Source organism: Pipistrellus hanaki, assembly GCF_964339955.1.
Source record: "Pipistrellus hanaki genome assembly, chromosome: 1".
Lineage (NCBI taxonomy): Eukaryota > Metazoa > Chordata > Mammalia > Chiroptera > Vespertilionidae > Pipistrellus > Pipistrellus hanaki.
This window is the reverse complement of record NC_140503.1, coordinates 70,285,513-70,357,601: the sequence shown is the minus strand read 5'-3', so window position 1 is coordinate 70,357,601 and position 72,089 is coordinate 70,285,513. Positions and strand designations below refer to the sequence as shown.

Here is a 72,089-nt window from a genome sequence, read left to right as displayed (position 1 = left end):
GTCAGCTGATTTCTCAATAAAAACTGCAGACAGAAGGAAGTGGCAAGAAATATTTCAGCAAGAACCTACAACCAAGATTACTCTGCCCAGCAAAGCTATTATTCAGCACCGAAGGTCAGATAAAGAGCTTCACAGACAAGAAAAAGCTAAAGGAGTTCATCACCATCAAAGCAGGATTACATGAAATACTGAAAGTTATTCTTTAAGAAGAGGAATAAGAAAAAGGTAAAGATTAAAATTATGAAAAACGAAATGACAACGAATACATACCTACAAACATGTGAATCTAAAAATCAAGTGAATAAAAAAAAATCTGATGAACAGAATGGACTGATGAATACAATAGAATCAGGGACATAGAAAGGGAGTGGACTGACAGTTTTTAGGAGGAAGGAGGTGTGAAGGGTATGTGAAGAGATTGGACAAAATCTTATTCCTATGGATGAAGACAGTGGCAGGGGGTAAGGGCATGGGGTGGTGTGGGTAATCAGGTGGAGGGGAGCTTTGGGGGAAAAATAAAGAGGAACACCTGTAATAATCTTAATACTAAAAATTTATTTATTTATTTTTTTAAAAAAAGGATAGAAAATTCTCCTGAGGGAGTCTTAGAAAATTCATTTTCTGAAGCTACAGCAAGAGCCACCCCATCCCCACTAGATTCAGGAAAATCTGGCCCACTGATTTCTTCCAGAACAGTTGTAATAAGCTTATTTTAAGCCATAAATCTGGTGGAAGGTGGTCTTACTATCTTCTTGATAGTTCCTGTAGCTTTTATTGATTATAGTTGTTTTGCCACAAACTCTATCTTTTTACCATTTAATTGACCAAACATCTATTTTATAGAAATGATATTTAAAAAGGATGTATAGTTTTTGTACATTCTTTCTTTTTGTTACAGACCCAAGGTTCATGTGCTTGATGCTTCTAAAGAAAAGTCAATATTCAAGACATCAGATTTTGGAGCAAGGAAAGATTTATTGATTAAGAAGGCCTTTCTCCAAAACTTATTCTCAAATCCATCTTAAAAGAGGCTAAAACCCAGGTGGCTTTTACTGTCAAGTAACAGAGCAAGGGTGACTGACACAAGAGGTAGGTGCTGGTCTTAGACAGGTAGGCATCTACAGGGATTCTAGGAAGAGTGTGAAATTTCTCATCCTTTTGTGCCTGGTCCCTTTGTTGACCCACTGATCTGAGTTCAGTTATGGATACTCCTGTGAATCTCTGAAAAACAGTCATTACTTTGTGCATATTTCCTCACCTCTACAGACAAAGGGACTGCTTAAGCCTCAAGCTTAAGAATTCCTCTAATTAATTGAGATATCTATAGGAGAAGCTGTTAGCCTGCAGACTATCAGAGAGAAGGAGCATTTCATTCTGTTAATCTGTAAGGATATGGTTAGGTTAATTTCAACTGTGGAAGTTTACTGAAAGCAAGGAGTCATAGTTAGGCCTCTCAGTGGATGTCCTTTCAGTCAAGATGGAGCCTAGATGTTCCCCCTATACTGTCTCATCACTAGGCATGTTTTACAAGTGAGGGTGGTGACTGCCCTTTAAAACTCATTACTTCTATGTGCCATCCTCTAGTTTCTTCTTGTTACATATCTGGGCAAAATGACTCTGAAGGCCAGTTTCCTTCCTCTTTTGCATTCCCTGACTATGTGGTTGGGTAGATTGTTGTTCAATATTCTTATTGTGGTGATTGTGTTTATAAGTGTTTCTATATGTGGACGAAAGGGGCCACATGCTAACCTGACAAACTCAATGAAGGCCTGCATGGCGGTCTTGCAAACTCAGAGACCTAAAGTTACCACAAAGAATGGTCTGAAATTAAACTTGAACTAAAAGCAGTTATGATGGGTAGTTACATCCTAGACTGGTGTCTTCACTGATAAGGTCAACTTTTACCTTAATTGAGTCTATCTGTCTTTTTTGCATCTATAAAAACAAACCCTTGAAATGTCTGGATAACTTGTAACTTCCCTTTTTCTGGACCCCTTGGGGCATAGCCTAATGCACCTGGGTGCCAGGACAGATACCACAAATTCCTTCATTGTTATCATGTTAATTGTTCCTGTACCCACCTAAGTATGTGTCTATCATTTTACCTTTTATTCAATCCTGGGGGTTTCTCCTGCTTTGCTTTTTCTTGCCTCTCAGTCTATCATCAATGAATTTCATGTAACCCACTATGTTCCTTCCTTTGATTACAGTATATAATAATAAAAGCATAATATGCAAATTGACCAAACTACCAAAGAACAGAACCGTCCAGACAACCTTCTAGATGACCACGCTAACACCTACTGGTGCCAGATCTGCCAAGGCAGGTGCCATGTGATTGGTCAGGGGCCTGGCCATCACCCCATGACTGCAGGGAGGCCCATGCCACCAGCTGGTGGGACAATCAATCAATTGTGGGTCTTCACGATCACCCCAAAGAGGGAGGCCAGTGGTGCTGTGGTGGGTAGCCTGGGCCTCCCTCTGCAGGGCTGATCCATCACAGAACCCTGGCCAGGTGGGCAGGGGCCTATCTATTTGGGGTGATCCATTGAGGAGCCTGAGTCAGGTGGGTGGGACCTACCTCTTTGGGGCAATTGATCCTTGTGCTCCCAGACTGTGAGAAGGCACAGGCCAGGTGGAGGGGACCCCCACAAGTGCATGCATTTTGTGCACGGGCCCTCTATCTCTCTCTCTATATATATAAAAGGCTAAGTGACCAACCAACTGGCTGTTACATATGACAAACACCGGCAATTTAAAAATAAAATTTAATGGACACAAAACTCTGAGGAGGGAGAGTATGTATGGGGGGGGGCAATGTTAAAATATGTACACAGATAATAATTTAATAAAAAAAATGTAAAAATAAATAAATAAATAAATAAATAAATAAATTAAAATTTAAAAATAAATGTTGACTTGTACATGTGTAATACATACAAAGCTCTCACTGGAGCCAATCGCACACATGTGTTTCAATCTCTCATTGTCAATTGTGAATTTGGTTGTCACTTCTATTATAGAGAAAAGGCGAGTAGCTGTATTGAAATATTTCTTCTAATTAGTTTCCTTTCAATGTGCATGAATCCATGCACTGGGCCACTAGTGTATAAATATAGATGTAACCTGCCATTCTCCAGAGTATTATCTCAATTTGTTGAGGTTTTACTTCCTGGCATATGTTGACAGTTTGGCTCAAATAAACTCACAAAGGTTCTTTACAAGTTTGAATGTCTTTATGTGAACATATATATGTCAAAACTCATCAGATTGCTCAATTTAAATAGGTATGTTTTACAATATGCAATTATACTTAATAACACTCTTTGTAAAATGTGCTCTTGATACCACCATCCCATCCCCTCCTCCACCGAGGAAAAAATAGTTTCCTCTATTCATATATAGACTTTTCATAGTTGCTCAGAATGCAAGACTGGGATTGGTAATAAATAAGAGAAAACCAAGAGAAAAAAATTACTTAGAGGAAATTATTAAACATCCTTGCTTACCACAGCAGTTTTTGTAAAGGCAAACTAGCTCAATCCCCTTGGGACAGAGGGATCCATCACTACAGACTGTAGGGAAAACCCTGAGCCTCTCCACTTCGCTCCTTCCAGATGATTTTGGCTGGCTCTTCACTCAGGCTCCTTGCCTGCCACACCAGAATCCAGTGTTGTCATCCTGCAACTCAGTGTGAATACAGTGCAGGAATGGCTGTGGCACTGCCCATTTGCCACAAAGCACGCTGGCTCCAGGCCAGCCCCGGGGCTCTGACTGCTCTCTGGTCTCTTTAGAGGAGTGTTAAGCAATGTTTGCAACATAAATATTTAACACAAATGTACCAAAGGACTGCTGTCACATGTCCCATGGTAAAGGATAGGAAGTTGGGAGCTGACTAGAAAGTGAGCTATTTGAGAATGTCTTGTTTTAGAGGAATAAAATAACTCTCCTCAATTATAATTATTCAAGGGGACATGGAACCAATTTTACGATGTACCAGGAATTTTATTAAGCCCATTTTATATCTATATTTGTTTATTTAGGTCCGGAAACTGCCCTGACAATGAACACTAATCACTCTTTATTGGAAATTACAGTTTTCTTGTTTGTCTTTGCATTAAACTGAAAGCTATTAGAGGACAGAAACAAAGCCTTTTTACCCTTATATAGCTGGTGATTTTCAGGTGCCAGGAGAGTTTAGCAGATTTAATTAATCAAATATCCTATAGTTAATGAGGCAACTGATCATTTGCAAAGGTAGGTAACTTGCACAGATACTAAAAGTCTCACGATAGGGCAAAGGTGTAATGGCCATTGTAATGAAAAGGTATCTTTAGACTGAAGGATGATGCAGGCAACTCCATAGGATTTATTAAAGGGCAATTAACTTACAGGCAGACTAGGAGTTTATGAAGCATCCATCTTATATGAAAACTGCTGTTGAAATTTTAACCCTGCTAATTGGCTTCTGTAAATTCTTGCTTGCTAAGACTACTCCCACTTCAGAGAGGTCATTAAACCTTCCTCAGACAAGGTTATCAGTGCTGGCACCAGGCAAGGCCTCTGGTTGAGGTCTCAAGGCCCAGCACACACAGGCTCTTTTAGAACTTGCAAAAGGGGCTGGAAACACTCCATATTTGGGAGATAAAGCAGGTAAAATCATATAAATAGGGAGAATTCCTGCATGTTGGGGCCCAGAATTTGAGAAACATTTTCCTCTGGACCCACGTGTAATAAATGTAACTCCATCTCTCTGGTATTGCTTTGTTCTTTGTTTTTTTGCAACAGAGGCATCTCACATATTGTGGCATACACTCCATCTTTCTGACTTCCTGTGTAATGAAGCTCTGTGCTTCCTCTGAGAGTGAACTTATGCGGCTTTGAGAACTGCATCTTATGTACTCTCTTTGTGTAAATCTTTCAGCTTCCTTGGTTAAGCTGTAAAGACTTATTGTTGGGTTGCTGATAAAATACTACTGTCATTGAGTAGATGTTGACAGATATAAGAGAATTGCAAAACTTTTAAATAAAAATTTTTAGAAAGCTCTCATACTGGTGTAATAACTAGCCACTGAGAGACCCTTAATAAGATGGAAGGACAGAAATTAAAATAAAAATAAAAGTCCACTCAGACCCCTTCCTAATTACTTCCAGAAATTTGTAGATATTATAAAAACCAGTTCACTGGAAGCATAATTGTCTAGTGCTTTAGAATAAAAAAAAGACTTATACTCAGAAATATAACTTGACACTTTTGAATTCACTATTTAACTTTTTGGGTGTTACAGGTGCTAATTAGGTTAATTAATCAGATCATTTTTTTTCAAATGCAGAAGGAAAAACTAGATCCTCCCTCCCCCAACTGGTGGGCGGAGTTATGACATTATTGACATCTGCTACAGAGACATCCCCAAGACATTGAACCAGGGCACTTCAGCACTGGAGCCCACCCCTTCCTGTTCTACCCCAGACCCAATGCTTTCCTGTCCTTCCACTCAAAAGGCTCCCCTGACCCTCCACGTGCTGCTCTCTCCATATCCATTGTGGATGCAGCCTGGCTGGGTCCTTTCTCCTCTCCCCACTCCTATAATTCTGATTTCTCTACCTCTGTAATGAGTCCCACTCATTTCTGGGGAATAAACTTTACTTTAATATGTCTTGGTGGTCAGTTTCCTGTGCCTCAAACCTTACAGAAGATATCCCAATTTTTTTAATCAAATAATAAAAAAATGTTTGATATTAAATCTTGTTTAAGTTTAGTTTAATTAAATAGAGTAGCAGAGCAGCAGACCATTGTGCTCTCTGCACCAGCATAGACATAGCCTTTGGGTTCCATCCCCCAGCACTACAGAGCTGTCACCTTGCACACACCCTATCCTTGGCCCTGGTCAGAGCTTCTGGTGTGATCTGGTGTGCCCAGACACAGGCCACAGGACCATGCTTCATGTATGCTGCCACAGGGTCCTAGGGTGCCATTCTGCCTTGGGTGCCAGGGCCGCACAGTAAATTGCATGTCAGAGAGCTCTGGTAACTCATAGGGAGTTGCACAGCAGAGGAACTGTGTATGTGCCCCCACCAACCCTGAGAATCTAAAGTAGATAACTAAGGGAACAGAACTGAGGGACAAGGGGTACAACTTAGAGCAGATACAATAAAGATGTGAAACTCAAGGCAGACCTAGCCTCTGGTCTAGGGAGCCACATATCATTGAATTACTAAGGGCTTCAACCCCTTGGATTCCAAGAAGGGAGTCCAGGGCCAGAAAGAGACAGCAAAAAATGGGGAGAACAGGAAACACCCTCAAAGGAAAGGAGGAATAACCAGAAAAGAAACTAAATGAAATGGAGGTAAGAAATATGCTAGAGAAAGGATTCAGAGTAAGGGTCATAGAGTTCCTAAACATGCTGGATGAGAAAATTACCACCATATGTAAGAATCAACGAGAAATGAAGAATGATATAGCAATAATAAAAAACACGATGGAAGGTTTCAACAGTACACTGGAAGAAGCAGAGGACCGAATTAGCGAGTTTGAAGATAGGGTAGAAAAACACACCCAATCTGAACACCAATTAGAGGGAAAAAATCTAGAAAGCAGGAGCAGAGCATAAGGGAGCTTTGGAACAATATGAAATGAAGTAAAATCTGTATGATAAGGGTGCCAGAAGGATAAGAAGAGAAGCAAGGATTAGAAAACCTGCTTGAAGAAATAATGACAGAAAACTTCCCTTATTTGGGAAAGAAAAAAGTTACACAAACATAGAGTCCCAAACAAGATGAACCCCAAAAGACCCTTCATGATTACAATGGCAAATGATAACAACAAAGAGAGCATCTTAAGGGCTGCAAGAGAGAGAAAGAGAGTTACCAAGATGATCAAATTATTTCTCAACAGAAACACATCAGGCTAGAAGGGAATGAAATGAAGTATACAAAGTTATGCCATGCAAAGGAGTAAATACAAGAATACTATATCCAGCAGACTATCAATCAAAATTGAAGGGGAAATCAGGAGCTTTGAAAAAAAAAAAAAAGGCTAAGGGAGTTTATCACTGCTGAGACAGCAGTGCAAGAAATGCTAAAGGAACAATTATAAAAAAGAAGAAATAGGAAGGGAAGAAAGAACACAGTCATAAAGAATAAAAATAGCTACAAATAAGAACATATTAATAATAACCTTAAATATAAATGGATTAAGTACTCCAATCAAAAGACATAGGGTAGCTGAATAGATAAGAAAACATGACCCACATATGTGCTGTCTACAAAAGACCCACCTCAGAACATGGGATTCACAAAGACTGAAAGTGAAGGGATGGAAAAATATTTTTCATGCAAACGGAGATAAAAAATGTTGGGGTAGCAATAGTTACATCTGACAAAATAGACCTCAAAGTGAAGGCCATAACAGGAGATAAGGAAGGCCACTTCATAATACTAAAGGGATAGATAGAACAAGAGTATATAACTCAGGTAAAGGTATATGCACCCAATGAAGGAGCAAACATATAGATAAAAAAACAACAGCAACCTTCTGGAAAATATCAAAGGAGGGAGTGAAAGCAATACAATCATAGTAGGGTACTTTAATACCCCATTGACCTCATTGGATAAATCTTATAGAAAAAAATCAACAAAAAAACAGCAATCCTAAATGACTCACTAGATCAGAGGGACTTAATTGACATCTTCAAAATATTTCAGCCCAATGCTATGGAATATACATTCTTCTCAAGTGCACATGGAACATTTTCAAAGGCATACCACATATTAGGACACAGGCTAAGTCTCTACAAGTTCCAGAAGATTGAAATCATAGCAGGCATCTTCTCAGATCACAATGACATAAAGTTAGAAATTACTGTAATAAAAACAATTAAAAAAATAAAATAGTTGGAGATGAAATAGCATACTATTAAACAATGATTAGGTTATGAAAAAGATAAAAGAAAAAATAAAATATTTCCTGAAAACACAACAATCCAAAATATATGGGACACAGTGAAAGCAGTCCTGAGAAGGAGTTTCATAGCATTTCAGGCTTACCTAAACAAACAAACAAACAAACAACCAAACAGAAAAACTGGTAATGAATTTTCTGACTCTACAACTTAAAAAATTAGAAAGAGAGCAAGAAGAAAAGCCCAGAGAGAGCTGGAGGAAGGAAATAATAAAGATCAGAGTGAAAATAAATGACATAGAGATAAAAAAAAATACAAAAGATCAATAAAAGCAAGAGCTGTCTGATTGAAAGGATAAATAAGAGTGATGAACCTCTAGCCAGGTTCACCAAGAAGCAAAGAGAGAGGACCCAAATAAACAAAATTAGAAATGAAAGAGATGAAGTAACAACAGACCCCACAGAAATACAATGAATTATAAAAAATACAATGAACAACTCTACTCCAAGGAACTGGGCAACCTAGAAAAAATGGACATATTCCTAGAAAAACACAAGCTTCTAAAGCACAACCAAGAAGAATAAAAAAGTCTGAATAGGCTGATAACTATGGAGGAAGTTGAACCAATAATAATAAAAAAAAAAAACTTCCAGCAAACAAAAGCCCTGGACCAGATGGCTTTACAGGAGAGTTTTACCAAACATTGAAAGAACTAAAACCTCCTGTCCGCAGACTATTCCCAAACATTCAAGAGAAAGAAATACTTCCAAGCTCTTTCTATGAAGCCAGCATTATCCTAGTTCCAAAACCAGATAATGACACTACAAAGAAAGAGAATTATTGGCCAAGATCCCTGATGAATCTAGATGCTAAAACCCTCAACAAAATTCTAGCAAATCAGATCTAGCATTATGTTAGAAAGATCATATACCATGACCAAGTGGGATTTATTCTGGGGATGGAAGGCTGGTATAATATCTGAAAATCAATAAACATGCTATATCACATAAACAAATTAAGAGAAAAAAATCACGTAATTTTATCAATTGATGTAGAAAAGGCATTTGACAAAAATCCAACATCCTTCCTTCCTTCCTTCCTTCCTTCCTTCCTTCCTTCCTTCCTTCCTTCCTTCCTTCTTATTTATGTATTTATGTATTTATTTATTTTAATATATGTTATTGATTTTTTACAAAGAGGAAGGGACAGAGATAGAGCTAGAAACATCAATCAGCTGCCTCTTGCACACCCCCTACCAAAATCGAACCTGGGACCTTTCAGTCCACAGGCCAATACTCTATCCCCTGAGCCAAACCAGCTAGGGCCCAATACCCTTTCTTAATAAAAAACTCTCAGCAAAGTGGGAATTGAGGGATCATACTTCAACATAGTAAAAGCCTTATAGACAAACCTATAATCAATATCATTCTCAATGAGCAAAAATTAAAACCATTTCCCCCAAGAACAGGAACAAGACAAGGATGTCACTTTTACCATTCTTGTTTGACACAGTACTGAAAGTGCTTACTATAGTGATCAGAGAAGAAGAAATAAAAGGCATCCAAATTAGAAAAGAAGTAAAGCTGTCCTTATTAGCAGATGGCATGATATTGTACATAGAAGACTCTAAATACTCTATCAAAAAACTACTAGACTTCATAAGTGAATTTGGGAATGTAGCAGGATACAAAATTAACACTCAGAAATCTATGGCTTTTTATACACCAATAAGGAAATCATAGAAAGAAACTAAAAAAACAATCCCGTTTACCATTGTAATAAAAAAAAAATTAAGATACTAGAAATAAACTTAACAATGAAGGTAAAATACCTGTACATAGAAAATTATAGGACGTTGAAAAAAAAAGAGAGAGAGAGGAAGACATAAACAAATGGAAGAATATACCGTGTTCATGGATTGATAGAATCAACATAATTAAAATGGCCATACTACCCAATGAACTTATAGATTCAATGCAATCCCCATTAAAATACCAATGGCATATTTCTCAGCCCTAGAACAAACTCTCAAAAAATTCATATGGAATTTAAAAAAGACCCTGAATAGCCAAAGCGATCCTAAGAAAGAAGAACAACATTGGAGGGATCAAAATACCAGATATAAATCTATATTACAAAGCCTCTGTTCTCAAAAACTGCCTGTTACTAGCACAATAACAGACATATAGACCAATGGAACAGAATAGAGACCCCAAAAGTCAACCCAAGCCATTATGCTCAATATTTGACAAAGGAGGAAAGATCATACAATAGAGTTAAGAAAGTCTCTTCAGTAAATGGTGTTGGGAAAATTGGACAGATGCATGCAAAGAAATGAAACTTAACCAACTTACACCATGCTAAAAAAATAAACTCAAAATGGGTAAAGCACTTAAATGTAAGACAGGAAACCAAAAAAAAAAAATCCTTGAAGAATCCATTAGCAGCAAAATATCAAACATATGTGGTAGCAGTGTATTTACTGGTACTACTTCTAGGGCAATGGAAACTAAGGAGAAAATAAACAAATGGGACTACATCAAAATAAAAAGCTTCTGTACAGCAAAAGAAACCATCAACAAAACAGGAAGCTCATTGCATGGGAGAACATATTTGCCAATGTAATATCCAATAAGGTGCAGGGAACTCATACATCTTAACAAAAGAAAGATAAACAATCCAATAAAAAATGGAAACTAAATAGAAACTTTTCTAAAGTGGATATACAGAAAGCCAAAAGGCATAAGAAAAAATGTGCAAAGTCATTAATCATCTGAGATACATATCAAAGCAACAGTGAGGTACCTTCTCACAACAAATCAAAAAATAAGAAGTGCTGGTGAGGATGTGGAGAAAAAGGAACCCTCATATACGGCTGGTGGGAATGCAGATTGGCACAACCACTGTGGAAGATAGTATGGAGTTTCCTCAAAAAGTTAAAAATGGAACTCCCATTTGACCCAGTAGTCCCACTTCTAGGACTACATCCCAAGAAACCAGAAACACCAATCAGAAAGGATATATGCACCCCTATGTTCATAGCAGGACAATTTAAAATAGCTAAGATTTGGAAACAATCTAAGTGCCCATCAGCAGATAGGTGGATTAAAAAACCTGTGGTATATCTACACAATGACATACTACGCTGCTATAAAAAAGAATGAACTCTTACCATTTGGAACAGCCTGGCTAGTCCTGGAGAACATTATGGTAATCAAAATTAGCCAGTCAGAGAAAGATATATATCACAAAATCTAACTCATTTGTGGAATATAATGAACACCATAAACTGATGAACAAAAATAAATCCAGAGACATGGAAGCATCAGACTGTCAAACTACAGCAGGAAAGCAGGGATGTTTGGAGTGAGGTAAGAGATCAACTGAATGACTTGTATGCATGCATATAAGGATAACAAATGGACACAGACACTGGGGGGAGGGAGGAGGGCATGTGCCAGGGGGAGGTCTTTATGTATTACTATTTGTAATACCTTAAACAACAACAACAACAACAACAACAACAATAATAATAATAATAAAAGAATGGTTGAAAACAGTCCTAAATGGCGTCACTTGGTAACAATGTGAGGTAACAGATTATGTTAATTACCTTGACTGTAGTGATTATTTCATAATGCATATTACACTGAATCAGGTTGCACATCTTAAATGTAAACAATGTATGTCCATTGTAATTCAAATATTTTCAGGTTAGTCCTTTCACGCGCACACACACACACACACACATTCACACACACACACACATTCACACACACACATTCACACAAGCACACACACGGAGACGCCCACATTCATGCAGTCTCACATACATACTTCCCTTCATTAGCTTCTTCATACATCTCTGATCCCAAATGTGTTTAAAAATATTCAAAGGGAGAAGGAAGGGGTGTGAGAATTGTGTTTGTTTGTTTTTTTAAATATATATTTTATTGATTTTTTACAGAGAGGAAGGGAGAAGGACAGAGAGTTAAAAACATCGATGAGAGAGAAACATCAATCAGCTGCCTCCTGCACACCCCCCTCTGGGGATGTGCCCACAACCAAGGTACATGCCCTTGACCAGAATCGAACCTGGGACCTTTCAGTCTGTAGGCAGACGCTCTATCCACTGAGCCAAACCAGTTTCGGCGTAAGAATTGTTTTTAGTAAATGACACAGATATACCTGTGTCATGGCCATTGGTCCAATAGGCTTTTGTCATGGACCAGTTTATAAGGGTAATAAGGTGTTTGTGCATGTTTATAAACTAGAAAAGAATTAAAAGAAGAAAAGAATCTCCACATAAGAACCTTGGCACTATCTTCAGAGATATTTGTATTTGAGTTCTTTACTACACGGGAAACATGAATAACCTCTCCAGTCAGAAAGAGTGAGTCTGAATGATCTAGTGCACAGTTAATACTCCTTCAACTACAGTGATTCAGAAGTTTGGGAAGAGAAAAAGAAAGTTCCTTGTGTCATCATCTTAGACCCAAACATAACAAGGTTGCCAAATTTTACAGGCAGAGCTCTCATTTTCCCAGTTTATATTTCTAAATTTTTAATGCTTTCCCCAACAGCTGACTGCTGGGAATACCAAAAAGCAGATACTTTCAAAACACTCCTTGTGATGAAGTAGAAAAAACTGGATTAGTAGGCAGTTGAAATGGATTTTTTTGCTTCAGCTTTTCCACTAACTTCACGGTTGTTAGCAAATCCTTTAACTTTGGGCCCTATATGTGGCAACATCAATATCACAGGAGTGCGTGGTATTAAAATGAGATAACTGAGATGGAAGCACCTTAAAATACTTGAAATGCTATATCATATGTATAATGACTACATTCCAGAAAATAGGATTTGAGAGGATTAAGCTGACCAGTATTATAGAAGGAAACAGAAGTTTGTAGAAAATTTTATTACAGAAAAGTCCAGTCCCATTATAGGTTTAAGTCTCCATTTCTCTTTGATGCATTTAACAGAATGGATTGTATAGAGAAAAGGGAGTGTTACCAGGTAAGCAGAGGAGGCAGAGCCTGAGATAGCTCAAATGCATAACATATTCTATTCAAGGAGTAAGTTAAAGGTCAACCATGGGGCCATAACCCCTTCAGGGTAGCATCTAGCTGTCCAAGTGCACAGGCACCAGGGGTTTACCCTCACAGGCAATGACCACACGCCTAGTGCTGGCCGTGGCCTGATAATTGCATGTGGGGGGCTGGTAAAGTCCCATAATCGCCCTGTCTGAGCAGTAGGGGGCCTTGGAACTTCCTGTATATTTGCAATCTGTGACTCTTACTACACCCTCATGGCAGTTCATCTTGCCATTCTTGCACTGGATATTGGGGGTGCTGCAGATGCTAATAATGGTCCCGATGTCTTCATGGATGAAGGTGTTGAATTCCTTGCAACTACGCCAAGTCATCCCCCGTATTTGCATCATCGTGTTGCAGTACAAGTTGGTGCCACCTCTCCCTGTAGAGTCTACATGTTGCCGTAGGAATCGTTGGTACATGAACTGGCCATAGGAGGGCTGCACCAGCCCCAGCAGGGTCAGCAGCAATAGCAGGAGCAATGAAAGGGTCTTCTGGAGAGCCATTACCACCTTGGAGGTGCCTGGGGAGAAACCAATAGATAGGAGAAAGGAAGTTAATAAATGGGCATCAGAGAGAGGTATTGAGAATGGCAAATTGATATTTCCTCAATACTATAGTCTACTCTTTCCTCCCTACTTCTCTACTCACAACTTTTCTCATCATTGCTTCCCAAAGAGTAAAAAGTTTGAAAACATGATCTTCTCTGAAAGTAAGAGCTTTTCTCTGATGGAGAGAGAGAGACACTGCTATAGCCAGTAGTATGACTCAGGGCAGAGACTGACGGGCTGGATGTCGGGGTGTATGTGTCCTGTATGGTCAAGGTATGAAAAGGGAGAAAAGGCAAATTTGAATGAAACTGGAGTTGTGTGTCTCTTGAGGAAATTCTCTAGTCATGTGATCTTTGGAGAGTATTTGGTTCCCTGGAAACTCTGCTTTCCAAAAGTTTGGATAGACAAGATATGCCAATGAAAGTTCATTAACTGATTTTAATTCCTGAAATATGGGAATTGATGGAGGTGTGGAAAACAGGACAGAGTAATGTTTAGGGTTAGCCTGACCTCTGATGTGTCTATTCCTTTTTTAAATTAAAAAAAGTTTCAATTACAATTGACATATAATAGTAATCTTAGTTTCAGGTATACCACACAGTGATTACACATTTATATACCTTATAAAGAAAGTGATCACCCCATAAGTCTAGCACCCATATGACACCATACATTGTTATTACAATACAATGCTATTGACTATATTCCCTATACTGACTTGGCATCCCCATGGCTATTTTTAAAACTGGCCATTTGTACTTCTTAATTCCTTCACCTGTTTCACCAAGTTGACATTCTTTTAATGGTATTAAAATCAAGTCTTTTTTGAAATCTTGTTAATCCTATTAGAAAAAAATAAGAAAGTATCCAGCCAAAGTACTCTGAAGATAGTAAATATTGGTTGAGTGAACTAATAAACAAAATGAGGGAAATAATGAACAAATGAAATGATATGGGTATTAGGAATGAAGGTGATTCCCAGGCTTGTGGAATTGACTGAAAAAAGAAACTTTAGAAATAAAAGTCAACAGCACCATCTTCACAAAAGAGGACTTGGACTGTGACTTGTTTCCTTGCTGTTTCTATGCACAACCAAAAACTAGGCCTTGGTGATGTATTTCATTATCATGCATGTCTCCATCATGCTATGTATGTCTCGTCAATAGCTGTTGCTAGTTTTCTGTAGCCTCTAGTTGCAGAATCATGTTGTTGACACTTTGGGCAGTATAAAAAACATATGTTTAATAGAGTTTAAAAACAACACAAAAACTAAGCAAAAACCTTCAGAGCCACAACAAAGAAAGCATTGCTATATTGTGTCAGAACATTGCTTCTATGGACGGAGAAAAGGAAGGAACCCAGACTTATCTGACTCTAAAATCAGGGCTTTTTCCACATCTTCTACTGCCTCTCTCTTTCCACTTCCCAAATATTCAGGATATTCAAGAAATTTATGTTCAGAGTTGCTTCTCTCTAGCAACAGTTTAATTTAATTAGAGTTGAATAGGGTAAGAGTGGAAGTGGGAATCCCTCACCAACACTAACTAGCTAGATATTGCCACCTGATGGTCACTCCTGGGATTGACATGAACTCATGAACTAGGAATCTCTTTGACCCTGGCAATAAGGCAGGGCTGACTCAATAGAGCAGCGATTTTCAACCTTTTTCCTCTCATGGCAAACATAAACTAATTATTAAATTCTGCAGCACACCAAAAAATATATCATTTGTCAATCTGACAAAATAAGTAGGTATAATTTTGATTCATTCACACCAGGCAGCTATTGTGCTGTTTATAATTTTTTAATTTGACAATCTAAGGGAAAGGTCAGTACTCCTGACTAGTCAGGTATTGCGTGTTTTAAAAATTCTTGGGACATACCCAGTGAAAATTGCTGTACTAGAGCAAATAAAATTAATCTCTGACTCAACAGCAACCCAAACCAGAAAGGACAGTTTTTGAGGGTCATACAGGCCCATTTCTACATATGCAGTCCATGGGTTGATCATAGCTGAAGTCCTGGTTTAATGTGTATGGGTACTACTGTCCTTTGTTTTCAAAGATGCTGCTTCATGATGGCAAGTCACACTGAAATGGCTGATGAGGGATCTGCATACTAGTTTCAAATATAACTTCATTCTCTACAATGCTATCTCCTATAGTCACAGCCACATTTTGCTTGTATACAAAAAGCTAGAAACCTCTAGGGCACATTTCAATGCCTACAGCTATAGATATGAGATATGCACTTTGGAAGTCAGAGAAGGGAACAGTTGTGGGAAGAAGAGTAACAGGGAGAAATGATGCTTGATTAACTCCTCATCCTTAGATTAATGATAGAATTTCTGAAGGTATACTTAGCACTTGGATCATAGCTTTATCACAACAATGTACTTTGGTTATTTTCCCAAAATCTGATCTTGCACGGTTAATCTTGCACTTCTAATTTTGCCTGGGACTGTCTAACTTTTTCTTATCCTGCTTCTTGGTGTCCAAGATATGATTTAGAAATATAACTGGCTACAGAGAAGACCTAAACTATTCATGCAAGAGCAAACCCACAACCTCACCATATAACCAACTGATTTAACAAGACATCAACAAATACTTGCCAACAGAAGTCCAATGTAGACTTCAATGGGTGAATCTCAAGTCTCTAGTTACAAAAGAAAATGAAATGATCCCCAAACCATCCCAACACATACTTTTTGGTCAGAACTTGTCTCAAACTATTCTTCACTCTTGATTCTCAATATGAACTTCTTTTGATACTGTGATCCCAAAGAACCAGCTCTGTCACTTTAACTATATAATCTTGGGGAAATTAATTAACTTCTCTCAGCATTATTCCTCATTAGTAACTGAGTATAATAATACCTACCTCTTAGGGATCTTATGTGGAATAAATGATAAAATCAATGTCAAGTGCTTATCTTAATGCCAGGATCACAGTAAGTGCTCAGTAAGTGTTGGCAATGATCACTTTTGCAATTTCCATTTTTCTTGACTTCCTGTGCTTCCTTCAATCTGGATAAAATAATTAATGACTATACCAATTTGTATATATTATTGCTCCCCTCTCCACTATTTTGTGGAGTACATGTATTCCTTCAAAATTAGAAGGCTGTTTTTAAGTTGAAATATCTCAGCTACTAGATTTTATGCTGTGTCCCTACAGAAAAACTTCCTTGGCACATTGAGTGGAATTTTCTTCCTTGCATATCACCATGTTCAAAGGGTTTGATCATTTTGAGGTTTTTCTTTTCTTTTCCCTGCAAAGTTTACAAAATACAGATGACCAGCACCTCAATTCCTCAAATGATTCACTTGAGACACAGACTGACTTGCCTGTCACATGATGTTTCATTTTAAGCAGCTTTATGGTGTGAGAGAATAAGAAACCCAGAGCAAAAAATGCTAGGATTGGCTACCAACTTCTAGTTCAGCAAGCAACCCCATCCATTGTCATGTGATTTTCTAGGCAACAGTCATTTGCCCTAACACCAGAGCAGAGAATGCAATGATAATACTCTAAGCAGATTTTTGGAGAAGACATGTGTTTTCATAGCTATGGAACACTCAATATAAAAATGGTCCATATTGTGGCCTGCCTTATAAAAGCTTTGAGTAGGTCAGTGATCTCTATGGAAATCATCTTGCATCATATCAGGGTGGAGGTACTGGTGGGAGAACCTGAGAAAAGGTTCCAAATATTCTGCTAAAATCTGAACCTTTCTCACATTCTAAGGGGTTTTTGAGATTTTACAATAAGGCAAATTTTCTATTAGGAGAGATTTGGAAATGACAATGATATCAAGTTTTAAATAGGTTAAGTCAAGGAAGAAAGATTCATGTGCTGAGTGTGCACGTAACAATAATTTACTTCTCAATTTCTTCCTTTATAAATTTAAATACTTTTAGTGAGACTGGGCTTTCCCAGGTGGCACCTGGACACTAATATATAACCTTAGTATTGAAAAAGCAAGGCTTTTGGCCCATTTCAGGGAAATGTAGGCAGCAGAAGTGGGTACAATTGTGAATACCATAACCAGTACAGTCATATGTTCACAAGAAAGCAAAACTAGTGATATATAGTTGTAGGTTATTTAAGACTACTTTCTTGTAGAGAGTGAATGGGAAGGCACATGAGAATTACTTTAAATTCCCAAAGACCTCATAGTTGCCTGACATTTGTTGATAAAGTAAAAGATTCAAGAGAAAATAATAGAAAGTAATTATTTTAAAAAAATCTTTATATGAAACTAGTGGTCTGATGCACAAAATTCATGCATGGGAGGTGGTACCTTAGCCCAATCTGCACCCTCTCCAATCCAGGACCCCTCGGGGGAGGTCAAAACAAAACACAACAACACAGGATCCTCCTTGCCTCCCTGCTGGTACAGAGCCACATCAGGGTCCAGAGACATGGTTGTTGCCTATGAACATGGCTTGCCTGTCTCTTTGATGAGTCCTTTTACCAGTAGGCCAGTGACCCTAAGGTGGCTCTGCTCTCCATTCCTGGCACTTACCCTACACAATCCAAAACAGGGGTGACTACATTCATTGCCAGGGGCCCAGGAAATGAACTGCCTGAATTTTTTGTTTTCTGTGTTACAATCCTATATAATAAAAGGCTAATATGCAAATCAACTGAATGGTGGAATGATCAATCGCTATAATGCAAACTTACCACAAGGGGGCAGACACTCAATGCAGGAACTGCCCCCTAGTGGTCAGTGCACTTCCACAGGTCTGCGCAGCTCAGCCAGAAGCTCTGTGCCAAGCCCATGTGTGGTGAGCTCAGCGGTGGTGATGGGAGCCTCTCCCCACTCTGCAGCAGCACTAACTATGTCCGATGGCCAACTTAGGCCTGCTGCCCACAGGAGCCGGCTGTCAGACATCTCCCAAGGTCTCCCGGATTGTGAGAGGGTGTAGGCTGGGCTAAGGGACCTTCCCCCTACAAGTGCATAATTTTTGTGCACCAGGCCTCCAGTATGTTAATAAGTAAAAATGTCTATGAAATCAGTAAAAATCAAACTCTTTTCATCAATTCTTGGCCTATTGATTTTTCCACATTTTTTTCTACTCAGCTGTCCCCAGAAAGGATGACATGGAATACAAATACCCTTTTCCCTGTCAGTTAATGCCTTCTCAGTCAATAGGAAAGTAGACTTTCCCTTCCTGTGAGTGGAAGGATGGATATAAATTCATCTTACAGAGAGAACTAGAAAATTCCAGGGCTCATGGCTGCTAAGCAAAATTTTCATGAGAGGCAAATTGTTCTTACTCTCAAATAAGCCAATATTACTTTTACAAAAGTTAAATTAAAAGAAGTGTTTAGAATTAAATACCAACAGATTAATTAAACTTTCTATCTATCTCTCTCATAAACTTTCTCTTTTGTCATTTTCTCTCTCTCTCTCTCTCTCTCTCTCTCTCTCTCTCTCTCTCTCTCTCTCTCTCTGAATATTTTTTGCCACTCTCTTCTGGCCTGCATAGATTCTGTTGAGAAATCAGCTGACAGTTGTATGGGTAGTCCCTTATAGGTAACTAACTGTTTTTCTCTTGCTGCTTTTAAGATTCTCCCTTTGTCTTTTGCCATTGGCATTTTAATTATGATGTGTCTTGGTGTGGTCCTCTTTGGATTCCTCTTGTTTGGGGTTCGCTGCCCTTCCTGAATTTGTAAGTCTATTTCTTTCAACAGGTAGGGAAAGTTTTCTGTCATTATTTCTTCAAATAGGTTTTCAGTATCTTGCTCTCTCTCATCTGGCACTCCCATAATTCGAATGTTGGAAAGCTTGAAGTTGTCCCAGAGGCTCCTTACACAACCTTTATATTTTTGGATTCTCTTTTCTTTTTGCTCTTCTGATTGGGTGTTTTTTGTTTCCTTGTATTCCAAATCTTTGACTTGATTTTTGGGATCCTCTAGTTTACTGTTGAATATCTATATATTATTCTTTATTTCACTCAGTGTATGCTTAATTTCTGACTAGTTCTTTTTCTTTCTTTTTCTTTCTTTTTTCGAATTTTCATTAAGATCCTTGAAGGTCTCACTAAGTTCCTCAGAGGTTTCTAGAAGCTTCTTGAGTAACCTTATAACTGTGGTTTTGAACTCTATATCCAGTAATTTGCTTTCCTCCATTTCTTTCATTTGTGACATGTTTCTTTGTCTCTGCATTTTGGCTGCTTCCCTGTGTTGATAGAATGGCCTTGTGAGGTAGGTATCCTATAGGGTCCAGTGGCTTAGCCTTCCTAATCACCTGAGGTAGAGATTCTTGGTGCACCTCTTTGTCAGTTGGGTGCACAGTCTTGTTGTAGTTAAGCCTTTATTGCAGTTGGTATCACTGGAAGCAACTGACCTCTAGGCCAACTGGCTGTGAAGACCAGCTGTGTCTACAATGAAAGAACTGCTGTGCAGGAAACATCCTTATGGGGGAGGACTTTCTTCAGTGGGGCTTTGGCACTTCCTGAGTCTGCCCCCTGAGTGTGTCGTTTATGGATGTGAAGAGTTGTAATCTCACACTGACCCCTGGGTACACTAGTTCTTGGATCTCCAATAGGTACAAAGTCAGCCATTGCCTGTGGCCACCAAGCAGGAGCTACAGAGAGATCTGCAGATTCCTCTATTTTGCATGGAGTTTGGAAGTGCCCAGATGAGGTACAGCTGTGAAGCAAGGCAAGCTGCTGCTTCTGGGCCTTGGGCCTTCTTTTGGCAGCTTTAGGTTCTCTGACTCAGCTGTAGTTAGACGGGTTTTAGGCTGAGAAAGGACAGGCTACTCATAAGCAAAAGCCACTGCTCAAGCTTTGGTGGGGTTGTAAATTGGGTGGGGTGGGGTCTCAGGGAATCACTAGGCTGGAGTAAACAGCAATGGTTGCCAGTCACCACTACCCCTGAGAGGTCCCCACGTGTCTGCGTCTGCACCACAATGCATGAACAATGATCGCTGCGAGCACCTTGGTGAAAAAGCTGCCCTCACATTCAGGCCCAATGCCAGACATTCTAGTCTCTCCCCCGTGAGTCTGGGTACCCAGAGTCTCACCTGGAACTGGAGTTCAGGGCAATCAGAAGCTTGTATCTCCCTCCCAACTGAAAAATAAACAAAGCGCACCCAGTTGACAGTCGTTCCACATGTGCCTCTGCACCTCTGCCCCTCCGCACTTCCTACCAGTCTCAGTGAGCTTTTTTCTTTCCTTCTAGAACTTCCACTCAGTCAGCTTTCCTGTGGTTCTGGATGATAGTTGTTTGTCTTTTAGTTGTAGTTTTGATGTGGTTGTGGGAGACTGCAAATACAGGTATTTACCTATGCTGCCATCTTCAGGGGTACCCTCTATATGCCTGCAAGTAGTGACCTGAAACGGAGACCTGCTTATTCTAAAACTTTTCCTGTAAGGCATTCCATTCTCATCTTCACAGATGACCTTGATGTTGTTACTGGTGTCTTTGCAGAGTGAAGTCAGCCTTCATCTTCTCATCATGGTTTCACAGTATCTGCCATTGTGTCCAATTGGATTGGCATTATAGTGTTGGGCCGGGAAGAGTGTACCTGTAGTCATTCTGAGCCAGGATCAATGGGGTCAGACCCAAACCCAGTATGAAGACCAGTAAGATGGAGCCCAGGCCCATCACCATCTCTACTAACAAAGGCTCCTGCCAGAGGAAAAAGGTATGCTGGGGCAAATTAGGGTAAAAAGGCAAATTAGGCTAAAAGCACAGGGCATCATGAGTCAGTTACCCTCTGTCACCCTAATTACATATTTTATTTTCTAGTGAGGACTAATCTCACATTTCTTGTCAATCCTTTCTTTTGGAAAATCAATATAAGTTTCCTGAACACAAATTATAGCCCAACCATTCTTTCCTATACCTTATGACTCATTGAGTACTTACCTTTCTATCAGTCATAACATTGCAATATCTATTCATACTATAATTCATTTATTAATTAATTGAATAATAATACATAAGCTCCTCTGGGTACAAGGCACTGTGCTAGGTCCTGGCACACAGAGACCATTAAGACATACCAAGTCCTCCCTAAAAGGAGATGTAGCATTCATAGGAAAGAAATAGGAGCTCCAGTTCACTGAGATGAGACAGTAAGATAGAAGACATATAAAAAAGAAGGACTTTAAAAAATATGTTTAATTGATTTTAGATAGAAAGTAAGGGAGGGGGAAAATAGAAAGAGATAAAAAGAAAGATAAACATTTATGTGAGGAAGAAACATCTGTCAGTTGCCTCCCATAGGCACCCAGACCAGAGATCAAACCAACACCAGGGGTTTGATCTGACTAGGAATCGAACCAGCAACCTCTTGGTGCATGGGATGACACTTAACCAACTGAGCCACACTGACCAGGTCAAAGAGAAACTTCTAAGGAACCCTGAGATTAAGGAAGGGTGAGTCAGAGGTTTGTTAAAGACAGGATTCCAGGTATTCAAGTCAACAAATCAGCTGGCTGTAAGGAATGCAGTTTTGCCCTGAGGTGAAGGGAGACAGACCTAATTTTCAAAGAATTAGTTGGTATGTGGGTAAAGTTGGAATTATTCTGTACTATATAGAAAAAAAACACACACACAAAAAAACGGAGATGATGAATCAATGCAATGTCTGGAAGTAAATCTGGGGTCAAGTTTTACTGAAGACTGGAGGAAGAGGAATTCAAGCTTATTTTTTGGAATAATGTGGATTATTCCTGAGAATATTTTCTGGTTTCCCCTATAAATGTATACTGTTATACAATAGTTAAATGATGTTACTATGTGATATAAAACAACACCAACAAAGAAAACGTCTTCAGAACTTTTCCTCAAGTCAAAGTCCTTACAATTTGCTATAATGATTTATCATCTTCCTCAAATGCAGAATCGGAAAGAGAAGGCGATTGCTGCCATCATCTCTCAAGCATTTTCAGTCTAAACTGTAGAATTCACACTTCCCAGGGAAGTGTGTCACAGACACTCAAATATATCCATAAAGTATATAGAATGTTTATCTCAATAGTGATAATTAAAAATAGAATTAATCAAGTCTCTAATAAAGAGGAAACATGCTAACAGAAAATGAAAGTGTCCTTGATTAGGGAAGGACACCTAACCAACCAGACAGTGAGTAGCTAAAATCACCCTAGTCAGGGAGATAGATAACAGAGACCCAGTGATGCCATTAGTGCCAAACCCAAAAACGAATGGAGTCAGAGGAATAAATAACAACAACAACAACAATAACAACAAAAAACAATTAATGGCAGACAAATCTCTACCTCTAGATAGAGATAAAATATATGAAAGATATATTTAAGTATTTTTAAAATATTCTGACAGCTTGAACCTTAAATTTTTTTTCTTTTTTGTACAATGTTTTTCTATGTCTCTTATTCAAAATTGATACCTTTCAGGAGCAAAGAGAGGAAACAGGATAGGGGGTCCATAGAGTGGGGCCTCTACTGACACTGAGCAGCATGCCCAAATTCTCACTTTCTCTTGTGGGCAGACAAACTGTTTGAGAGTGGGACCTATTTTAAATTAATCGGACATCACTCTTTGAGAGAATGATCTCAAACCCCACTATGAGTTCATTTGATACAGAAGCATGTTAAAAGACATGCCTAAAAAGCTGATGACTACTGTATTTTTCCATGTATAAGACACCCCGTTGTGTAAGATGCCCAATTTTTGCAACCCAAAATTAAAAATCAATATTTTAAACATAAATCAGAACACATTTTTATTTATTTATCTTTTTATTTTTTGGCATCTTCATGGGCTCAGAACACTATGGTCCCTGTTGCATCTGTACACTCTGCACCTTCACTTCCAATCATGGCATCAGTCAGTAACAGTAAGGCTCGTGATTGGAGGAAGCCTGTTTGACAAGGAATGGGCAGCTACCCACCCACATAGCTCCCTCCCTGTGTGTATAAGATGCACCTTGATTTTCAGGCTAACAATTTTAGGGGGGGAAAATAGTATCTTATGCACAAAAAAATGCGGTATTCTGATTGACCTCCACTAAAATTCCTATCTACAGAAAATATAAAGTCTTCAAGACAAAGGACTCAGTGAATGCTCTCCCTTGAGCCACCCTTGCCTCGGTTTCCTCAAGTACGTAATTTTACTTTCTTCCTTCTAAGCTCCCAGGGCCCTCCCCTTCTTTAACTTTTCAGTGGTCCAAAACAGTCTCTGCTTGGCTCACTTCTGTCACTCAGACTGAGAAGGCAAGTCAATAGCAGATAACCCTCCCCTTACTTGCTCCCCCTAACCATGCCCTTGGCTTCTGTAATCTCACTTGCTTCTTGCATCCTCCAACGCCACAAAGATGGCAGTACCCATAGCCACAAGATGGTGACTCCCAGTCCTCCCAACCACATGGGTGTTCCCCAGTCCTGGGGGAGGGGGGCCAGCTGCTGAGAGCAGGCTGCTTGAGCAACCTGGTGGAATGCTTGCTTCATCACCTTGGCGATGAGGCACACCCAGGGTGCAAAGGGCCTAAGAGCAGAGGACATGGAGCCGCCAGGGAAGGGCATGGGAGTGGGGGTGGGGGAGGGTGGAAGGGCCGGGTTTGAATTGCATCATTGCCCCAGTGACAGGCAAGCATTCTGCACCTGGCCTCAGAGGGCATCTGGCCGGGGAGCGAGGAGGGCATTTGGGGGCCATGAGACTGGCTGGGGAAGGCAGTTGGAGGCCATGAGGACTGCCCAGGAGGGCAGTTGTGGGGCACGAGGCTGGCAGGAGAAGGCATTTGGGGGTGATCAGGCCAAGGGGGAGGGGACAGGTGGGGCAAGCAGGCGAGCAGGCAGAGTGGTTAGAGGCAATGGGGCAGGCAGACAGGTGAATGGTTAGGAGCCAGCAGTCCTGGATTTTGAGAGGGATGTCCGACTGCCAGTTTAGGCCTTATCCCACAGGGATATCCCCTGGCAATCAGACATTCCCTAAGGGGTCCCAGTTTGGAAAGGGTGCTGATCAGGCTGAGCCCCCCCCCCCCCCCCCCCCCCCCATGAATTTCGAGCATCAGGCCATTAGTCATGTTACTGGAATCACACTAGTAAATGCTCCCAACAATAACTTGACCAGCCTCTGACCTCAGCCTGCTAAAACCTGACATCTGCACTTTTGACAAAAGCCAGAGCCCTTTCTCTTTCCCTGGAATGGCTTTTCCTATCCTTTTTGCCAAGTGCTAGCTTTTCTCCTCATTACTGGAATACGTTCTTTTTCTATGAGTCCTGGTACAATACCTGGCCACTCCATGCAGTCATAGAATAAGAGAGAGAGAGACTTCAAAGACCATTGTGTTAAATCCTCATTTTACAAATGAGGAACCTCAGGGACAGAGAAAGAGAACATGTATGTCCCAAGAAACATCTAGGGTTCCGAGTGTAAAAGCTTCCCAATGCACTACACAGCTATCAGGTTCTCACTAGTAATTCCTAGAAAACCCAAGCTAATTCTAAAGGTGCCCGTGAAAGTTGCTGTTTAAGGGAAACTTAGTTTGAGTATTTCCCTGAATTAAAAAAAAAACAAACATATTACTTTATTTGTCACACAATTATCATTCTGCACTAACTAATTAGTTGGTAGCTGTGCAGTTTAAGCAGCTCTATGAATACCTGAGGCTGCTTCTGGGAGGTTGGCCACCTGCTGTTCAGATAATTATGTCACTTGGGTTTTTAGTGATTGCATTAATGACTTGGTTCTAAGGTTCTTAATGACACAAAGGGAGGGTCTTGGCTAATTGAACATTTCCCTAGTCCTCACAATGGTGACCAGACTGTTTTTACTGTCCTTTGGAAGCAGAGATGTCATGACATGTGCACATGCAGTGTCTGTGGGTGTGCTGTCTGTCTCCCAGTAAGAAGGCTGAGGATCCCAATGGTGCAGTAAGAAAGCTGAAAGAGGAGGCTCTTGGCAGAGTCTGCAAACATTTCAATGCATTGGCTGTGGGTGGGTTAAGGGTGAGGAGACAGAGGCGAGCAAACAGAAAATGAAAGTATCAAATGTCCTTTCCACTGGCAAGAACTGAACAAGTTCTGCGCCATAAATCTGGCCATCAAGCTAGTAGCAAGCAAAGAATCCCTGGTCCCGTGGAGTCCTACCTGCTAGGCTGCAGGCATTGGCTGGGCCATCTCTGCCCAGCTGCGGAAAGGAAACATGGGGTGGGAATGCAGCACCGCTAACTACAAAGCTGCCCTTTTGCCTCCTTCCCTTTCCTCAGCTCCCAGTCTGGTCCCACAAACTCCTGTCCAGTTACCTCCGATAAGAAGGGACTACCCCGGCCAAAGCGCCTGGTAAAGTTAGGACACGAAGCAGGAGGAGGAACAGAAATTGAACCCATCTTGGTCTGGGGACAAAGCTGCAGAAAAGGGCAGGGCTTAGAAAGAGAAGTTTGGTTTCTCACCTGTTTCTTCCTCCTTTGTAAGAAAACAGGGAGCTGTTAGAAATCAGGAAGGTGCTGTTCTGACTCCTGCTTTAGATCTGCACCGGGTCCGCGTGCGTGTGTGTACACTAACGGGACTGGGGTGCTGTGTGTAGGAGATATCCTGCGGGCGAGCTTTTGGGTAGTTGGTACCACACCCAGTTTCTCTGGGAAAACCCCAAGCGTCCCGGCCCCGCCTCCGGAGGTGGTGCCACAGCAGCCCCCGCCCAAGGGCAGTGGGAGAGTCCCTGCCCAGCCCTGGAGCATCCCTGCAGATCTGCATTGGAGACACAGGGTCAGGGAAGACGCTGCCAGCTGGGACTGCAGGATGGGGACACTCGCCCTGCCTGCAGAAGCCTGAAGGGTCAGGGGCTGCTGCTCCCAGGAGCAAAGAGGCCTCCAGAACCCAGGAAGCCAGGCAATTTCATCTCCAATGCCAAGTCATCAGCTCGCTTCTGCTTTTCGTTCAGTTCACCTCTCCTTTGCAGGACAGTTTGGCACAGGAGAACTTTGGCAGGGAACAGAACTTTTCTCAGAAGCTCCTGAAGAAGGAAAAGCAAATTTTAAAAGCTGGGTTAGTCTGGGATTTAAATCTGGAACCTCTCGCACCCAAAGCAGGAATTATACTGCCTACACTAAAGTACCCGGTTAAGCGTGACCCAACTTAGGTTCCCTTTGGATCCATCTGTAGGTATTGATCCCAAGCCCACTTCACAGTATACTTGCTGAATGCAAATGTTTATGTCAGTAACTGTTAGCCAGGGAACCTGACTTAGGACAGAAGAATATAAATGCAGCCCTAGCGCGTTTGCCTCAGTGGATAGCACATCACCCTGGGGCGTGAAGGGTCCCAGGTTTGATTCTGGACAAGGAGCACATGCTGGGGTTGCAGTCTTGATCCCTAATAAGAGGCATGCAGGAAGCAGGCAATCAATGATTCTCTCTCATCACTGATGTATCTCTCTCTCTCTCTCTCTCTCTCTCTCTCTCTCTCTCTCTCTCTCTCTCTCTCTCTCTCTCTCTCCCTCACTCTTCCTCTCTGAAATCAATATAATTGTGGTTTAAAAAAAAGAAAAGAATATAAATGCAAATGTGATGTTTTGTTGTTTTAATTCTCACCTGAGGCTAGGTTTTTTTGAGAAAGGGAGTGAGGGAGAGAGCGAGAGAGAAAGAAACATCTATTGGATGACTCCTATAGGTGTCTGCCTGAGGAGTGGAACCCTTAACCTAGGCATGTGCCCTGACTGGGAATCCAACGTGACCTTTTTGTGTGTGGGATGATGCTCCAACCAATAGCTACCTGGCAGGGCTAGATTTTTTTTTTTCAATATGTTTTTATTGATTCTAGAGATAGTTGAGGGAGAGGGACAGAGAGATAAAAACATCCTTTGGCTGCCTCCTGCACACCCCCTACTGAGGATTAAGCCTGCAACCCAGGCATGTGCCTTGAATGGAATCAAACCACGACCTCTTGAATGAATCAAACATTCAACCTCTGAGCCACACCAGCTGGGAGAGATGGGTTTTTACTTTAATATACATACATGTAAAAAGTTGTAAATGCTATGAATATCCAAAATAGGGAATTTGTTTGATGGATCATGCTACATCCCTAATAAAAAATACTACAGAGTCATTGAGAGTAATATAAATTTTTTTTTGACTTGGAATAAATAAGATGCATATTTTTAATGAGCTTTTTTGTTTTGTTTTGTTTTGTTTTGTTTTGTTTTGTTATATATACAGTAACACTAGAGAGCTAGTGCATGAAATATTTGCACTGGTTGTGGGAACAAGGGGTGTTGGGTCCCTTTAGCCCAGCCTGCACCCTCTCACCGTTTGGAACCCTTTGGGGGATGTCCACCATAGGACCTAAGCTGGCAGACAGACATCCCTCTCTCAGTCTGGGACCCCTTGCTCCTTACCACCCACCTGCTGGCTCCTTAATGCTCTGCTGTCTGCTCCTTAGTGCTGCTGCAGAGGTGGGAGAGGCTCTTGCCACTGCTGCTGCACTCACCATCCATGAGCCCGGCTTCTGGCTGAGCGATGCTCCCCATGGGAGCCCACTGACCACCAGTGGGAAGCTTCTACATTGAGTGTCTGCTCCCTGGTGGTCAGTGCACATCATACCAACTGGTCTTTCAACCTTAATGGTAAATTAGGCTTTAATTATAGAGATAACATACAAGCAGAAAATGAACAAAATTAAGTATATAACTCAATAAATTAATCCAGAGTGAATCCATATCTTTGTTCACTATGATGTAGGTTAAGAAACTAAATTTTAGCAGAAGCCCAGATGCATTTTAAGAGTAAAAGAAGAATTGAAGCTGTATACATATAGTATACAATTTTCTACATTTTATAAAAACATATACATAGCATAGATAAAAGTGTAAAGAATTATGCACTAAAACATCAATGTTTTTATAGATGATGAAAATATAAGTAAAATATTTCTATTTGGAACAGCTGTGAACCCCAGAACACCGGTCCCCAATTGGCAAAACACGCAAATTCAGAGGACCTCTACACCCCACCTGGAAAGGTCAGATTTCACCTGGGATAAGGTGAGGTCTCTGATCCCGGTGGGTTGGAGAAACATGCATACTGCGGGAGCTGGAGGACCAGGGGAAGTCTGCGCCTAGAAAAATCAGTGGCTGTTGGGACTGGTGTGATCCCTGAATGCGGAAGGAATCTTTACAAAGCAACCCATTTTGATCTTTTGCAAAAGAACAGCCTAAAAATTTTTAAAATGTGCTGGCTTCTTAGACCTAAGGGGGGAGGGGGGCTGCGCAGACTTGTGTGCAGCCCCATTGTTCACACACTTGGGCTTTTTCCTCTTCAAATCCTTGCTTCTGATTATGATCACCCAGTTAGGGACATCCAGGGAGACTGCAGGGGAAAGTTGTTTTTCTGGAACTTGGGGATCAGAGTGGGGAGTGATCATCTGGGGCAATCCACTCCCACAAACTGGTATTGAGTGCCACTGGGAAAGCAGGATCTAAGTACAAGCTAGAGAGGACCAATACATTCAGAAGTCAATCCAGAAACACTAACACCCAGAGGCTGAATCACAAATTGACTTTTGTGTAATCACAAATAAAGGAAAACAAGAAATTAAGACATTGCCTGCTTAAAAATCAGGACTGGCTTACAATACTGAGGAGCAGTGGAACACAGGGAACTGCAATATTGTCCTGACTGGGAAACAGGCATGCCAAACAGAACAATAGAGGAAGTGAATGACCTTCACTACTACACATTTTATTTTTTTCATTTTTTTACTTAAGAAACTATTTTTTTCTTTTTTCCTCATTGATTTTACCTTTTTAATTATTATATTTTTATTTTCAATCAGTATTATTACTACTACTATTTTACCTTTTTTATTTAAAAAAAAAACAGTATCATTTTATTTTCTCTTTATTTTACTTTGGGATTAGTGTTCTACATTCTATTTTCATCTTTCCTTTAGAATCATTTTACTCTATTTCAACTCTACCTTTATGCCATCACTTTCTTCCTTTTTCCCTTTTTGTGTCCTGTTTCTCTTAACTTTTCCTGCTTTAGGTTTTCCCTATATTTTCTTTTTACCCCTTGTTAAAATTTCACCCTACTTAAATATCTAATTTCCAATCTCCTGCTCCAAGTCCATATACACCTCTCTCTTCTCTGTCTTAACTATCCAAAATTGTTTTTTTCTCTGTGTTCTTTTGTTGTTGTTGTTTGAATGTTGATTATATCAATTTTTATGCTTTTTTATGAAATTGTTTTATTTTTTTTGTTTTTGATTTTTGTTTGCTTTGTTTTTTGCTTCTGTTTTCCTTTGTCTCCCTTGATATTATTTGTTGTTTGTAGTTTGTTTTAATCTACAGGTATTTGTTGCTGGCATTTGCTGTCCCATTGGAGTTTTCTCCCCATATAGTTTGTTTCCCTTTTCTTTCTTAGTCTCTTTTTTTTACCTCTTACTTTTTTTCCTTTGCCCAATTTCACTTTGGCACTCCTATTTACTTATTTATTTATTTATTTATTTCCTTCTTCTTCTTTCTCTCCTATCCCCTAATTTGCCTTTTTCTAGGTGTCATCTTTATTTGGGGTTATTAATATCGTGAATACATTTCTGTTCATTGCCTTATGTGTTGTACCAGGTTGTGTGGTATTTTGTGCCTTTAAATCAATGCAGGAGTGAAATAACTACATAATTATACTTCTGGAGAAGAGAGACCATTGGGTGACAAAGAAATAGCCTACATATGAAAGAAAAGCAGGTATCACCAGAAAAGGAAATAAATGAAATGGAGGCAAGCAACCTGTCAGAGAAAGAATTCAAAGAGATGGTCATAACGTGGCTGAAAAGAATGGAAGACAAATTTGACAATATGAGTAAGAACCAAGAGAAAATGAAGAACCAAGAAGAAATGAAAAAATGGCATCACCACTGTAAAGAACTGAATAGAAATCATCAAGAATAGACTAGAAGAAGCAGAGGACTGCATCAGTGAGCTAGAAGAGAAGGTGGGAAAAAATATCCAAGTAGAGCAGCTTCTAGAAAAAAAATTAAAAAGCAGGAGGAGAGCCTAAAAGAACTTTTGGACAACACAAAAGAAAACAACATCCGCATAATAGGGGTTCCAGAAGGAGAGGAAACCGAGCAATGAATAGAAAACCTGTTTGAAGAAATAATGACAGAAAACTTCCCTGATATAGAAAAGAAAAACCCACACAAATCCAAGAAGCTCACAGGGTCCCAAGCAAAATGAACCCCAAAAGATCAAAGCCAAGGCACATTATAATTAAATTGGAAAATACCAACAAGAAAGTAAGAATCTTAAAAGTGGTCAGAGAGAGATAGAAAGTTACATACAAAGGAATACCCATCAGACTAGCAACTGATTTCTCAACAGAAACTCATCAGGCCAGAAAGGAATGGAATTAAATATACAAAGTTATGCAAAACAAGGGTCTGAATCTAAGAATACTATACCCAGCAAGGCTATCAATCAAAATTAAAGGTGAAATCAGGAGCTTTACAGACAAAAAAGGACTAAGGGAATTTATTACCAACAAACCAGCAATGCAAGAAATGCTAAAGGGTCTGGTAGAAAGAAAGAAAGAAAGAAAGAAAGAAAGAAAGAAAGAAAGGAAGGAAGGAAGGAAGGAAGAAAGGAAGGAAGAAATAGAAAGTGAAGAAGGAACACGGGGCTAAAGAATAAAAATAGCGACAAATAAGTACCTATCAATAATAACTTTAAATGTAAATGGATTAAATGCCCCAATGAAAAGACATAGGGTAACAGAATAAATAAGAAAACAATACCCATATATCTTCTGTCTACAAGAAACCCACCTCAGGAAAGAAGCGCACACAGACTGAGGGTGAAGGGATGAAAATAAAAAAGGCGAATGGAAATAAAAACAAAAATAAACTGGGGTAGCAATACTTATATCTGACAAATTAGATCTCAAAGTGAAGGACATAACAAAAGATAAGGAAGGCCACTTTATAATATTAAAGGGATCAATTCAACAAGAAGAAATAACTCTGGTAAACATATACACACCCAATACAGGAGCACGCAAGTACATTAAAAAAAAAACAACAAAAAACAAAAAACCACAAAAAAACTCCTGGAGGACATCAAGGGAGAGATTAACAGCAATACAATCATAGTAGGAGACTTTAATATCCCACTATCACCATTGGACAAATACTCTAAACAAAAAATCAGCAAAGAAAGATTAGTGACTCACTGGACCAGTTGGAATTAATTAACATCTTCAGAACATTTCACCCCAAAGCCACAGAATATATGTTCATCTCAAGTGCACATGGGTCATTTTCAAAGATAGACCATATGTTGGGTCATAGGAAAAGTCTCTTCAAATTCAAGAAAATAGAAATGATATCAAGCATCTTCTCAGATCACAGTGGCATAAAAGTGGAAATCAACTACAATACAAACAATTCAAAAAAAAAAATCAAAGGCATGGAGACTAAATAGCATGCTATTAAACAATGACTGGGTTACCAGAGAGATCAAGGAAGAAATTAAAATCATCATGGCAACAAATGACAATGAAAACACAACAATCCAAAATCTATGGGACACAGCAAAAGCAATCTTGAAGGGAAGTTCATGCAAAAGCAATCTCAAAGGGAAGTTCATAGCTCTACAAGCCTATTGCAAAAAATAAAAACAATAATAATAATAATAATAAACTACCCAACCCCACAACTCAAAGAGTTAGAAAGAGAGCAACAAGAAAATCCCAGTGTAAGCAGAAGGAAGTAATAAAGATCAGAGCAGAGATGAATGACATAGACACCAAAGAAATAATACAAAAGATCAACAAAACCAAGAGCTGGTTCTTTGAAAGGATAAACAAGATTGATGAACCTCTAGCCAGGCTTACCAAGAAGCAAAGAGAGAGGACCCAAATAAACAAAATCAGAAATGAAAGAGGTGAACAGACCCCACAGAAATACCAAGGATTGTTAAAAAAAAAAATACTACAAACAACTCTACTCCAACAAACTGGACAACCTGGAGGAAATGGACATAGAAAAATATAACCTTCCAAAACTAAATCAGGAAGAATCTAAACATCTCAGTAGGCCAATAACTATGGAAGAAATTGAAGCAGTCATCAAAAAGCTTCCAGCAAACAAAAGCCTGGATCCAGACGGCTTCACAGGGGAGTTATATCAAACATTCAAGGCAGAACTAAAACCTATCCTTTTCAGACTATTTCAAAAAAAAAAAATTCAAGAGGAAAGAACACTTTCAAACTCCTTCTATGAAGCAAGCATCACCCTAATACCAAAACCAGATAAAGACAACACAATGAAAGAGAACTACAGGCTAATATCCCTCATGAACATAGATACCAAAATCTTCAACAAAATTCTAGCAAATCAGATTCAGCACTACATCAGAAAGATCATACAACATGACCATGTAGGATTTATCCCAGGAATGCAAGGATGGTACAATATCCACAAATCCATAAACGTGATACACCACATAAACAAATTGAGAGATAAAAATCACATAGTCATATCAATTGATGCAGAAAAAGCATTTGACAAAATCCAACACCCTTTCCTAATAAAAACTCTCAATAAGGTGGGAATAGAAGTATCATACCTCAACATAATAAAAGCTATATATGATAAACCCACAGCTAACATCATACTCAATGTGCAAAAAATAAAACCATTTCCCCTAAGAACAGGAACAAGACAGGAATGTTCACTCTCACCACTCCCTTCAATATAGTACTGGAAGTATTAGCCATTGCAATTAGTCAAGAAGAAGAAATAAAAGGCATCCAACTTGGAAAAGAGGAAGTAAAACTGTCCTTATTTGCAGATGACATGATATTGCACATAAAAAACCCAAAAGACTCCATAAAAAAAAACTAATCGACTTATTAAGTGAATTTGGCAATGTAGCAGGATAAAAATTAATGCCAAGAAATCTGTGGCATTTCCATACACCAATAATGAACTTAGAGAAAGAGAGACTAAAAAAGCAATCCCATCCTGCAACAGAGAGGAATAGACAGAAATGCTCCAGCCATAAAGAGAGAAGAGACACAACTCAGAGATGGAAGATGCTGACGACGCCTCAGCATACCCGCAGACAGCAACTGCTTGTTGCTGAAGGATGCCCAGAACCAAACCAGAGATGGTTGGACCTGAATTACCACCATTTGTCCACCAACCAGATCTGAAATATCATGACTGACATGTACACAGAAGGAACTATTTGACATTGAAATTGGGATTCAAAAGAACTGTTGGCCCAGAAAGGAACTCACTACAGACTGATTCATTTGCCTCTCAGCATAACCATTATTGCTTGTCGCAGTTTAGGTTCTTACAAAGGTATTTCTTGGATCATATGATCTCACACATCTAGAGGAAATAATGAACAACATAAACTGATAAACAAAAACAGACCCAGAGAAAGAGAAACAACGATCAGACTCTCAAACCTCAGAGGGAAAGTAGTGGAGGGTGGGGGTAAGGGAAAGAGATCAACCAAAGGACTAGTGTGCATGCACAGGAGCCTAGCCAGTGGCCATGGACAACAGTGGGGTGGGGGCATATGTAGGGAGGGGTTGGGATGGGAATGGGGGGATAAGGACAATTATGTGAGACCATAATCAATAAAATAAATTATTTTTTTAAAAAAAGCAATCCCATTTACCATCTCACCAAAAACATTAGGATACCTAGGAATAAACTTAAGTAAGGAGGTAAAAGACCTATATGAGGAAAACTACAGGACACTAAAAAATGAGATAGAGGAAGACATAAACAGATGGAAGAACATACCATGTTGATGGGTTGGTAGAATCAACATCATTAAAATTTCATACTACCCAAAACAATCTAGAGAAACAGTGCACTCCTCATTAAAATACCAATGGCATATTTAACAGATCTAGAAAGAACTCTCCAAAAATTCATCTGGAATAAGAAAAGACCTCGATTAGCCACAGCAATCCTGAGAAAGAAGAATAAAGTGATGGGAATTTTAATACCAGATTTCAAGCTATATTACAAAGCCACTATTCTCAAAACAGCCTGGTACTGGTACAAGAACAGACATATAGGCCAATGGAATAGAATAGAGAATCCAGAAATCGACCAAAACCACTGTGCTCAATTAATATTTGACAAAGGAGGCATGAACATACAATGGAGTCAAGAGAATCTCTTCAAATGGTGCTGGGAAAATTGAACAGATACATGCAAAAAAATGAAACTAGACAAACCAACTTACATCATATACAAAAATAAACTCAAAATGGATATAGGACTTAAATGTAAGACAGTAAACCATAAAAATGCTAGAGGAATCCATAGGCAGCAAAATCTCAGACATATGCCAAAAGAACTTCTTCACTGATACTGCCCTTAGAGCAATGGAAGCTAAAGAGAAAATAAGCAAATGGGACTACATCAAAATAAAAAGCTTTTTCTCAGCAAAAGAAATCATCAACAAAACAACAAAAAGACCACTGTGTGGGAGAACATATTTGCAAATGTCATCTCTGATAAAGGTTTAATCTCCAACATCTACAGGAAAATTATACAACTTAATAAAAGAAAGATAAATGATCCAATAAAAAAATGGGCAATGGATGTAAATAGATTCTTTTCTAAAGAAGACAGAAGGAAAGCCAAGAGACAAATGAAAACATGCTCAATGTCACTAATTATCCATCCAAGAGGTGCAAATCAAACCAACAATGTGATACCATCTCACACCTGTCAGAATGGCTATCATCAACAAATCAACAAATGACAAGTGTTGGCAAGGATGGGGAGAAAAGGGAACACTCATGCACTGCTGGTGGGAATGCAGACTGGTGCAGCCACTGTGGAGAATAGTATAGAGTTTCTGCAAGAAACTAAAAATGGAACTCCCATTTGACCCAGTAATTCCATTCCTAAGAAATATATCCTAAGAAACTAGAAACACCAATCAGAAAGGATATATGCACCCCTATGCTCATAGCAGCACAATTTATCATAGCTATGATTTGGAAACAGCTTAAATGCCCATCAGCAATTGAGTGGATTAGAAAACTATGATACATCTACACAATGGAATACTATGCTGCTGTAAAAAAAAAAAAAAAAAAAAAAAAAAAAAAAAAAAAAAGAATTCTTACTATTTGCAACAGCATGGATAAAACTGGAGAGCATTATGCTAAGTGAAATAAGCCAGTCAGAGAAAGATAATTATCACATGAGCTCACACATTTGTGGAATATAATGAACATCATAAACTGATGAACAAAAATAGATACAGAGGCAAAGAAGCATTGAACATATAGACTGTCGAACTGTAGTGGGAAGGCAGCAGAGGGTTGGGTGTGTGTGTGTTTGTGGTGGTGGTGGGGGCGGGTAATAAATCAACCACAGGAATGGTTTGCATGCATATAAGGATAGCCAATGGACACAGACACTGGGTGGTGTAGAGGGCTGCCTGAGAAGGCACATGGACATTCTTTAAATTGTTAGCTGAGCCCAAGGCACTGGCCCAGTACCTTTGTCCAGGTATCAGCAGGGGCGGGTCTAGATATGTAAATCCAGTAATGCTGGAGCCTAGTTAAGAACACAAATAAGCTCCTTTGACCCTATAAATAAACCTGCTGCGTGGCTTGAGGGGTCGTCTTTGCTGCCTCTGCATCAGAGAGATGGCGCCCATCTAGCACCCAGCTTGATAAATCTATTTCTGCCTCCATGTCTCTTTCCTTCTTTCTCTAATTTCTTAATCTCCAGCTCCTCCACTCAGGAACCTGTCGTTTTCTGTGATGGACACAGATAATAGAGAAACAGCCCCCCACAGGGTGGGGGTTAGTATGTATGGGGAGGGTAAGGGAAATGGGGAGGAGGTCAATGGGGAGGGGAAGAAGATATATGTACTACTATATATAATACCTTAAACAATAAAAAAGAAATGGAAATAAAAAGAAAATGGTTGAAAACAGTCCTTAATGGAGTCACTTTTGGTAACAATGTGACTTTTGGTAACAGACACATTAATAACCCTGATTGTAGTGATTTTTTCACAATGCATATTATACTGAATATGGTTGCGCACCTTAAATATAAACAATGTATGTCCACTGTAATTCAACTATTTTCAGGTTATTCCTTTCACACAGGCACACACACAGAGGTGCCCACTCTCATACACAGTCTCACATACAATTAGCTTTTTCATACATTTCTGATCCCAAATTTGTTTCAAAATATTCAAAGGGAGAAGGGAGGGGTGTGAGAATTGTCGTTAATAAATGACACAAATGTTTCTGTGTCGTGGTCATTGATCCAATAGGCTTCTGTCATTGGCCAGTTTATGAGGTTAATAAGGTGTTGATGCATGTTTATAAACTAGAAAATAAAAAAAGAAGAAAATAAAAATCCCACACAGGAACCATAGCACCATCTTCACAGATCTATAGTTGAGTTCTTTATTACATGGGAAACGTGAAAAACCTTTCCAATCAGGAAGAGGGAGTCTGAATGATCTAGTGCATTGTTAATGCTCCTACATGCTACCGTCATTCAGAAGTTTAAGAAGAGAAAAGAAAAAGTTCCTTGTACCATAATCTTAGACCCAAACATAACAAGGTTGCCATATTATACAGTCAGAGCTCTCATTTTCCCAGTTCATATTTCCACATTTTTAATGTTTCCCCCAACAGCTGACTGCTGGAATACCAAAAAGCAGTTACTTTCAAAACACTCCGTTTGATGATGTAGAAAAAAGTCCTGGATTAGTGGCCAGTGTTAATGGATTATTTATTTATTTATTTATTCATTTATTTATTTATTTTTGCTTCAGCTTTTTCACTAACTTATTGATGCATTTAACTGAATGGATTATATAGAGAAAAATAAGTAGACATAAGCAGAGGAGACAGAGCCTGAGATAGCTCAAATGCACTACACATTGCTATTCAAGGAGTAATTTAAAACTCATCATGTAGGCTACCACCACTCCCGTCGAAGTGCACAGGCACCAGGGGGTTACCCTCACAGGCAATGACCACAGGCCTGGTGCTGGTCTTGGCCTGATAATTGCATATGGGGCGCTGGTCTGGGCAGTAGGGATTCTTGTAACTTCTTTTAATTTTACATTCTGTGACTCTTACTACACCTACATGGCAGTTCATCTCGCGATTCTTGCACTCGATATTGGGGGTGCTGCAGATTTTATTAATGGTCCCGATGTCTTCATGGATGAAGGTGTTCAATTTCTTGCAATCAGGCAAAGTCATCCCCCGGTTTTGCATCATGTTGTCACAATACAAGTTGGTGCCACCTGTCCCTTCAGGGTGCACATGTTGTCGCTGGAATCGTTCGTTCCTGGTCTCGCGATAGAAGGGTTGGAGAGCCATCACTACCTTGGATAGAGCCATCACTACCTTGGAGGAGCCTGGAGAGAAACCAAGGGGAAGGAGAAAAGAAGGTAACAAATGGGCACCAGAGAGAGATGTTGAGAATGGCAAGATGATATTTCCTCAACTCTGTAGTCCACTCTTTCCTCCCAATTTCTCTGGGGAGGAAAGAGTGGACTGTATAACTTTTCTCATCACTGCTTCCCAAGGGATTTTTGAAATTTTACAATAAGGCAAATTTTCTATTAGGAGAGATTTGGAAAACTCTTATTCCTACTATCTTAGGAAATGATAGTGATATCAAGTTGTTAAAATAGGTTAAGTCAAGAAATAAAAATTCATGTGCTGAGTGTACATCCATATTATTCTTTCCATTTCTTCCTCCATAACTTTAAATACTTTCAGTGAGTCTGGGGGTCTCCCTGGTGACACCTGAACACTGATCTATAATCTGGGTATTAGAAAAGCAAGGCTTTTGGCCCATTTCAAGGCAGGAGAGGGAACCATTGTGAATACCATGATCAGCACATTCCTATGTTCACAAAAAAGCCATCCTCTCTGGGGAAGCTGGGTAGAGAAAATGGGGGGAAATAAAAAGGCCAAGAACTGATGAGAAGATTTTGATTCTTACTGATTTCAGAAATATTTTTATTTATTAACATACTAGAGGCCCAGTGCACAAAAATGGTGCATTGGAGTTGGGTCCCTCAGCCTGGCTGGCATTCTCTCACAGACTGGGAGACCAACGGGCATGTCTGGCTGTTGCGGAGCAGGGAGAGGCTCCCACCACCACTGCTGCACTCACTAGCCCTGAGCCTGGGTCAGGGCTTCTGGCTGAGAGGTGCAACCCCTGTGGGAGTGCACTGACCACCAGGGGACAGCTTCTGCATTGAGCATCTGCCTCCTGGTGGTAAGTTCACATCATAGCAATAGATCATTCTGCTGTTTGGTCAATTTGCATATTAGCCTTTTATTATATAGGATTGTAAAACAGAAAACAAAAAATTCAGGCAGCTCATTTTCTGGGTCCCTGGCAATGAATGTAGTCACCCTACATTCACTTTTGGAATGTGTTGGGGAAGTGCCAGGAATGGAGAGCAGAGCCAACTCTGGGCCAGTGCCCTGCTTTTAATGAATGGTAAAAGGACTCATCAAAGGGACAGGCAAGCCATGTTCATAGGCAGCAACAATGTCTCTGGACCCTGATGTGGCTCTGTACCAGCAGGGAGACTGGGGGACCCTCTTTCTGCCTGCAAGTAGTGCCCTAGAAAGGAGACCTGCTTATTCAGAATTTTTTTCTGTAAGGCATTCCATTCTCATCTTCACAGATGACCTTGATGTTGTTACAGGTGTCTTTGCAGAGTGAAGTCAGCCCTCCTTTACTCATTGTGGTTCCACAGTATCTGCCATTGTGGCCACTTGGATTGGCAACATAGTGCTGGGCCACAAAGTGTCTGTACCTATCGTCGCACTGAGCCAGGGTCAACAGGGTGAGACTCACACCCAGCATGAAGACCAGCAATAGCAAACCCAGGCCCATCATCATCTTTACTAACAATGGCTCCTGCCCACGGAAAAAAGTATGCTGGGGCAAATTAGGCTAGAAAGGCAAATTAGGCTAAAAGGACAGGGCATCGTGAGTCAGACATCCTCAGTCACTTAAATTACATATTTCATTTCTCTTCCTCACTAGTCTCACATTTTTTGTCAATCCATTCCTTTGGAAAATTAATCTAAGTTTCCTGAACACAACTCCCTGTCCCAAACATTATTTCCTACCCCTGAAGCCTCACTGAGTACTTACCTTCCTATCAGTCATAGCATTGCAATATCCAATCACATTATAATTCATTTATTAATTAATCATATAGCAAACATTATATAAGCTCCTCTGGATACAAGGCACTGTGTTAGGTGCTGGCACACAGAGTCCATTAATATATACCCAAGGCTTCTCTAAAAGGAGATGTAGCTTCCATGGGGAAGGAATATAGGAGCTCCAGTTCACTGAGATGAGACAGTAAGATAAGAGACATATAATAATTGGACTTTAAAAAGTATGTTTAACTGATTTTAGACAGAAAGGAATGAAGGGAAGAGAGAGATAGAGAGAAAAAGCAAGCAATATGATGTGAGAGAAACATCTATTGGTTTCCTCTTATAGACACCCAGACCAGAGATCAAACCAACACCAGGGGTTTGATCTGACAACCTTTTGGTGCATAAGATGACACTCAACCAACTGAGCCACACTGACTAGGTCAAAGAAAAACTTCTAAGGAACCCTGAGCTCAAGGAAGGGTGAGTCAGAGGTTTGTTAAAGACAGGATTCCAGGTATTCAAGTCAATAAATCAGCTAGCTATAAGGAATGCAGTTTTGCTCTGAGGTAAAAGGAGACAAACCTAATTCTCCAAGAATTAGTGGTATGTGGGTAAAGGTGGAATTATTATGTACTATTTAGAGAAAACAGAGAGTAGCATGGAAGAATCGATGCAATGTCTGGAAATGGAACTTAGTCAACTTCTATAGAAAACTGGAATAAGAGGAATTCAAGCTTATTCTTCAGAACAATGTGGATTATTCCAGAGAATATTTTCTGGTTTCCCTTATAAATGTATATAGACTGTAATACAATAGGAAAATGATGTTACTATCTATACTAATAAAAGGGTAATATGCTAATTAGACCGGTAGACTGGACATATTCCTACCATCCAACTTCCTTTCAGACAAAGCCCATGGTGGTGTGGACAAAGATAAGGCAGGGGTGGTTAGGGGCAATTAGGGATAGGCAGTTGGGGGCCATGAGGCTGGTAGGGGAAGGAAGTTAGGGGCCATTAGGCTAGCAGGGAAGTGGTTTGGAGGCAATCAAGCTAGTGGACAGACAAGTGGTTAGGAGCCAGAGATCCCAGATTGCATGAGGGGTGTTCAACTGCAGGTTTTGGTCCCATCCACAGGGCCTCCAGTGTGATATACATAAAACAACAACAACAAAGAAATTCTTCAGAACTTTTCCTCAAGTCAAAGTCATTAAAATTTGCTATAATGATTTGACATCTTCCTCAAATGAAGAATAAGAAAAAAGGGGATTGCTGCCATCATCTCTCAAGAGTTTTCAGTCTAAACTGTAGAACTTACACTTCCAAGGGCAGTGTGTCACAGATACTCAAACATACCCATAAAGTAAATAGAATGCTTCTTCCTGTGTATGAGTTTATCTCAATGGTTGATAATAAAAAATGGAATTAATCAAGTATAGATTATAACAAAATTGAAAACAAATTTCTTGTGAACTTTTAAAACTTTATGCATTAAAAAATGTGAAGATTTGAGAAATGAAAACTATTTGGTGTGTGCAGTAGGTAGTTTCTGACAATACTTTTAGTTCTTTGGAAAAAAATTGAAAGAACATTCAGAACCTTTAAAAACCATCATATCTTCCCCCACTTATATCAAATATATGTGTGTTCCCACATCCAATAATAAAAGTGACTTTTCACAAAAATCTGAAACTGATTTATATAATTTTGTATTCAAATTATTTGTGAATGAGCAACTTATTTACTTTAAGACTGGCTATGATTTCTTAGCAACCATCACACTTAATAAGAAATTCATACATTGGGGGAAAAATTTGTCCTTCAAGTTATTCTTAAATGTGATGTAATTCATATAAATCCTAAATTAAAAGAAAACAAATGGTACATTTTCAGACATTAAATTAATTAGAAGTTTTTATCTTGTACTTTTCTAAGTCAATAAACATTATTTTCATGTCAAGTATTTTTATACCCTTAAAGATGTCACAGGTTCTAGCACTAAGCCTGTAGTATTACTAAACAACCCTTGAAGTATGTCTGTAAAATCTAGAAAGACCAGGAAATCCAGGTTTCTGATGGTTTCATGGAAAGGCATGTGAGAGAACAAAGTGAACACTAGTTTCATCATCATTTGGCATTGATATACCTTGTCTGATTCGTAATAATGATACACAAATTTGGCACAAGGTTGAAGAAAATTTTTGGTCGTTCCTCAACATTGAAATAAAGAACTGCTGAAAAAATTTCCATTAAGAACATTAAATTTCCATTAATTACAATTTATGATAGAATCAAGTGAAAGCATGTTCTTGGGACTTGAACAAAAATGTGGTTCATGACTGAAGATAGAAGCACCAGCCCTAAAAGAATAACAAGTATTCATACATGGCCACTGCTTCAACACAGCTGCTGGCCTATATGATCCCTATTTGCCAAGGTTTTTAGTCTTCTGGGAGTGCTTTCTTTTTCTAATTTTGTGGAAGACCTCATCAATGGTTTATTAATTTGGATTCATTTAAGTTTCTTGCTCTTCAATAAACAAATATTGCCTTCTAATGCCAAAGACAATTATAGAATCTCAGGCTCCCAAGATGGAACAAGACCTTAGGGTCACCAAGTCAACACCTCTCTGTCTGGGGCCAGAAACCCAGAGTTGAAAATCAGGAAGTAGAACCAGAGCTGTAGTAGCCAAAAGAGCCATTAGGTGGCAGTGGTGGATAGAAATATTGCCAATGTTCTCCATGCTGCAATGTAGACCAGGGGTCCTTGAGGGAGGTGCAAATGCTCTACAGGTTTTGGGGATATTGTCTTTCATAGAAGGGTGTCTGAACTTCTGGGACTGTCTAGAGTCTGTCCAAACAGTCTGTGCTTAGATATTGAGACAAAGGATACCCCATTAGATACAAATGTCAAAGTAAAAGACATAAAGCTCAAGATCTGTCCACAAGGATATCACAAAGTAAAGATATACCTATTGCCAATTTCCAGGGGTGCCATTTCCAACCTTTTAGCCAATCACCTGTCTCCTTGTCAGTGTTTCCTACTGGTGTACACTCTACAGGAGGACAGAGCCCATGCATTCACCTTAAATCACAGTGCCTGCTTCACAGTAGACCCTCAATATTTTTTTTTTTTTTTTTTTTTTTTTTTTTTTTAGTGATTGCCGTCATTTTCCTCTCAAGGCTTAAATTTGTTCATCTATAGAATGAGAGAGTTGCTAACTCTAAAATATGAAATTCCATGGTTCTCTTTAAGCATAAGAGAATCTTTTCTTGTATTACTGGCAAAAGTCTTGTAGAATTACAGAAACAAGTTTGTATAAGTTCAATTGGTAGCAGAAGGCATCTTTTGAAAGAAATAGATGACAAGAAGACATGACACTCAATCTCACTGAGAATTGAGTCATTTCTTTCTTTTTTTCTTTTTTTCTTTTTTGTTTTGTTTATTGATTTCAGAGAGGAAGGGGGAGACAAATAGAGATAGAAACATCAATGATGAGATAGCATCATTGGTCAGTTGGGCACCCCACACTGGGGATGGAGCCCACAACCTGGGCATGTGCCCTGACTAGGAATCGAACTTCACCTCCTGGTTCATAGTTCAACTCTCAACCACTCAACCATGCCAGCTGGGCAAGGTGTATCATTTTTTAAGGCTCAGCAAATAAGCCAAGGCCACACCACTTCTAATTATGGCCTTGGAGTGATGCCACACAGAAGCTTCATATCCTAACAAGCAAATTGCTGGTTGGAGATTGAAGGCCTCCCATCCCAGTCTGGAGAGGTAAAGGAAAATCTTTGCTTCTAATTTGCAGAATTTGCACATGAATTTTGTAAAAACTTAGCTAAATTTTACTCAGGATTATTGTAATCTTGAATCCCTAATACATCCAGAAACCAAAGCCCAGCCAGTACACACCATGGCTACCAGTTTCTAATTATTTGCTCTCCCACTCACAACTTGCTCACTCAAATATTCAATTCTAATTGAATAGTTATCAAATTCTAATTGAATATTACCGAAGATGTAAAATCAATTTGGGAGAAAACAGGTATGAGACAGATTATTTGTGCTGCTGAAGTGAATCTGCCTAGGCCTAGGGTTTAGAACCTCACATCTGGTAGTCAAACTTACTCACACAAAACCTTCCATATTCAAGCACTTAACTGTCAGTCAGTTTTTTTGTTTTGTTTTGTTTTTTGTTTTTTTTTGTTTTTTCCCAGTGAAATATGTTCCCACTGTTCTTCAGACTAACTTTATCATCTGTCTCAAACCCAGCTTTTAATCTTCACAAGAATGAATATTCTCTTCCTCTCTCCACAGGCAATGTTTTGTATTCAAGAGATCCATCCAATTTTACATACCAGGGAGTTAATTTGACAGTCTTTGATGAGTAACTATTCTTATAATTTCCATACATGTAGCTTCACACTTTTATAAATTCTAGGGCAATACCCCTCAAAGTGAAAGCATAAAGCCCAATGCATACTCCTGCCTTTATCTCTTTTCCTTCTTTCTTGCCTTCATCCTGGCAGTGTACCTTCTTTTGATCTTGGTTATGCTCCACTTGGCTCTTAAAGAGCAATCAAAACTTTTTAAAGGAAAAAATTAGGAGGGAAGATTAGAAAAAAACAGAATTAAAACCATAGTTTTTGTTTCTTTCCTTGCTCTGCCACATTTAATGCCTGTTCCCTGGGGGCATCCAGATGCCCTTCAGCAAATGGCTTCCCCAGGACTTTGGGGATTTTATCACAATTCAGAAATCCCTCCTAAACCTCCACTTGCTCCCAGTCTCACTAATCTCCCTTCATCCACACACATATAGACAATCCCAAAAGAAATCTGCTTTCATTTTAAACTTTAGAATCTGGTTCATTTTCTTCTTAATTCATAGGTTGGCCCCAGAGGCTTTAAAAGGGGGGAAAAATGTTTTATTAAAATAGCTAAGTGGCTAGAAATAGTATCTATACTAATAATAGAGGAATATGCAAATTGTCTGGAAGGCCTCCACATAACAACTGAACAGCAGGCTGTGTGGGGCGATCAGGCTTACAGGGGTTTCATTTTGGGATAACTAGGACAGCATGAGGGGGGGGAAGTTAGGGGTGACCAGGATGGCAGATGGAGATGGTTGGGGTGATCAGGACTGCAGAGGAGGGCATTTAGGGTTGACAAGGCCTGCAGGGGAGGTCAGTTAGGGGCAAACAGGCTGACAGGGGAGCAGTTAGGCATCAATCAGGCTGGCAAGGGATGTTAGGGGGTGATCAAGCTGACAGGCAGAAGCAGTTAGGGGCAATCAGGAAGGCAGGAGGCAGGCGAGCAGTTGGGAGCCTAGCAGTCCTGGATTGTGAGAGGGATGTCCTGTTTAGGCCTGACCTTACTGGATTGGAGAGGGTGCAGGCTGACCTGAGGGACACATACCCCTGTGCATCAAGCCACTAGTATTCATATAGTTTTAAAATGTTCTGACAGTTTGAACTTGAAAGTTATTTTCCTTTTTCTTAAATGTTTTTTGATGTCTCTTATTCAAAGTTGATGTCTTTTAGGAGCAAAGAGAGGTAACAGGATATGGGGTCCTCAGAGTGGGGCCTCTGCTGGCACCTGGCAGAGTGTCCAAATCCTCACTGTCCTTTGTGGGCAGACAAGCCCTTTGGGAGTGGGACCTAATTTAAATTAATCACATATCACTTATTCAAGAGACACTGAGAAGTGAGTTCTAAAAAGTTATCAAGCAGTCACTCATTAGGGAAGATGGCTGCCAGGCCCATTCCAACACCCTGAGGGCCTCAGCAGTCCCAGGAGACTGAGGCAGCAGCCACCTCCCTCAGCCTTTGGGGACAAGACGGCTTGATCAACACAAGCCTTCTCTGATGAATCCCCTAACAACAGAGACAAGGCACTCCACTCCAATGTCACCTTCACACACAAACTGTCCCATGGCCTGAAACACCAGTCCAGCCCAGCTCATACAGACAGATAAGCCTCTGGGTTTAGTTTGGCAGTGATGGCGGGAGCAGCCTCCAGCCTCTGAACACAGCCAAGTCCCTTCTCTGCCTGGAGGATGTCACTGTAAACCTTGGGGAAAGCCACAACCTGCCAACACAGCTGACAGTGCAGAGTAGGTGAAAGGTGAATGGTTGCTTTCATTCTAATGGTTTTATTTTCAGCTTGGTACATGAGGTTATGAGGAAACAGAAAATGAGGTTTTTTTAGAAGAAAGTTTTACAATTTTATTAAAGTGGTTATCCAATTGTGTTTCAAAATAGAACAGGAAATTATAATGTATGATTAATAAACACTATATCTTTGCCAGCAATTGTAATAGATGGGAAACAATTGCCAATAAAAAAACACACACACAAATATATTTAAAAATGTTCTGACAGCTTGAACTTAAAAGTTGGTAGCTGTGCAGTTTAAGCAGCTCTATGAATACCCCAGGCTGCTTCTGGGAGGTTGGCCACCTGCTGTTCAGATAATTATGTCACTTGGGTTTCTAGTGATTGCATTAATGATTTGGTTATAAGGTTCTTAATGACAGAAAGGGAAGGTTTTGGCTAAATGAAGATTTCCCTAAACCCCCACAATGGCCCTGAGACTGTTTTTACTGTCCTTTGGAAACAGAGATGTCATATCACACCCACGTGTTGTGGGTGTGCTGTCTCCCAGTAAGAAGGCTGAGGATCCCAATGGTGCAGTAAGAAAGCTGAAAGAGGAGGCAGTTGGCAGAGTTCCCAAAAATTTCACCACGTTGGCTGTGCGTGGGTTAAGGGTGAGGAGACAGAGGCGAGCAAACAGAAAATGAAAGCATCAAATGTCCTTTCCACTGGCAAGAACTGAACAAGTTCTGCGCCATAAATCTGGCCATCAAGCTAGTAGCAAGCAAAGAATCCCTGGTCCCGTGGAGTCCTACCTGCTAGGCTGCAGGCATTGGCTGGGCCATCTCTGCCCAGCTGCGGAAAGTGAACATGGGGTGGGAATGCAGCACCGCTAACTACAAAGCTGCCCTTTTGCCTCCTTCCCTTTCCTCAGCTCCCAGTCTGGTCCCACAAACTCCTGTCCAGTTACCTCCGATAAGAAGGGACTACCCCGGCCAAAGCGCCTGGTAAAGTTAGGACACCAAGCAGGAGGAGGAACAGAAATTGAACCCATCTTGGTCTGGGGACAAAGCTGCAGAAAAGGGCAGGGCTTAGAAAGAGAAGTTTGGTTTCTCACCTGTTTCTTCCTCCTTTGTAAGAAAACGGGGAGCTGTTAGAAATCAGGAAGGTGCTGTTCTGACTCCTGCTTTAGATCTGCACCGGGTCCGCGTGCGTGTGTGTACACTAACGGGACTGGGGTGCTGTGTGTAGGAGATATCCTGCGGGCGAGCTTTTGGGTAGTTGGTACCACACCCAGTTTCTCTGGGAAAACCCCAAGCGTCCCGGCCCCGCCTCCCGAGGTGGTGCCACAGCAGCCCCCGCCCAAGGGCAGTGGGAGAGTCCCTGCCCAGCCCTGGAGCATCCCTGCAGATCTGCATTGGAGACACAGGGTCAGGGAAGATGCTGCCAGCTAGGACTGCAGGATGGGACACCCACCCTGCCTGCAGAAGCCTGAAGGGTGAGGGGCTGCTGCTCCCAGGAACAAAGAGGCCCCCAGAACTCAGGAAGCCAGGCAATTTCGTCTCCAATGCAAGTCACCAGCACGCTTCTGTTTCGCGTTCAGTGCACCTCTCCTTTGCAGGACAGTTTGGCACAGGAGAACTTTGGCAGGGAACAGAACTTTTCTCAGAAGCTCCTGAAGAAGGAAAAACAAGTTTTAAAAGCTGGGCTAGTCTGGGATTTGAACCCAGAACCTCTCGTACCCAAAGCAGGAATTATACAACCTACACTAAAGTACCCAGTTAAGCACTGACCCACACTTAGGTTCCCTTTGGACCCATCTATAGGTATTGATCCCAAGCCCACTTCCCAGTAAACTTGCTGAATGCAAATGTTTTTGTCAATGACTGTTTGCCAGGGAACCTGTTATATATAATGCACATGTGTCAAACACAAGGCCCGCGGGCCAAATCCAGCCGGCCAGGCCTCGCAATGTGGCCCGCACCGCGCTGTCATCACTGCACTCCGCTGTCAGTTTATGACATTGTCAGTTTATGACTGTTCAGTAAACCATTCGGCCCGCGATTTAGGCTGGATTTTAGATTTTGGCCCCTTCTCTGATTGAGTTCGACACCCCTAATATAATGTAACATACAAGCAGAAAATGAACAAAATTAAGTATAAAACTCAATAAAATAATCCAAAGTGAACATATCTTTGTGCACTATTATCTAGGTCAGTGATTCTCAACCCTTTTTAATGCCACGACCCTTTAATACAGTTTCTCATGTTGTGGTGACCTCTAGCCATAAAATTATTTTCGTTGCTACTTCATAACTGTAATTTTGCTACTGTTAATGAATCATAATGTAAATATCTGTGTTTTCTGATGGTGTTAGACTCTACAGTCATGACCCACGGGTTGAGAACCACTAGCAGGATTGTCTAGGTTAAGAAACTAAAATTTAACAGGAGCCCAGATGCATTTTAAGAGAAAAAGCAGAACCAGAAGCTATATATATATATATATTACAATTTCCTATATTTTATAAAAACATATACATAGCATAGATAAAAGTGTGGAGAATTATGCGCTAAAACATCAATGTTTTTATAGGTCATGAAAATACAAGTAACTTCTTTCTGTTTATCAAGAATTTTATTATTTTGTGTCTTTCTCAATATTTACCACCCACTTGGTAACTTAGAGAAATATATACTGAAACTTTTCTAATTGAATAATTACTTTCTATTGAATTGTTCCCAAAATTAATTAATAAGAGTCTTTAGTTCTATGAACTCTATTTCTCAGTTTATCTCTAATTTATGGATCTCTGATAAGATTGTATTCCTTAACTTTTCATTGACTCAACGAACTGATGATGGAGGTGTAGACAGGCTGCCATGGTTTTTTCTCATTATAGAAATCAACATATAATAAATTAGTGTATTGGAAGGGGAATATGGCGGCCTAGGTAAGCACCTAAGTTGCCACCTCGTACAACAATTTTAAAACAACAACTAAAAGACAGAATGGACAACATCCAAAACCACAGGAAAGCTGGCGGAGTGGGAAATCTACAACTAGAAAGAAGGAGAGAGGCTCACTGATCAGGGGAGCCACAAAGTGCTGAGGTAGGGAGATGTGAATGCAGAGAGGAAGGGCGATCGAGTGCCTGGCTGACAGGAGGGGAAAGGAAGGCCCTGGCTGCACTGAATTCCAATTCTGACGGCACTAAACCTCAACCTTGGCTAAAACCCCATGGACCCAGGCTCATACGGTTGGAATCTGGACTGTAGAGAAAGGCACCCAGAGACTTGGAGATTGGGAGACTCAGGGGAGCCAGGAACCACAGTGTGTGAGTGAGTGCATGCAGAGAGGTCTGACCAGACTGGGAGATCGGAGGAGCTGGAGCCGCAGTGTGTGAGTCTGACCCTGGATTGCTGCAGCTGCTCCATAGTGGAAGGAGTCGGAAGCTCCAGACTACAGAGACCCAACCCAATTCCGGGTGAGCCCTTGGGGCACCCACGCTTTTACAATGGGAATCTGGACTGTCAGGTGGAAACTCAGGGGAGCTCCAGAAGGCAGAGGTCTGAGGCACGTGCACAAGGGCAGGGCTGACAGAAAGCCAAGACTGTCTGCTCAGCTCTGAGACTCTGCCCCATCCAAGCTGAGCAAAGAGGCTTTTGCAATTTTGCAAGTATGATCCTATAAGACAGGATACTTTCCAATACAGAAAGTATCCTGGAGTAGACATAGCTGATACTCACATCTAATTGATCTGGAAGTCAATTCCTCCCAATGATACCAACAACAATCAAGGCTTAACTACAACAAGACTGTACACACAGTCCACAAAGGGGAGCACCAAGAATGTCTACCTCAGGTAACTGGGGAGGCTGGGTCACCGGGCCATACAGGACACCAAACACACAAAGCCATCCTATCAACTCAGGGAAGCAGCGAAAATGCCAAGATAAGGAAATAGACCTAAAACAAAAGAAATGGAGGAGAATAAAAGACTGGATGTAGAATTCAAAACCACGGTTATAAGGTTTTCTCAAGAATTTCCTAGAAAAGGTCGATAAATTTAATGAGACCCTGGAGGATATGAAAAAGGACTAACTAGAAATTAAACATACACTGACTGAAATAAAAACTATTATACAGAGATCAAATGGCAGACTAGAGGAACACAAGAATCAAGTCAAAGAGTTGGAATACAAAGAGGCAAAGGACACTCCTTTGGAGAAGCAAGAAGAGAAGAGAATTCAGAAAGTTGAAGGTAGTGTAAGGAGCCTCTGGGACAACTTCAAGCGTACCAACATCAGAATTATGGAGAAGCCAGAAGAAGAGAGAGAGCAAGCTACTGAAAACCTATTTGAAGAAAAAATATCAGAAAATTTCCCCCACCTGGTGAAAGAAATAGACTTACAAGTACAGGAAGAGCACAGAACTCCAAACAAAAGGAATCCAAAGAGGACCACACCCAGACACATCATAATTAAAATGCCAAGGGCAAAAGACCAAGAGAGAATCTTACAAGCAGCAAGAGAAAAATAGTTACCTAGAAATGGAGCACCCATACGACTATCAGTTGATTTCTCAACAGAAACTATGCAGGCCAGAAGGGAATGGCAAGAAATATTCAAAGCGATGAATAGCAAGAACCTACAAACAAGATTACTGTATCCAGCAAAGTTATCATTCAGAATTGAAGGGCAGATAAAGAGCTTCACAGATAAGAAAAAGCTAACGGAGTTCATCACCACCAATCCAGTATTATATGAAATGCTGAAAGGTATTCTTTAAGAAGAGGAAGAAGAAGGAAAAAAAAGATAAAAATTATGAACAACAAATACATATATATCAACAAGTGAATCTAAAAATCAAGTGAATTAAAAATCTGAGGAACAGAATAAACTGATGAATATAATACCGTGTTTCCAGAAAATAAAACATCCTCAGAAAATAAGACCTACTTACAGGTTTCCTTCTGAGTGAAATATAAGGCATCCCTCTGAAAATAAGGTCCCCCTAGGCTCTGTCTCAGAATCAAAATTAATTTACCGTAAACTGGTCTCTAGGGCCGCCCCAACTGGCATCTAGCAACCAGTGATGTTATTCAGAGTCCTGACATCACTGCTGTGTGGAGGTGGAGCGGAAGTCAGAGTGAGTGGTGAGCACAGGGCGGGAGAGAGGAGGAGACTTTCTCAGATGCGTGTAGAAGAACAGAAGGATTAGAGCTGACGGGATGCGGCGAAGGTGGTGAGTGCTGGTCTGTCTATGGTGACACTACCTGATGCTCGCGGCCGCCCTCATGATGACTGAAGGTTCTCAGTCAGTGGCAGACCCTGCTCCAGCCCAGATCCAGGACCAAGCAAGCCCAGTGACAGTCCCCAGGCAGGCCCCAGGGAGTAAATGTCTGATAAAAGGGTAGGGGGGATGTCTGGTGAAGGTGTTCAGTGGCACAGGGGTGGGGGGAGGGGATCACTTAAAATGACACAGAAGGATCAGAGGGGGCAATCAAAATGACACAGGAGGATCAAAAGGGGTTATTAAAATGGTAATCCCCCTCTGATTCTCCTGTGCCATTTTGATTCCCCCTTCTGATTCCCCCTGTGTCATTTTAAGTGATCCCCCTCCCCCTACCTTGATACCCCAATTCCTTTTTTTTTTTAACCCCTAGAAATGAGCGCAAAAAGAAAAAGCTGCTCTGTGGAGTACAAGAAAAGAAGCGTGGAAGACTCTTGGGGCCAAAATCTTACTGCTTTCTGCAAAGAGATGTTGAGTATCCGATTGGTCCGAAAATGGCGAGCAGAGTATGGTAACCTCATTGAACAAGTGGACAAAGGAAATGCTAAAAAGTGCAAGTGTGAAACAGGTGGGCAACCATTATTTTCCAAGCTGGAAGACCTGATCTGTGAATGGGTTGTTGACAGGAGAGCAAAGGCTTTGGTTGTGAATAGGACTCAGATTCAAGAATTTGCCCTTACAATGGCACCACAGTTAGACATAGCCCCCGAAGACTTTAAAGCATCACAACACTGGCTGGATAATTTCCTTCAGCGAAGTGAACTGTCTTTAAGATCTACAACATTGTTTAGGTTGGAAGATACTCAAGTTATTAAGCGAGTAATTGCATTCAAGTCCTTTATTGATGATGCTGACTTCTCTAAATACAATCTTTCCGACATGATTGCTATGGATGAAACTGCAGTGTTTATGGGCCAATCATCTCAAACAACAATTGAACAGTGGGGTGCCTCCTTAGTGTACATTCCCTCCACTGCTTACGAAGGTTCACGTGTTTCCTGTATTTCGGCAATTCGTCTGGATGGCACTAAAATCTCACCTTTAATCATTTCTAAGGGCAAGAAGGAAAATATTGAACGTGTTTTGGGTGTTTTCATTCTTGAAACTGAAAAAGCCTGGGCCACACAAGCAGTTATAAGGAAGTGGGTCGATTTAATGCTGCTGCTTGTTATGCGAGGGAGCCAAAGAGGTCTGCTAGTCTGGGATGCAGCCAGCACTCACCACACTAAAGACATGAAGACATTTCTTCACGAAAGAAAAATAGATCAGATAATGATTCCCACAGGAATGACGGCCTATCTCCAGACTCTTATATTGCAATAAACAAGCCATTCAAAGACAATTTGTGAATGGAAATTAATGACTACATTGAAAATAGAATGGAGAGAAATCAACGTGGAAACTTTGTGAAACCTAAACTGCAAGAAGTTGTGACTTGGGTGAAGAATTCATGGGAGAAAATCACTGACAGTTGCATTGCAAATACACTGCAAGCAGGCTACCTTGACAAGAAATACTCATTTAAAGACAGTGCTATTGCTAAACATGAGAGATTTGGTCCACTGATTCTGAAAGAAATGGAGTCACAAGAAATTCACCAGGAAACTCAGGAATTGGATTGTTATGATGATGTTCCAGAAGATGATGACATTGAATAAATGAGTAAATTCTTGATACTGTAGGATTCAGTTTATCTGGTTTGTGTTGACAACTACCATACTACCATACCGTATACAGGTACTAAATATCCTTTATTTTCATTTAACAATAAATGTGTACTGTATTCTTCTTCATGGAAAAATAAGACATCCCCTGAAAATAAGACCTAGCGCATCTTTGGGAGCAAAAATTAACATAAGACACTGTCTTATTTTTGTGGAAACAGGGTAGAATCAGGGGCAAAGAAAGGGAGTGGATTGATAATTATCAGGGGGAAATGGGTGTGGGGGTGCAGGAAGAGACTGGATTAAAATCGTACACCTATGAATGAGGACAATGGGGTGGGAAGGGAAGGGAAGAGAGTGGAGTGGGAACCGGGTGGAAGAAAGCAATTGGGGGTGAGAGGGAAGGAGAAATAATCTGAGCAATAAAGATTTATTAAATTTGAAAAAAATAAATTAGTGTATTTAATAGCAATGCTTATTTTTGTGCCACCTCAGCTATACAATTAAAGCTTTAAACTTTTATCTGAAGACATTTAATTTCTTTAAATTACAAGATAGGAGTTTGTGCATTTTATTTAATATGAAAATATAGCCGAAGCTGGTTTGACTCAGTGGTAGAGCGTCAGTCTGCGGACTGATAGGTCCCAGGTTCGATTCGGGTCAAGGGCATGTACATTGGTTGCAGGCACATCCCCGGTAGGGGGTGTGCAAGAGGCAGCTGGTCGATGTTTCTCTCTCATCGACATTTCTAGCTCTCTATCTCTCTCCCTTCCTCTCTGAAAAAAAAATCAAAAAAAAAAAAAATCAATACAACATATTTTTTTAAAAAAAAGAAAATATACAAATTTCATTTGGGGATAAAAATTCATCTTTTGCTGGCATTTTGACAGGAAATCAGGAAGGTGGGAGTGCGGGTAAATAAGAAGTTTTCTCTTCCTTTTTGTGTGAATGAATGTTTTTTTATTTAAACTGAAGGCAATTAATTGGTGAATACTGCCACAAAAGTAACTTTGGCTCTTTGAAAACTATGGAAATAGACCTTATATTGAGATTCAATCTTTCTTTGTAGGAAGTATTATGAGGAAGATCTTTAGAAACAGAAAACACTGAAAAATTATTTTAACTGAGTGCAATCTTAGAAATCATCTTTCTTCACGCATTCATTTCTCAGAAATAAAATGTTTTCTTAGAAAACAATTCAAAGGCTCAGAGAAGTCACATGGTTTGCCCACAGTCACTTCATGACTTGCTGACAGAGGCTGGTTTCCCAGCTGGGGGAGGGGGCTGGGTGTCCTGTACCAACACTTATGCTCACACACATGCTTGCTGACAGTGGGATACTCTCTCCTGCTCATGTAACACAACCATAGCACTGCTGAGGTCTGCTTTTCTAGATCCTCTGCGAGGGATAAACTGGGAAAAAGAACAAAAGTAGAATACCAGAAAAGCAGAGAGGCATTAGGGATGATACTTTCTGAAAAGGTGAGAACCATTTTCAGAGAGAGGGAACTCCTGCCAGATTAGATTTCAATGCAAGGAGGCATGCATATAAACCTCATGACCTTTCATATCTCTGGTCAGGAAGTTCAGATTCTCCTCTAACCTTTTATCCCCCTTGGCATCTTATTCATCATGGGGGAGATGCCATTAGAGGAGGAACAAGGGGGCCAGAGAATAGCATCATACAACTCCCATACAAGCTGTTTCATGACCATTCTTTTAAGCATTAAGCCCCCAGAACATTGGGGTTCTGACCTGCATGAAAAATCTTATGAACAAAGGCTTGGATTTGTTAACCATAGAGAGAGTTTGGGTCAAACTAGATATGAAGGACCAGAACACTCTCACTCTCTCTCTCTCTCTCTCTCTCTCTCTCTCTCTCTCTCTCTCTCTCTCTTCTCTCTCTCTCTCTCTCTCTCTCTCTCTCTCTCTCATCTCTCAACTAAACCTTTCCCTATTCCCTTCTTTACTCAGGTGCACTCTCTTTCTATAGCATACCCAAGCCTTTCCTTCCCCATTTCTTCCCTCCAGTGCATTATCTTTGTTTTCTTTTTCTTAATAGCAAGGGCCCTTCTTTGCCTCTGTAACTTGCTTTCTGAGTCCATGCAGTCTAGCTGGCTCACTTCTTCCTTGGCTCACTTCCTTTACCCCTGTGACTTTCTAAATAAATTTTTGCTTGTACTGGAGTTTCTTGGCTCTGAATTTATTTATTTATTTATTTATTTATTTATTTATTTATTTATTTTTAGCCCAACTCAAAGATCATGGTTTAACATCTGCTGTAGTTCTCTGTTTACATATCAACAAAATTATACTGTCTTCTGCTCTTCTGGCCTGCCAATTCTCTCATGTCTCTCTCTTTGGTAAATTCTTTCTTCATTTCTAGTGGTCAATAGTTCCCCATTCCTGTATTACATCCACAATTAAAATGAGTTCTTAACAATGGGGGGTTGGGGGAGACACATGTAATACATTCAAAAATAAAGAATTTTAAAAAATAAAAATAAATAAATAAATAAAATGAGTCCATCAATTAACAGTATCAGATTCCTTCTTTCCAAGAGCTGCCTCATCAGTATTTGTGTGTTGAACTTTCTCTCTTTGAAATGAAGACCTACTCCCAATCCCCACGCTTGCCCTCGTAGTCTGAATCAGACCTCACAGAGCAAGTGGGATCACTAGGGGCTCTGAATCTATTCACTCATGCCAGAAAGCACTTTAATATTGTTTTGGGGATTTGATCATGAATGTGGGACAGCTCTCCACATGCACAATTCATGATTTCTGATGCTGATCCTACCTAGAAAAAATAAAGGCCAATATTTAAAATATCAGAGTTTGAAATAAGCAAATAGATCCAGTTCAAGAAGATGGGAGGTGATAGATCCTCCCTTCCCTCAACAGATGGGTAAAATATGACATAATCTGCAGCCTGGAAACACCTGACTAACCATGTACTTTATACGGACAATACATTTAACCACCTATCAACACCTGCCAAATACCCTAAGCCCTTGTTCCTATATGGACCATACATTAAGCCACCAATCAGCATGTGCTGAGTATTCTAAGCCCTCATTCCTTCCCGTTCTTCCCCTCAAAAGGTGTGTACGCTTCTGCACGGGTTGCTGTTCTTCCCTTGCTAGACAGCCCGGCAGGTCTTTTTCCCCTAATAAAGCCTGGAATCCTGGTTTTCGGCTCCTGATTGGTATCTCAGGAGGTGGGGGTGGGAGAAGGTGCCTTATGTTAGGGTCACCAAAGGAGGAGCACACGAGGCCAAAGGGGTAAAGAATTATGAATTTATTAAGTCATCTGGAAAACCAGGTGGGCTCAGCCTCAAAATGGCATCATTACCCAGGGACAGGGAGTCAGAAATTTTGAAGAACTCTAGGTGAGCTTTTCTGGGAGAGAATTCTCTGGGTGGGTCCTGAGGAGAAAGATAATGGTTTTAACAAGAGGAAAGTTGTCTTAGCAAGTGTCTTACCGAACAGGTCAGCAAAAAGAATATTGGTTGTAAAGTAGTCTAAAGGTCAATTCCGGAGTGGGGGGGGGGGTAAGGGGAAGAGGGGGCTTGATTCAATTATTTGAACAGACTTAACACCTTATAGCTTAAAAAAATCTGTATTAAGAAAACCCAGAATTAAGATGTCTTTATGTCAATGAATGAAAGAATGTTGAGGTTGGTGAGGGTCTTAGACAGTTAGGCATTACAGGGATACAACAAAGCAAAAAAAAATTAAATCCTATTGTTCCCATCTGTCCTTTGACTCCCAGCTGAACTGATCTAGTCAGGAGACTCTTGTAAAACTTTGATAAACTGTCATTACTTTGTATATATTTTTTACTTCTTTGGTAAAGGCTCCATCTGACAAGTGGCTGCTCTCATAAAAACTCAAGCTTTAAACTGAATTCCTCCAGTTAATTAACATATCTGTAAGTGGGGATTATTAGCCTGAAGGCCATGGGAGAAATACAGGTTAGAATTAAGATAGTCAGACAAAGCAAGCATTTCACAGCTTCAGGTACAAAATGAAAGTGCATCTCTTAAAGATCAGACAGTGGCACTAATGGAGGCATTTCAACACTTTCTTGGGGACAAATCCCATAAATACCAAAAATAAAATGAGGTAAAATGAAGAGCCTGGAGCAAAGGGGTCATACATCAAAGAGAGTATTCTGGGTAAAAAGGAATGACAAGGCCCTGGAGATAGGAGCTAAAGAACAAAATTCAGTCAAGTAAGTTTGAAGATCTAATTGGCTTTATTAAGCAATTCAGGAATTGGGCAGCATGCCATCTGGCAACCAGAAAGGCACTTTGGTGAGTTGTACAAAATGGAGGGTTTTTACAAGCAGAAAAAGGGTGGGACTACGTAGTTAAAAGACTGAGTTATTATTATTTTTTAACATATTTTATTGATTTTTTTTACAGGGAGGAAGAGAGAGGGATAGAGAGTTAGAAACATCGATGAGAGAGAATCATCTATCAGCTGTCTCTTGCACACTCCCCACTGGGGATGTGCCTGCAACCAAGGTACATGCTCTTGACCAGAATTGAACCTGGGACCCTTCAGTCTGCAGGCCAACACTCTATCCACTGAGTCAAACCGGTTTCAGCAAGACTGAATTATTTTAAGCAAGGACACCTTCATTTAGGGGAAGGCAGAGGGTCTTATCAGCCATTTTACCTCACCAGTGCTGATCAGGTAATTCTAAATTGATTGGTTTAAATTTTCACCCATGGAAGAAGGTGAAATTTGGTTAGTTGTTAAGTTTTAGTTTGGTGACATAGATTAGCAAAAATAATCCACAATTTTATTTATGAAATAGAGGTCTAGGTCACCAAATCTGTGCACGGGTATGTTTGTTATCAGCTGCCGGCTGCCGATTACCGAACAGGTACTCCCTTCCTTCCCCCAGCCGCATGCTGCTGCAGGCCAGGGCCTCCTTCCCTTGCCCCACCTGGCCCTACCCCTGATCGAACTCCCGGTCCAGGGGACAATTTGCATACTACTCTTTTATTATATAGGATTTTCATGCCTAGGATTTTTTTTTAACTTTACAATGGTGTGAAAGCTACATGTAGTCAGAAGGAACAGGTGGCTAAGCTATGATGTTCAGTAGTGTTGAAAAGAATGGAGTAGGAAGCAATCCAAAATGGGGTCACTTTCGGTATTTATGTAAAATTACAGATCGGTGAATTCCCTTGATTGTAGTGATTCTTCCACAATGCATATGTACTAGTATACTGAATAATGTTGCACACCTTAAACATAAACAATGTATATTTGCTTTAATTCAAATATTTTCAGTTTAGTCCTTTCATGTGCACACACACACACACACACACTCACATACATACTTCCATTTTTAGATGCTAGTGTCTTCATACATCTCTGTTCTCCAATTTGTTTCTAAATAATCAAAGGGAAAAGGGAAGGGTGTAAGAATTGTCTTTAGTCAATGACACAAATATTTCTGGGTCATGGTCATTGATCCAATAGGTTTTAATCATGGACCAGTTTATGAAGGTATGAAGCTGTTTGTTCATGTTTATAAACTAGAAAAGAATTAAAAGAAGATAAAAGAAAAGAAATCCCACACAAGAACCATAGCACCATCTTATCAGATATCTGTAGTTTGAGTTCTTTATTATAAAGAGAACATGAAAAATCTTTCCAGTCAGGAAGAGAGAGTTTGTCTTAATGATCTAATACATTGTTAATATTCTGACTTACTACTACGATTCAAAAGTGTGTGAAGAGAAAACGCAAGTTCCTGTATGATTTCTTAATCTTATTAGAGACGAACATAACAAGGTTGCCAAATTATACAGACAGGGCTCTCATTTTTCCAGTTCATATTTCTAAATGTTTAATGCTTGCCCCAACAGCTGACTTTTGAGAATATTAAAAAGCAGTTACTTTTAAAGCACTCCCTGTCATAAAGTAGGCAAAGCCTTGGATTAGTAGCCAGTTGAAATGGATTTTTTTAATGGATTTTTTTGTATCAACTTTCCCATATCTTTAGCAAATCCTTTAGCAAATCCTTTAACTTTGGGCCCCTTTTGTAGCAACATGAACATCACAGGGGTGCGGTGGTATTAAAATTAGATAACTGAAATGGAAATACCTTAAAATGTGTGAAATGCTATATCATACATATAATGACAAAATTCCAGAGGATAGGATTTGAGAGAGCTAAGCTGACCAGTATTATGAAAGGAAGCAGAAGAGTTTATAGAAAATTTTATTCAAGAAAGCCCAGTTGCATTATACATTTATGTCTCCATTTCTCTTTGATACATTTAACAGAATGGATTGTATAGAGAAAAAGAAGTAGACATAGTCAAATGCATTACTCATTGATAGTGAAGGAGTAAGTAAAAGGTCAACCACAGGGCCATAACTGCTTCAGGATAGCATCTATCCGTCAATGTGCACAGGCACCAGGGGTTTACCATTACAGGCGATGATAACATCCCTAGAGCTGCTCCTGCCCTGATATCTGCAATTTCCTGGGGAACCTCCAGTAAGCTTGCAGTCTGTGACTCTCATTCCACCCTTATGGCAGTTCATCTTGCCATTCTTGCACCGGATATCGGGGTTCTTGCAGATGTTGTTAATGGCCCCGAGGTCTGCATGGATGAAGGTGTTGAATTTCTTGCATGTAGGCCTCGTCATTCCCTGTTTTTCCATCATTGTGTTGCAGTACAAGTCGGTGCCACCTGACCCTTTAGAGTCCACATGTTGCCGCTGAAATTTTTCATGTGGGGTCTCCCCATAGGAGGGCTGCACCAGCCCCAGCCCCAGCAGGGTCACCAACAAGAGCAGAAGCAATGAAAGGGTCTTCTGGAGAGCCATCACTACCTTGGAGGTACCTGGAGAGAAACCAAGAGGAAGGAGAAAAGAAGGTAACAAATGGGCACCAGAGAGAGGTGGTGAGAATGGCAAGTTGATATTTCCTCAACTCCATATTCTACTCTTTCCTCCTCATCTCTCTGCTCACAACTTTTCTCATCACTGCTTCCCAAAAAGTAAAAATTTTGCAAACATGATCTCTGAAAGCAAAAGCTTTTTTCTCTTATAGAGTGACAGGGATGTAGCCAGTACAATGACTCAGGGCAGAGACTGAACAGGTAGAAGCCTAGGTGTATATGTCCTGTATGGTCAGGATGTGAAAGGCAGATCTAAATGACACTGGAGTTGTCTGTCTCTTGAGGAAATACTCTAGTCATGTGATCTTTGGAGAGTGTTCAGTTCCCTGAAGGCTGATTCCCAAAGATTTGGATAGACAGGATTTGGATAGATAGAGAGTTTGTGAACTAATTTTAATTCCTGAAATCTTGGGATTAAGGAAGGTGTAGGAAAAAAGGATAGAGTAACCTTTAGAGTTAGCCTTCCCTCTCATGTGTCTATTCCTTTATTAAATTAAAAAAAATAACAGTGGACATACTGTACTACATGTATACTGATTTATATAGCTTAAGAAGTGATCACCACATAAATCTTGCACCCATCTGACACCATACATCATTATTACAACACTAGAGGCCTGGTGCATGAAATTGGTGCACGGGTGTGTGTGTCTCTCAGCCCAGCCTGCACCCTCTCCAATCTGGGACCCCTCAAGGGATGTCTGACTCCCTGTTTAGGCCCGATCCAGGTAGGGTTGGGCCTAAACAGGCAGTCGGACATCCCTCTCACAATGCAGGACTGCTGGCTTACAACTGCTTGCCTGCCTGCCTTCCTGATTGCCCCTAACTGCTTCTGCCTATTAGCCTGATCATCTCTTATCCATGCCCCTGCCAGCCTGTTTGCCCCTAACTTCTCTCCCCTGCAGACCTGGTCACCCCTGACTGCCCTCCCCTGCAGGCCTGGTCTCCCCTAACTGCCCTCCCCTGCAGGCCTGGTTCCACCCAACTTCTTTCCCCTGCAGGCCTGGGTCCCCCACAACTGTCCTTCCCTGCAGGCTCGGTTTCCCACAACTTCCCTCCTCTGCAGGCCTGGTCACCCCTAATTGCCCTTCTCTGCAGGTTTGATCGCCCCCAACTGCCCTCCCTTTTAGGTCTGGTCCCTCCCAACGGCCCTCCCATACTGGCCTGATCATGCACAACTGCTCTCCCTTGCAGACCTGGTCCCTTTCAAATGCCCTCCCCTGCTGGCCATCTTGTGGCAACTATCAAGTGTCCACATGGGGGCAGTCATTTTTGACCACATAGGGGCAGCCATCTTGTGTTTTGGAGTGATGGTTAATTGCATATTATTCTTTTATTAGATATGATTAAATACAATAGAGGCCTGGTGCACAGGTGAGAGCCAGCTGGTTTGCCCTGAAGGGCGCCCTGAATCAGGGCGGGAGTTCCCTTGGGGTATGGGGAGGCCTGGGCAAGGGGCCTGTGGTGGTTTGCAGGCCAGCCATACCTCCTGGCAACCCAAATAGAGGTCATGGTATCTGGAATTTATTTATCTTCTATAATTGAAACTTTGTAGCCTTAAGGGGAGGCCAAGGTAGACCAGGGAAGGCAGAAAGCTTTGCTTCATCTATTGCTGGGGAAACTCAAGCCTCCTGCTTTCTCTGGGGCCATAGCCATCTAGTTTGGGTTAATTTGCATATTTGCTTCTGATTGGTTGGTAGGCATTGCTTGTGATTGTCGTGGAGGTCTGATCAATTTGCATATTACTCTTTTATTAGATAGGATTATTGACTGTATTTCCTATGCTGACTTGGCATCCTCATGACTGTATTTCCTATGCTGACTTGGCTATTTTTAAACCTGCCATTTGTACTTCTTAATTCCTTCACTTTATTCACCCAGTTGGCATTCTTTTAATGATATTATATCAAGTTTTTTTGGAAATCTTGATAATCCTATTAAAAAAAAGTAAAAAACAGAGTATCCCACCAAAGTGCTCTGAAGATAGTAAATATTGGTTGAGTGAACTAAGAAACAAAATGAGGGAACTAGTGAACGAATGAAACAAAATGGTTTGTGGAGTTGACTGGCAAAAGAACTTTAAAAAATAAATCTCAATAGCACAATTGCCACAAAAGAGAACTTAGACTGTCTTTTTTCCTTGCTGCTATGCACAACCAAAAACTAGGCCCTGGTGATATACTCCATCATCATGCATGTATCCTTGATGCTATGTCTGTCTTGTCAATAGCTGTTGCTAGTTTTCTGTTGTCTCTACTTGCAGAATCCTTTTGTTGGCGCTTTTGGCAGTGGAAAATAAACATATGTTTAATGGAGTTTAAAAACAACACAAACACAAAACAAAAACCTTCAGAGACACAACAAAGGAAGCATTGCCATATAGTGTCAGAACATTGCTTCTGTTGACGGACTAGAGAACGACACCCAGAACTATCTGACTCTAAAATCAGTGCTTTTTCCACATCTTCTGTTGCCTCTCTCTTTCCACTCCCCAAATATTCAGGATATTCAAAACATTTGTGTTCAGAGTTGCTTCTCTCTAGCAACAGAGTTTAATCAGGGGTGGAATAAGGTAAGAGTGGAAGTGGGAATCGCTCACTAACACCAACTAGCTAGATGCTGCCATCTGATGGTCACTCCTGCGATTGGCATGAACTCATGAACTGTGATTCTCCTTGACCATGGCATTGAGGCAGGGCTGACTCACTAGAGCAGTGATTTTCAACCTCTTTCATTTCATGGCACACATAAACTAAATAATTATTAAATTCTGTAGCACACCAAAAAATATATCATTTGTCAATCTGACAAAATAAATAGGTATAATTTTGATTCATTCACACCAGGCAGCTATTGTGTTGGTTGTCATTTTTTAATTTGACAATCTAAGAGAAAAGAGTCAGTGCTCCTGACTAAATAGTCAGGTATTACAGATTTTAAAAATTATTGTGGAGTACCATAATAATGAAAATTGCTGCACTAGAGCAAATAAAATTAATCTCTGACTCTACAGGAAATGAGCAACCCAAAACAGAAAGGACAGTTTTTTGAGAGTCATACAGGACCATTTCTACATATGTAGTTCATGGGCTGATTGTAGCTGAAGTTCTGGTTTGATGTATATGGGTACTACTGTCCTTTGTTTGCAAAGATACTGCTTAATGATGGCAGGTCACACTGTCTGGGTGACTGAAATGGCTGATGAAGGATCTGCATACCAGTTTCAAACATAACTTCATTCTTTAAAATGCTACCTCCTATAGTCACAGCCACATTTTGCTTGTATACAAAAGCTAGAAAGCTCTAGGTCACATTTCAGTGCCTACAGCTATAGATATGAGATATGGACTTAGGAAGACTGATACGGGAACAGTTGTGGCAAGAAGAGTAACAGGGAGAAATAATGCTTGATTAATTCTTCAGCCTTAGACTAATGGATAGAATTTCTGAAGGTACACCTAGCATCAACGAGAGGCAGTGGAGTGCATTGAGTCTCTAGTATTTTATAAAGAGAGTGTCTGTTTACATGAAAACAAATCTACTTGAAGAAGAATAAGAGATAAGCTTGGAATCTTTCTATAATTTCCCAAAGACCTCACAGTTGCCATACATCCATTGATAAAGTAAAACATACAGGAGAAAATAATGAAAAGTAATCAATTTTTTTAACTTTATGAGAAATAACCACAAGAGTATCCTGGGAGCAGTCTTGTCAATACAACTCAAAATTACCTCCTGCCTAAGACAAAAGGTGGGTACCAGGAGTGAATTTTGATATCTATGCAGGAGTGTGTGTGTATGTCAGTGTGTTGGTGTACCTGTTGGAGAGAGAGAGAGAGAAAGAGAGAGAGAGAGAGAGAGAGAGAGAGAGAGAGAGAGAGAGAGAGAGAGAGAGAGAGAAACAGAGAGAAACAGAGAGGAAAAAGAAAGTTTAAGAGAGAGGTAAATAGAAAGTTTAATTAATCTGTTCGTATTTAGTTTTAAACACTACTCCTTTTAGTTTAACTTTTGTAATAGTAATATTGCCTTATTTGACAGCAAGAACAATTTGCCTCTCATGAAAATTTTGCTTAGCAGCCATGAGCCCTGGAATTTCCCAGCTCTCTCTGTAAGATGAATTTAACATCCATCCTTCCACTCACAGGAAGGGAAGTCTACCTCCCTATTGACTGCGAAGGCACTAACTGACAGGGAAAGGGCATTTGTATCCCATGCCATCCTCCCTGGGGGCAGCTGAGTAAAGAAAATGGATAATAATCAATGGGTCAAAAAATAATGAGAAGATTTTTATTCTTATTGATTTTTCAGAGACATTTTTATTTATTAACATATTATAAAATAGAAAACAAAAGATACAGGCAGCTCATTTTCTGGGCCCCTGACAATGAATGTGGCCACCACTGTTTTGGAGTATGTGGGGAAGTGCCAGGAATGGAAAGCAGAGCCAACTCTGGGCCAGCAGCTTGCTGGTTACGGACAGTGCAAGGACTCATCAAAGGGCAAGCCATGTTCATAGGCAACAACTATGTCTCTGGACCCTGCTGTGGCTCTGTACCGGCAGGGAGGCCAGGGGTCCCTCTTTCTGCCTGCAAGTAGGACCTGGAAAGGAGACCTGCTTATTCTGAATTTTTTCTGTAAAGCATTCCATTCTCATCTTCACAGATGACCTTGATGTTGTGACTGGTGTCTTTGCAGAGTAAAGTTAGGCCTCCTCTCATTATGGTTTCACAGTAGCTGCCATTGTGGCCACTTGGATTGGCATCATGGTGCTGGGCCACAAAGTGTCTGTACCTGCTGTCATTCTGAGCCAGGATCAGTGGGGTCTGACCCAGACCCAGCATGAAGACCAGCAACAGGGGACCCAGGCCCATCATCATCTCTACTAACAAAGGCTTCTGCCAAGGGGAAAAGGTATGCTGGGGCAAATTAGGCTAAAAAGGCACAGAGCATCATGAGTCAGGTACCCTCTGTCACCTAAATTGCTTATTTTCTTTTCCTCATTAATCTCACATTTCTTGTCAAGCCATTCCTTTGGAAAATCAATCTAAAATTTTCTGAACACAACTTCCAGTCCCAAACATTCTTTCCTATCCCTTAAGACTTACTGAGTATTTACTGACCTTTCTATCAGTCGAAGTGTTGCAATATCCATTCACACTCTAATACATTAATTAATTAGTTAGTTAATTAATTAATTAATTGAATAACAAACATTATATAAGCTCCTCTGGGTACAAGGTACTGTGCTAGGCCCTGGCACACAGAAAGCATTAAGACATACCAAGTCCTCCCTAAAAGGAGATGTAGCATCCATGGGGAAGGAATAGGAGCGCTAGTCAATGAGATGAGACAGTAAGATAGGAGACATATGAAAAAGATGGACTTTGAAAAAATTACATTTAATTTATTAGAGAGAGAGAGAGAGAGAGAGAGAGAGAGAGAGAGAGAAACATCTTATTGGTTGCCTACTATTGGCACCCAGACCAGAGATCAAACCAACACCAGGAGTTTGATCTGACCAGGAATCAAACCAGCAACCGGGCAACATTTTGGTGCATGGGATGATGCTCAAACAACTGAGCTATACTGACTAAAGAGGTCAAAGAAGGACTTCCAATGAACCCTAAACCCAGGAAAAGGTGAATCAGAGGATTGTTAAAGTCAGGATTCCAGGTATTCAAGTTAATAAACCAGCTGGCTATAAGGAGATCAGTTGAGAGCAATTTTGCCCTGAGGTGAATGGGCAGAGACTTAACTCACCAAGAATTAGTTGGTTTGTGGCTAAAGGTGGGATTGTTCTGTACTATTTAGAAAAAACAGAGTAGCATGGAAAAATCAATGCAATTCCTGGAAGTGGGTATGGGGTCAACTTTTACAGAAGACTGCAGAATGAGGTTTCAAGCTTATTCTTAGGAACAATGTGGATTATTCTCAGAGAATATTTTCTAGTTTCCTTATAAATGTACATAGACTATTATACAATAGACATATGATGTTATTATGTGATAAAAAAAAAAACAATAAGAAAAAAAACAACCTCTGCAATCGCTTTTTGGCCTATTGGCTAAGATCAAGTGTAAAAATCAACCTCTTCAGAACTTTTTCTCAAGCTGAAGTCTTTATAATTGGCTGTAATGATTTCTTTCTTTTTAAAAAAATATATTTTATTGATTTTTTTACAGAGAAGAAGAGAGAGGGATAGAGAGTTAGAAACATCGATGAGAGAGAAACATTGATCAGCTGCCTCCTGCACATCCCCTATTGGGGATGCCTGCAATCAAGGTACATGCCCTTAACCAGAATCGAACCTGGGACCTTTCAGTCCACAGGACGATGCTCTATCCACTGAGCCAAACCGGTTTTGGCTGTAATGATTTCTTAACATCTTCTTGAAAAGAAGAATAAGCCCTAGCCAGTTTGGCTCAGTGAATAAAGAGTGTCAGCCTGTGGACCAAAGAACTGTTTGATTCAGGTCAAGGGCATGTGCCTAGGTTGCAGGCTCCTATAGCACCCAATCAATGAATGTGTTTCTCTCACATCAATATTTCTCTGTCTTTCCCTCTCTCTTCCACTCTCTCTAAAAAATCAATAGAAAAAATATCCTGGGTTGAGGATTTAAACATTAAATAAATAAAGTATTTTTTAAAAAGAATAAGGAAGAGAATAGAATTGCTACCATCATCTCTCAAGAGTTTTCAGTCTACACTGTAGAACTCACACTTCTCAAGGGCAGTGTATCACAGACAAATAAACCCATAAAATAAATATAATGCTTCTTCCTGGAATATGATTTTATCTCAATGATAGCTATTAAAATGGAATTAAACAAATATAGGTTATAACAAAATGGAAAACAAATTTCTTATAAACTTTTAAAACTTTATGTGTTAAGAAATGTGAAGATTTGAGAACTGAAAACTATTTGGTGTTTGTGGCAAGACGTTTCTGACAATATTTTTAGTTCTTTGGATAAAAAATTAAAGAACATTCAGAGCCTTTAAAAACTGTCATATCTTCCCCCACATTATATCAAATCTATGTGAGTATTTCCACATCCAATAAAAACTTACTTTTCACAAAAATTTGAAACTGATTTTTATAATTTTACTTTTCAAATATTTTTGAACGACCAACTCATTTACTTTATGATTGGCTATGATTTCTTAGCAGCCATCACTCATAATAAGAAATTCTTACAATGGAAGAAAAATTTGATGTTAAAGTTAGTCTCAAGTGTGATGTAATTCATATAAATCCTAAATTAAAAGAAAACAAATGGTACATTTTTATAGTCATTAAATTAAATAGTAATCTTTATTTTGTACTTTTCTACCACAATAAAAATTATTTCCATGTCAAATATTTTTATACCCTTAAAGATGCCACAAATTCTAGCACTAAGCCTGTAGTATTACTAAACAGCCCTTAGAGTATGTCTGTGAATCTAGAAATACCAGGAAATCCAGGGTTCTGGGAAGGCATGTGAGAGAGGGAGAAAAGTGAACACTCTTTCTCATCATCATTTGGCATTGATACATCTTGTCTGATTCATAATAATGATACACAAATTTGGCACACTGGTCAAGAATACCAAATTATACACTGAGAAAAATGTTGTTCATTCCACAATACTGAAATAAATAACAGCTAGAAAAATTTCCATTAGGAACATCAATTATAATTTGTAATAGAATTAAGTGAAAGCGTGTTCTTGGAACTTGAGCAAAAACGTGGTACAAGACTGAAGAGAGAGAAGCCAGTCCTAAAAGAATAAGTATTCAAACGTGACCACTGCTTCAACACAGCTGCTGGCCTGTCATGCTTGCCATTGCCAAGCTCTTTACATTTACTCTGTGCTTTTTAGTCTTCTGGGTGTGTTTTCTTTTTCTAGCTTTGTGGAAGACGTCATCAAAGGTTTATTGATTTGGATTCATTTAGGTCTCTTATTCTTCAATAGACAAATATTGTCTTCTAAGGTTCCCAAGATGGAACAAGATCTTAGGGTCACCAAGTCAACACCTCTCTGCCTGGGGCCAGAAACCCAGAGTTCAACATCAGGAAGTAGAGCCAGAGCTGTAGTAGCCAAAAGAGTCATTAGGTGGCAGTGGTGGATACACATGTTGCCAACATCTTCCATGAGGTAGTGAAGACCATGGGTCCTTGTAAGATGTGCCAGTGCTAACAGGTTGTGGGAATATCTTTGTTCAAAGAAGGTAGTGTGAGCTGCTGGGCCTGTCTAGAGTCTGTCCAAACACTCTGTGCTTAGTTATTGAGACCAAGGACACCCTGTTAGATATGTTTCAAAGTAAGAGTCACAAAGCTCAGGATCTGCTCCCAAGGATATCACAAAGTAAAGATATACCTATTGCAAATTTCCACGGGTGCCATTTCTAAGAAGTTATCCAATGACCTGTCTCCTTGCCAGTGTTTCCTGCTAGTGCACACTCTATAGGAGGGCAGAGCCCATGTTATTCACCTTGAATCACAGTGCTTGCCTCAATAGACCCTCAATTTTAAAAAAAATTTTTTTTTTTTTTTAGTGACTGACTTCATTTTCCTCTCCAGGCTTAAGTTTGTTCATCTATAGAATGAGAGAGTTCCCAACTCTAAAATTAAAAAAATTCAATGGTTCTCTTTAAGCATAACAGAGTATTTTCCTGTTTTACTGGCAAAAGTCTAGTGGAATTACAGCGATAAGATTGTGTAAGTTTAGTGGGTAGATAGCATAAGGTACCTTGTAAAAGAAATAGGTGATAAGAAGATCTGTGATCCAATTTCACTGAAATGTATCATTTCATAAGTCAAGCCCATAGAACACCTTTAATTAAGGCCCTGGACTGATGCTACACAGGAGCTTTATATCCTACAAAGCCACTTGCTGGTGGAGATTGAAGGCCTCCCATCCCAGTCTGGAGCGGTAAAGAAAAATCTTTGTTTCTAGCTTGCAGAACCTGCACGTTAATTCTGTTAGAATTTAGCCTACTTTTGCTCAGGCTTATTGTAATCTTGAATCCCTAAGACATCCAGAAACCAAAGTCCAGCCAGTGCACACCATGGCCACCAGTTTCTAACATCTGCTCCCCTCGCCCTCCCCTCACAACTGGCTCACTCATATATTCAATCCTAAATTTCCCCCAAAGAGGTAAAATGAATTTGAGAGAAAACAAGGAGACAGATTATTTGTACTACTGAAGTAAATCTGCCTACATCAAGGGTTTAGAGCAGAGGTTCCCAAACTTGTTTGTGCCATAGACCCCTTGCCATGTTTTTCGGTTTTGGGTAGACCCCCTACTTACCTGATATTGATTTTTTTGTAAATTTCTAACTGTAGTGAAGTTTAGTGTTAAAAACTTGAAATAAAAACACATGTTAAGTTTTATACATTTATTTATTGAATTTAAATTAAAACTACTCAAAATAAAATTTTGTATCTGTTATATAAAATATACGTAACATAAAATAAACTAAGCAATAAGTAAATGTTTTTAGTGGGAAGGATGAACCTGATGCTTTAATACTAAATTATCAACATTTGGTGTCAATTTTGTAAGGTTTAATCTTAAATCTCCTCGGCTAATGATGTCCAGTCTGTTTCTTTTTTTCGTTAGGAGATTGGTAACAGCGCTAAACCCCCTTTCCACAAGGTATGACGATGGAAAGGAAATAAAAAATTTCCTCGCTATATTCCATAATACGGGATAAGTAACGGGTATGTTTTTTTGCAGCCAGAATTGCTGATATCCGTTTTTAAACTGAACCTTAAGTTCTTCGTTTGTACTTATTTCAGTCAGTTCCTCTTGTATTATGACATTCGTTTCTTCTATTTCACCATATGGGTTAATTATCCACGGTGGTATTACCATAGTCAAAACATCATCAAACCTAGTTTCAAAATAATGTACCTACTTTTCTCCGGCATTCTCAAACAAAATAACACTGATTCACTAAAATTTGTATGATAAACTACCAGTTTATATTTTTTTAAATATTTTCTCAGCACTTTCCTATTCAAGATTCAGGAAACGAATGAACGTATTTTTCTCACATTCATATTTATTGAGTGACGAATTGAACAAGTCGGTGCAAGTTCGCGAAGCTTTGAGACAAAAATTGGCAAGAATGTTTACTGCGCGTATGCTTGTAACAAGATAATACTGGTATATCATTATGTGCAGGTTTTTATCCTACAACTTACACAATTTTATAAACATATATAATAAATTTTTTACTTCATAGGTACTTTTATAAATAATGTATATGTTTTTATATTATAAGATAATATGATGTAAGTAAATAGGTACTATCAGTGTATGTTGAGATCCACTATCGTGGACCCCCATTTTCATTTCATGGACCCCCAAATTTTTTTTTCGCTGACGTAGACCCCTTGCAGGTTGTCATAGACCCCTGGGGGTCGATATAGACCACTTTGGGAATCACTGGTTTAGAGCCTCAGGTCTAGTGGTCAAACTCACTCACACATAACCTCTCATATTCAAGCACATAACTGTTAGTCAGTTTTTTGTCAGTGAAATATATCTCCACTGTTTCACAGACTAACTTTATCATCTGTCTCAAACATTCCTTTACACTTCACAAGAATGAATATTCTCTCTCAATACATAGACAATATTTTGTATTCAAGATATTTGTTCAGCTAGCAAACAAGGGACTTAACTTATAGTCTATAATGAGTAACTATGGTTATAATTTCCATATGGCTTCACAATTTTATAAATTCTCGGGCAATATCCCTCAAAGCGAAAAGGGATATTGCATACTCCACCCTTTATCTCTTTTCCTTCTTTCTTTCCTTCAACCTACCAGTGTATCTTCTTTTGATATTGGATGTGTTCCACTTGGTTCTTAAGGAGCAATAAAAACTTTTTTTTTCTTTCTCTGACCAGTTTGGCTAGAGCGTCAGACTGTGGACTGAAGGGTCCCAGGTTCCATCCAGTAGCGGGTGTGCAGGAGGCAGCTGATAAATGTTCCCTCTCTATCCCTCTCCCTTCCTCTCGGTTAAAAAAAAAAAAAAATCAACAAAATATACATTTTTTTAAAAAAAACTATTTTTTTTTTAAGTTAAAAAAATAGTAGAGAAGATTAGAAGAAAAGGGCTAAAAGCGTTCTTCTTTTTCTTTCCTTGCTCTGCCACATTTAATGCCTATTCCCTGGGGTCATCCCGATGCCCTTCAGCAAATGGCTTCCCCAGGACTTTGGGGATTTTATCACAATTCAGGAATCCCTTCTAACCCTTCACTTGCTCCCAGTCTCACTAATCTCCCTTTACACACACATATATATAGACAATCCCAAAAGAAATCTGCTTTGTTTTTAAACTTTAGAATCTGGTTCATTTTTTCTTAAATCATAAGTTGGGCCCATAGGCTTTAGGGCGGGGGGGGGGGGGGGAATTGTTTAATTAAAATAGCTAAGTGGCTAGAAATAGTATGTATATGAAAAATACACAGCAATACATTACCAGGGGTAAGAATCTTACAAAAATCTGGAAGAGTCCCTCCAACTGAAGATGATTTCCAGCTCTTTGTTCCGGAGATGGGTTCTAGCTGTGTGCACTGGATGCCTCTTGTTCTGATTATATAGCGATCTAATGAACTGGGTGGGGAAACTAGTCCCTAATCCTGGCAGAGATAAGGCAAACAAGGAAATTCACCTTTTTTGAGGGAATGACTAGATCAAATATTTACACACTGGAGTGGATTAAAGAGTTGTTCTGAGAGACAATGTTTGATGTGGTAAGCAAGGCCCTTTGTTCCAAAGCTGCCCTTTTTCTGATGTCCACGGCTCTTATGTTTGCCCATGACAGGACAAAGGTTTCTTTGTTCACATATATGATCTGGATCCAAAGACACTGTTTCTGGTCTATGGGCCAACTCCAAGAACTGCCTTGGAAGAACCCCACAGAGTAAGTGTGGTCTCCCAGCAGAATGCGGTTCCCCTGCACTATTTACCCACATAATTTGGTTTCATGAAAGGATGCCATGCCAATAAGTATGTTTTTCATAGATTTCACAGAACCAGGAAAGCACTTGTAGAGAAGGTTATGTGACAGCTGTTAGTTCCCACTTACTTGACCTCAGCCTCCCAGCCACTAACCCTCAGAACTATCCTTGCCTTATTTCCTGGGCTTCTCCTTACTTCATCCTCAGCTGTCCACAAGAGACTAATCAGGAGCCCCCAGTATTCTTTTCCTTGTGGCACAGATGGAAAACTGATCATCTCCACTGACAAGCATCACTCCTAGATGGTTACTTGATCTCATTGTCTCTCCATTGGATAGAACCCTTTGAAAGAAGAATAACTGTCTTATCATCTCTATAGTCTTAGTTTCTACAACAGTGGCTGACACCTAGGCCCCAAG

The 72,089-nt window shown here is 40.0% G+C and overlaps 2 protein-coding genes across 3 annotated transcripts; both read right to left on the bottom strand.

Moving 5' to 3' along the window:
• Positions 1 to 12,801: 12,801 nt before the first annotated feature.
• LOC311610941 (ribonuclease 4-like) lies at positions 12,802 to 47,110 on the bottom strand. Of its 2 annotated transcripts, none has more exons than XM_084862551.1 (2): positions 46,931 to 47,110; positions 12,802 to 13,520 (listed from the first exon to the last, which is right to left on the bottom strand). In XM_084862551.1, the coding sequence occupies exon 2, from the start codon at positions 13,501 to 13,503 to the stop codon at positions 13,027 to 13,029; it is 477 nt and encodes a 158-aa protein (XP_084718677.1). In that variant the 5' UTR covers positions 13,504 to 13,520; positions 46,931 to 47,110; the 3' UTR covers positions 12,802 to 13,026. The 2 variants fall into 2 exon arrangements, with proteins under 2 accessions (XP_084718677.1, XP_084718676.1); XM_084862550.1 differs by lacking the exon at positions 46,931 to 47,110 and adding an exon at positions 25,946 to 26,136.
• Positions 36,941 to 59,648, bottom strand: LOC311612009 (uncharacterized protein). The gene is made up of 3 exons (XM_084864697.1): positions 59,214 to 59,648; positions 39,278 to 39,458; positions 36,941 to 37,932 (listed from the first exon to the last, which is right to left on the bottom strand). The coding sequence occupies exons 1-3, from the start codon at positions 59,631 to 59,633 to the stop codon at positions 37,466 to 37,468; spliced, it is 1,068 nt and encodes a 355-aa protein (XP_084720823.1). The 5' UTR covers positions 59,634 to 59,648; the 3' UTR covers positions 36,941 to 37,465.
• Positions 59,649 to 72,089: the final 12,441 nt, after the last annotated feature.

What these genes read in the sequence shown, in the direction of transcription:
- LOC311610941 (XM_084862551.1), bottom strand. Translation starts at nt 13,503, where the DNA reads ATGGCTCTCCAGAAGACCCTTTCATTGCTCCTGCTATTGCTGCTGACC.
- LOC311612009 (XM_084864697.1), bottom strand. Translation starts at nt 59,633, where the DNA reads ATGGCTCTCCAGAAGACCCTTTCATTGCTTCTGCTCTTGTTGGTGACC. An exon ending in ATGGTAAACCCCTGGTGCCT is followed by an intron (nt 39,459 to 59,213) that starts GTGCACATTGAC and finishes TTCCGTGGGCAG; the next exon opens with GAGCCATTGTTAGTAAAGAT. An exon ending in ATACTGTGGAACCACAATGA is followed by an intron (nt 37,933 to 39,277) that starts GTAAAGGAGGGC and finishes GTTTCTCTCCAG; the next exon opens with GCTCCTCCAAGGTAGTGATG.